The 63,982-nt window shown below is 31.3% G+C and overlaps 4 protein-coding genes across 5 annotated transcripts; 2 read left to right on the top strand and 2 right to left on the bottom strand.

Annotated features, from left to right (window-relative positions):
* The first annotated feature begins 6,576 nt into the window (after positions 1-6,576).
* Positions 6,577-29,275, top strand: LOC132750625 (uncharacterized). The gene is made up of 8 exons (XM_060740634.1): positions 6,577-6,667; positions 8,627-8,781; positions 9,999-10,115; positions 13,315-13,474; positions 13,677-13,934; positions 17,801-18,000; positions 18,500-18,677; positions 26,739-29,275. The coding sequence occupies exons 4-8, from the start codon at positions 13,450-13,452 to the stop codon at positions 27,014-27,016; spliced, it is 939 nt and encodes a 312-aa protein (XP_060596617.1). The 5' UTR covers positions 6,577-6,667; positions 8,627-8,781; positions 9,999-10,115; positions 13,315-13,449; the 3' UTR covers positions 27,017-29,275.
* Positions 29,276-33,262: 3,987 nt separating this feature from the next.
* LOC132750623 (uncharacterized) lies at positions 33,263-37,009 on the bottom strand. Of its 2 annotated transcripts, none has more exons than XM_060740631.1 (2): positions 36,891-37,009; positions 33,263-36,086 (listed from the first exon to the last, which is right to left on the bottom strand). In XM_060740631.1, the coding sequence occupies exon 2, from the start codon at positions 36,077-36,079 to the stop codon at positions 34,283-34,285; it is 1,797 nt and encodes a 598-aa protein (XP_060596614.1). In that variant the 5' UTR covers positions 36,080-36,086; positions 36,891-37,009; the 3' UTR covers positions 33,263-34,282. The 2 variants fall into 2 exon arrangements, with proteins under 2 accessions (XP_060596614.1, XP_060596615.1); XM_060740632.1 differs by having other exon boundaries at positions 36,901-36,991.
* A 6,442-nt stretch (positions 37,010-43,451) lies between these two features.
* Positions 43,452-51,768, top strand: LOC132750622 (aristaless homeobox protein-like; the record flags this gene model as incomplete). Its single annotated transcript, XM_060740630.1, has 4 exons — positions 43,452-43,568; positions 48,447-48,581; positions 49,094-49,347; positions 49,889-51,768. Coding segments are annotated over 4 exons (570 nt in total), but the record flags the coding sequence as incomplete, so codon positions are not given.
* Positions 51,769-51,890: 122 nt separating this feature from the next.
* On the bottom strand, positions 51,891-55,335 carry LOC132750624 (uncharacterized). Its single transcript, XM_060740633.1, has 2 exons — positions 55,172-55,335; positions 51,891-54,376 (listed from the first exon to the last, which is right to left on the bottom strand). The coding sequence occupies exon 2, from the start codon at positions 54,366-54,368 to the stop codon at positions 52,575-52,577; it is 1,794 nt and encodes a 597-aa protein (XP_060596616.1). The 5' UTR covers positions 54,369-54,376; positions 55,172-55,335; the 3' UTR covers positions 51,891-52,574.
* Between the last annotated feature and the right edge of the window lie 8,647 nt (positions 55,336-63,982).

The raw sequence follows: 63,982 nt of genomic DNA, 5'->3' as shown, positions 1-63,982 counted from the left end.
TTTTTCAAAGCGAGGGCCTGTTTACCTAGATTGTCGAAAATTTCTAAAAAGTACATGTAAATTGGTTGGTCTTGTCAGTTATAAAATACTTTTACCGTCAAGTGTTTATTTTATTAGACTTTGAAAATTTCAGGTACCATATTTGATAATAAATTTGGCATAATTTAGCCAATAAATACTAAATACATAATAATTAAAATGAAACACTTTTTCTTATCAAGAGTGATACGAGAGGCATGTAAATAGTATTTAAAGTAAAAAGCTGCCTCTTCTGGGGCTTGAACACACGCCCCTCAGTTTCTATACCGTTGACAGTAGTTCTAGCCTATTTGGATTCTTTTCAAAGTCGAGTTAATGCATAAGGTGGGTCATACTTTAACTATATAAATTCACCTTTATATATACGATGTCGTAAATAACGTTAAGGTGTCCTTCCAGCAAATGAAACGTTATACCGTAGCAATCTCGTAAGTTTAGTCACAACTTTAAGATACAAGAATTTTTCGAGACAACCACCCCAGTACTATAGTTAATACAATTATTTGATCTGGATTTTTTTACTTTAAAAATATAAACAAGGTTAGAAGGAGTGATGTTGATTTGATGAACCTTTTAGACTCTGAAAATAAAAACGATGCTATATGGGTGCATGTATATGTGATAAATATATACATGTATATTTATTTGATATAGAACAGAATGAAAATGACAGCTATTTCATGTCCGGTTTGTTTGGTGAGAAACACTTTATAGGGCTAGCAAAGACACACAGAATATTTAGTGCGATAAGCCTATATTACTCATGAAATGCCACCGCGAGAGCTTAATACCGATGATCGAATCATGTATTTGGCCCTCCTTTTCCTTAGAAGTCGACAATAGCAATTAATTACCAAAATCAAACAATTTTGTAAGTTCGCTAAACATGCGAGACGACCAGGTGACTGTAAAGATGTATTGTTTAGCAGGTATACATACTCAACACTCTTATACAACATCCCTCTGAAGTTAAGGGGACACTTTATAACACTGAAATTCAAAATTCTGAAGATTAAAAGAACTGTTGCGATAGCATCCAAAATACATATGTACAATTTTCTTAATCTTAACAGAAATTATACCACACATCGTTTAATAACTACTTTATCTAATATAAATATATGTATCTATTTATAATGGAAAAAACACACCTCACATCCACTGTTCTCCGATTGTTCTCCATAATGATAAGTTAATAAATATTGAACATATCAAATGTTTTCGTCGTTTTTTTATTACTGATATTTACCATAAAATTTTGTAAAAAGTGACAAATATCGGATCTTTCATCGCATAATATATTGGTATTTTTTATATATCGTGCTATGATAAAATGTAAATATAAACATGCAAGACGCAATCTAATATTTGAAAAACCTTGGAACGAAATTGCAGATAAGACTTTTCGATTCATCCTTCTTAGTTTTACACATATACTAAAGATAAATTTTAAAAGTCATATTTTTGAAGCCTAACTGTAATTATGTTTTACGTATCAATCGCATAACGGTGAGCAGCATTCAAGTAACTATGCCGGAAAAACGGCGTATAGACATCGCCACTAATCTTTGTTGTCGCCCTTTCTAAGAAACGGACAGTTGTCAATGTAAACAAATATTTGTCATTCAGTTTAACTCTCCGATTAACTTACAAAACAAGATAACACAAAATGAAGATGAAAAAATGTTGTTTTATTGATGTTTATATTGATAAATGCTCTTTATATTTCTTTGAGAGAAAAGTGTTTAGTTCCTGATTTTTTTTATAAACTACAGTAGTGTGCTTGAAAAAAAAACGATTCTTGTCACTGGTCTTTCTGAAATCATTCTAGGAATGTCTGAGGGTCCTGTTTGTCTTGGGTAGAGTATTTTAATATGTTTTTTTCTTGAGTTATTAAATCTCCAATGTTAAGCTATGTTAAATCAATTAAAATTGGAAATTTCGTTCTGTTCTGGGCAGTTGTTGGCCTCGGAAAAATAAAACATGTAAAATTGGATAAATACCGTCAAAGCACAAGGATTTAATGTATGTATTTTGTATTAAATATACATCATGGATCTGTTTTAAAATTTTATGCTATAAAAGCGTCAACGTACATTTATTTCGAGTTATAAAGTCTGCAGAGTCCCTCGGAACTGTTGAAGCCAACCATTCCTAGGGACTCTGCAGACGTTATAACACGGAAAAATGTGCGTTAACCCTATATATTTCCACACATCAAACAATTCGTATAAGCGACCATCAGCATTTATTTTCTGTTGGAAAAACAATACTGGTACCTCATATTTCCGTGGTACTTAACTGTTGAACACAACAAAAGTTTAAAGGATAAAATTCTGGAAAACTCAATGAATATTGTAGGACAGACATGTTAATTGCATCATAGTTTATTCGATTTAATGTTTGCATGTAAGCAATTATGAATACAACATTGTAATAAACACTCATCTGCTGCCAAGTGAGTAAATTTGTGTATATAATACAATAAAATAGTAAAAGTAAAACTACTGGCAGGTTCATTAAGTTAAGGAGGCACTTTAGACTGTTTAAACCATATACCTTGGACATATGGGTACCACGGAAATATGAGGCACCTGTATATTTTTGTTTCAAACTAAGTATTTCAGTAACTTAATCTTGGGCAAGTGCATTATATCACTATAGAGAACAGAGGTATAAAGAGATTAACGGCGGCGAATTTCTTTTACCACAGTGACCTTAATTCTTTTGGTTTCACAATTACATGAAACGATTTATCTAAGAATAACATATTTAACCTTAAGAAAAGATGAATGCTGCTTTAAATAAGCTCAATGTAACAGCAAAATTAATGATACGTGTTTGTTTAAGAATGTAGCATTTCAGCCAAAAATAAGACCCAACCTTAAACAATTTCCATCAGATATTGCATATTTGTTATCTATTTGTTATCTATTATATATCTGTTGCTTCAGGAAAAACTGCCCTCAAAAGAAATCGAAGTTAAGAATGCTTATAATGTAAAGTATTGAAATCATGTGAGTTTTAACTTACTCTACGCAAATATGGTCATTAAAAGTAACACATTATTACATTGTAATACACAAGCATGCTTTATTTAATCTAAAACACTTAAACAAAAGTTCATAACATTAAAAAAGTCGCAACACTATATAATCTTTACAGTATCATTCAGACTGGTATTAAACATTAAACTACCTATTAATGATAAAATCGTCTTTTTTTACTTTAAGTGAGATTCCATGAAATATTCTTATAATTTTTGGCACGACTATCCATATAGTCGGACAGCACAACAAATGTACATATTTGCCTGCCCATGTACAATGCTTAAAATTATATCTCAACATTTGTTGCCGGTGCTTTTGATCCTTTTTCTTAGAGAAACATTGTATCGCATCTGTAAAAATTGTGACAACATAAGATGATAATTAAAATAAAAGAACTTTGCATTCTGCTTTTAAAATGAAACAATTTTATGTCAAAATGTAGTGTAAAGTAAGCTAAGGTTGTGTTTTTAGATTTATACTTTTATATTAAATTATCTACAAAAATGCATACATAAATGATGCACGTTAAGCCTCAGCATTGAATAGAAATCATATATCATGTAATATTGTCATAACGGATTTAAAGCATGTAAAAACATATCACCTTAAAAGAAGCACTGACTGTGAAGCCATATAATTAGTAAAAACTGAACAAAATGGCACGTTGACTTCCATACAAAATCTACATCGGCAGTTTTGGTCGATTGGTTAAGGTCACTGAATTCAAAAAACTTGTTTTTACGCGCTTAAAATAATAACGTATTCCTTTACACCAGTAAAGCTTCAAAGTTATGTTATTATATGACCTGTTAAGGGTTTATGCGTCATAAAACATCTCTTATCATTTTACTTATTCCCAGAATGTAAAAGAAAAGGATGAGTCATGTTTTTTGTCAATCACAAGTGAACCGTTTTGGAAAGTTTTGAGAGTACACTAAAAATAAAACATTTTTAACAGAAAACGATTTAGCTTTTACACATGTGGATTCCTTGTATGCAGTAGCACACGAAACTGAATCTGGTACAGCAACAGTGTATTTAAAGTATATACAGTGTTTCTTTGATTTACTTTTTTATGTGTGTTTAATAATGCTTGATCTTTTCAAACAGAGCTCATTTAGCATCTTTCAACTTGGAAATGGAAAACTCTTTCCACATCCAATCAGCGTATCAATTTATGTTCGACAAAACGTATAAGGCCGGGCTTCAGGCTGTAACCTCTCGCTAAATATTGATTTTTGCAAACAATCTTCCCATATATAAATATATGTTTAACCCTTCCCTTCCCCTGAATATAAGATATATACAGTCCGAAAAACATTATCATAAAGATAATATCTAAATTATATTAGTGCAACCCCTAAGATAATGTTAGTATCAGTAAACCCTTTGTTTGAACATTTATTAAAACGTGAATCATGCTTTAAGATAATGATGTGAATTTGTGTTGATATAAATCAATTTCTGTTGTACTCAAGGATACTCAGGCAAATAAATGACAAAAATATTAAAATGATTTAATGTAATCAAATCACGCTAAAATGACATTTTTTAAAGTCCCAGCATACATTTTGGTATAAATTCTATATATTTTGGGTTTGAAGCGTAAACATGCCTAGGTTATATTGACGAAATTAAGACGCCGACAGAATCACCGAATAGTGTTAAAAGAAGTCATGTAACTTGAACAAGCCATGGAAGTTACAATAACAGATATTGTGGATATTGTATGATTGAATTATTCATTTGATATGTTCTTTAACGTTTCCAGAGTTCACTGTGGCAACTATTGTGAAATCTAAGAGCCCTAACCTAACTCACGTGGGTCAAGTTAGGAAACTACCATTTTATACTTTATAAGGAGTAAAGTTTTGTTACTAAGACTGCCTTGCGTATTTATTTTGAATACATTTACAAAATTATCAATGAAATATTCAAAACAAAGAAATGATTTTTTTTGCCTGTGTCTCCCTTTAACCTACCTACACCAAATTGTTTTGTTCACATTTATTCAATATGACATCTAAAACTCCATTTTTCTCTCAAAATCAATCTCCCTTTATAAAGTAGTCACGGGCACATCCATCTTTTAACTAATTACGAAACAACTGTTCTATAAATGCGGAAAACCACACGGAAAACATTAATTAAATATGCATACAACTGGCTAGGTTATCGTAATGTTAGATTATCAAGCTTAACAGCATTCCAAAAGGAAACAAGCAAATTTAATATGTTTTAAAATAATTTAAATGGTTTAAGATGAGAATAGATCAGATTAAAATCTATATTAAATGGAATTTTAAAGTCTGGTCTGTTAACACCTCATAATATTTTTTCTCTCCGAATGTCATCCTAGTATTTAAGTAAATTTTGTTTTTAAACTATTTTGGTAAGTGAAATCTATTGCATTTTGACAATAAAATTAGATTATCAGACTTGTCAAAATTGTCCAAAATTGATAGAATAACAAATAGATACAAACATAAGATATAAAACTTTCTTAAGAAATAACATTAATGTATAAAGAACCAGTTACAACCTCCTCATTAATAGCCAATAATTTTAGCTTGATTACATTCTGTTTTGATACGCTTTCTATTTCCATGTAACATACTACAATATAAACAGTTCGTTTAGAAATGCATTAAGTATTACAAAATATGTTTTATTTACATGAATTTAACATATCATTTGATTTTATTATGACTTCCAAAATTCATAAAAACATGACAACTCTTTGAAATAAGTAAAATTTAACATTTCAAAAAAGCCTTATATTTTCATGTTGTTTGTCAGAATACGCTTCCGTAGAACAATGAAGGAAAGAAAAAGTTACATAACTTGTGCATATACTTTTTAATAATAATAAATATGTATGGTCATTTCTGTGTCATTTAAGATAACTGTACAAAAGAAAACAAAGTATTACAGTGCGTAAAAATTAAAAATTCTTTTCATTATAAACTCCTTTACAAAATTGTGTTTAAAATCGCGAAATTATATGACACCTTTTGTCATCTGTATAATCGACTGCTTGGTGGGCATCTATATTTATCCACACTCATATTTTCCCTGAATATTTATGAAGCAGAATATAAAACTGACTAAAATTACTCACCTTTGCATTAGGAATGCTGCAATTGAAGTAATTTCAGATCTTTCAACGAAAATATAATATAAGTGAGGTAACCGGCAGTGCGTAACATAAAAGTATGGTGTTATTTAAGAGACACATTTAAATATCGATTTTTTTCTTATCTTTATGATTTTTTAGGACTCTGCAAAACAGAGGATATATATGTTTTTCTCAAAATAAAGAAAAAATGCTTATCATTTACTTAATCGAAAAAACATTTTTGAAAAAATAAGTTTTAACAGATTTTTTAATACGACTGGTCTTTATTATATAAGCATCTTGAAAAAATGTCTATCATGACTCTTTTACGATGTTTAGACTTACATTATTTAATTTTCAAATTTCAGGAGGACACGAGGTCGATATTTCTGGTTTTCTTTCGATGAAAGCATTTACGGGATAGTGCCGTTTAAGATATTTATATCAAGTATAGACGCACGTACGTATATACTATCTAAAATTTAAAGAAAGACAGACTCGAACTTATAGAATATTTTGTGTAGATTGATACATTTACTATACCAAGTTCTTGCATGCTAGAACATAAGTATTTAAGTGGATTGGGTTGCAATGGGAACATCTTCCATAAGTACATGTGTATTTCAAATATTGATACAATTATTAGAAATGCATCATTTTGATGTTCTAATAAAATATTAATTGGAAAAAATATTGAAAGTTTAAGTGATATTAATTACACTTTTGAGAAATAATATTATATTTATTTACAATGTATTATTTGCTATGATATGTAAAATCGGATCATGTATCTGGCAATAACCAACAGCATTCATATTATTATAATGTTTTCGTGATGTTGTTGTTACGTGTACAATATTTTATACTATTTACATGATTGTTTATGTTATTACATACCTGCCGTTATTGACCCATTCATATAAAGGCCTGCAATTGTTAAGAAAACGTTTTAGTTTTACTTCGCAAAAGATTTTTGATATTGGTGTACTTTTATAGTATCGTAAAAGTTATTCATTGGCAACTTACCTGAACCATCTTTTTTTTGTCTGTTGCTTTTTTGACTTGTTGCAAGAACAGTTAAAGATGAGTATTCTGCATTAAAGTCAAAATACTACTTTGTTTCATGAAAAAATGATGCACATTATTTGCTGTTTTCTTCAAATATGTGGCATTCTCTGAACGATTATATCAACATTATTAAATTCACGTGAAAATATTTGTTTCTTAGGCATAAAGTGTCTTTAACACTACTAACTGAATTACAAAAATAAAACTGAAACCTGATTTACTTATCAGATATTAAAAGCCCTGGAACGCAATTTTGTTATGGTTTTATATAATAAATTTGATGCTCAAATAAGTTAAAAGCATTATTTGTAAAGATATCACCGAATTCAACATTTCATGTAAATTAAGGGAGGTAATAAGAAATTTAGTTTCGATAAAGTCAGGTTTTATTATTTCAATAAAGATATGAATGCAATAATCTTTATAAAAATTATTCAATTATAAATTTTATATAAACATTTGCAGTACATATTTAACATATTCTTGGATGTTTAGGAGTTGTTTTTTTTTTTTGAAAAATAATTATATACATATATAAAAATGGAGAAAAACAGAATCCCTAAAGAAAGTCCAACACAACAAAATTCAAAATGTTGCAGGCTCGGTTTGATTGAGCCTGTTCATGGACGGTACTGTAAAGTGCAAGTTACCGTCCACGCCCCCTAGCACCGGCTTAAGCAGAATTCAATATTTAACACGAAAATGGTGAATTTATGAATTTAGAATCATCCGCAGATGTGTTCATACGGCGGTTATCATGGAACCTTTAATGTGACACAGTAGTGCCATTCCATGAAAAGCGGCGTATGGTCCCCAAGTAAAAGACTGCTTTTGCCCTAAACGACAAAACAATGGGCGGAACTAAATCTTAAGAATTTAAAAAAAACAATATAAACTTAAATTAAATGAACGTTGAATCCTAAATTGCAACATTTAGGACATACTTATCTGCTAAAAATAACAAACGTTAACAATCAAGTCATATCTATAAATGAAGTTATTACTTTATAATGGATATAGGGGGTCAATAGCCAATTACCAGGAAATGTGACATTCTTATAGTGGCATAGTGGTGACGTCTTGAGTATTATTTATCTTGTGACCACGACTTATTATCTTGTGACCACGACTTATTATCTTGAGGTCAGGACTTTTTATGGTGTAGCCACAACTTATAATCATACAAAATTATGGCCACAAGACTTGCAAGATTAAATAATACTGCAAATGATACCTCTGTGCCACCGTACATTAGGACACAAGTTAGCTAAGTCTACACTACAAGTATATTTGTGAAAGTCATGTTTTTTCTGATTCTGGTTATTCTTATATTTATTTCTACTACTTTTAGAAAACGGTGAGCCATGTTTTGAAAGTATTCATATACAAGAGACCCAGGCATCCGGCAATTATTTTAAAAGTGAACTTTCAGCGGTTGATGACTTGTTGAGGTCCCGGATTACTTTTTTGTTTAAGGACTTAACAGACCTGACACCTTGGATTTTGGTTTGTTGAATTCATTCTTAAGCACTTTCTGCATACTTAATTGAATTGAAAACACTGATAATGTATTCATAGATACTGATTAAATAAAAAAAAACGTTTCCTAAGGATGTCGATGTATATTTTTTATTAACATGATAACTATAGGAAATAATGTTTTCAATTGATAATTAATAGTTCATATATATTCTTGTTGATGTAATGTTTTTTTTTTTAAATAAAATAACTGGATAAATGTTTTCAATAATTAGTTCTCCGTGTTAGGGGACATAAAATAAAGATATTTTCTTAAAATGTGTTGTCTGTATGAAAAACTTATTTATATAACTTGACATGATAAAGGTCACCTTGTTGTATTTGAAGCTGTATACCACTAATTTTTACTCTTAAAATAAAGTGAGAGCATGAAAATATTACAAGCGTTTAGTTTTTTAAGAAATGCGACAGCTTTTCTATGCAATATACTTTAACAGATTGGTAAGGGAATCTTTTTAATTAAATACGATGTAGATCTAGTGTGTATGTAGAATCAACTTCAAACCAACTTCAGTTTCACAGACAAGTTCATATACCAGGGTCACGGACATTTTTCGTCACTTGACAATAATGTACAAGCAAGTCGAGCAAGCTTGCTTAAAATGATTTGAATAAGATTCTAACTTACGTTTCACGATTGAACAACTAAACCTTATGAACAACAATTAATTATTTTAAAGGAATATTAACAATTTCAAAGTAATACTTGCGCTATTTTTTGTTAGTTGTTAATTCATGTAACATATAGGATTAAAGTAACGTTTCTTGAAAGCAGATCGTTCTGCAGCGGGCACATTTTCGGTAAGACTTTCAAATATTGATAAAAAACAATAAAAATGAAACTTGGATAATCTTATGAAATATTTCTAAAAACAATACATCGTACTATAGTGAGTTATCATTAAAATAATTCTTATGAAAAATAATATTTTGTTGTATAAACTTCAATTATCTGATATAAATTAAAAAAATACCTATTTGATCTTGTATCTAACATTAGCGAACAATATCCATATTAAGTATTTTGTTGTTTGTTCTCACATATGATACAGAATATTTTAAATATAATTATTGTATAGTATAAGATTTTCCGTTATAAACAAGTTCACTTTAAAATTGAGATACATCAGCAACGTTTAACCAATTATATGTATAAACTAATGCCAGTGTCTTTATTCATCTAGGTGGACCTAACTTCTTTAACAACAATAGAAGCACTTCATATTTACTTACACACAGATACGTGGACAACTTGCAGTTTATATTTTGGCATAGATAAGTTTCATCTACAGAAATACAAGGTAATCTCGGCGTATTTCCAATATTTAATGTGAAATACATGTGTATATGGATCATAAGACATACGCACAACGATTTTTGTATTATCTGATCAAAAATCAGGAAAAACAAAGCTAACATTAAATCTCTGACACAGCGGTTTCATGACAAACCTAACAACAAGTAGTTCTTAAACCAGCTTTAAACGAGCGAATGAAAAGAAAGAAATTTTTTTTGTTAAAAGTATCCAACAAATTACAACGCATTCAAAGTTTAAAAGTAGCTTTGGGTTATAGAATTGTCATTAAATGCACATTCACAAATTACGCGGATGAATATGATTTTAATCAATGAAAATGCTTTTTTATCGATGTCGATCAGAGCGTATTTCATAAATAAATCTGACTTTCGAGTAGTGGAATATATATACATGTTGGACTGTTTTGACGAGAAGATGTTTGCTAAAGTATTTACATCAATGTTAAACAACCGGTTTATCGTGAACAAAATACATCGAAATAAATAAGGATTACCAACCCGAAATGCAATGGAAATTCATAATTTAGTTTTACTTTATTTTATTCAGGCTTTCTCCGTATAACTTTTCCGTGGTGCAGTGTGTCAGAGGTCTGGGGTTCAAATCCCATTCAAGGCAACTATTATTATTGTTTTTAAGCCACAATATGCAAGAACAAAGTGTGGCTGTCATAAAAATGAACATAAATTATTATCTGATGCAACTCTAGTCATGCAAAATTCCGTATGTATCAAACTCTGGTGCCCAGCAAGAAGAATTATAGTACATAAAAATAAACTTGTACAGGAAAATAATACTGATATATAGTGCGATTTAGATTGCAAAGATCAGAAAATACCACAGAGCTTGCAGCCCTTTGATTTTTTAAATGTATACGTTAGTGTGGATCGCTACTTGCTGCGTCCCAATTTCCATAACGAGGAATATAATTTGTGCATTGAATTGTATACGATATATTCCAATATCAACTCACAAGTCATAATGGATTTAAAGAAATAATATGAATGAAAGAATAGATGTTCAGACGTGTGTATTGAAACAGATTTGAATTGGAAAATTATCATGTACTTCTTAGTTTTGAATGCGTGAATAGTAGGTATTGTTCCAAATGGCAAAATCAAGATGGTAAACCTCCTTTATTTTTTGCACAAATATTAAAAAATGTTTCTAAAGCTATATCAATGCCCTATAAATAGCTAAACAATATGAGCGCCCTTTTCTATAAGTTCAAGCCGGACAGATATCTATTTCATTGAGCATATGCTTTTTCTTTGGTTTTGTTTGTTTTTAAAGTCAAATCTATGTTTGGTCCTCTTACCAATTCTTATGTTTGATACATGTTAAACTTATCTTTGTCTGATGAAAACATACTTGTTGTTGTTATATAAAACTAATACAAAAGTTTAATTAAGATCCTCAATATTTTTCAAACAAGATGGTAAATATTTGTTATATTTCTTTTTTTGTCATAATACGATTAAGTTTAATGATTTTTTGTGACTATTGACGCATTGTCGATTAGATATCTAATGCCTGAATTTAAAGTAGTATAAAGATAATTTTGGCGTTTCTTAAAAAAATGCTGCTTTAACCGTTTTCACGAGCATGATTATATAAAGACTTATTTAACCCAAAATTTTGTTTTCATTGTTCAACAGTATTTGTTTTGTTGTTGTTGTTGATGTTGTTTTCTTTTCGGTCTCCTGTCATAATATTTTGTTTCTGTTGCAATTTGTCAGTTAGAATGTTAGTATTGTAAGAGTATTCAAGTGTTTTGTATGTAAATCAAAATACCACTTTGCTTTTATTTCTGCTACATTCAGCGCCACATTTATCAGGTAATAATAATCTGTCATGCGCTAAAAGCATTATATAAGATTATAAAAGTAATGTTGGCTTTTTCTTAAGAATGAAAATTTACTTGTATCTGGGTCAAAATGTTTCTTTAACATTCAGTCAGGACATAAAGTAGTTGCAGTAGCGTAGTGTGACGTAATCAGTGTCCATGGTCTCATCACAGTGGTCTCTTGATCACAGCACACGATACAGATAACTAGTAACACAAAAAAATCGACGGAAATTTAGCAATAAAATTTGAAATACAGATTGTTTAATTTTATTTACAATGTAAAGTTACCATAAGGTTATTCTATATGGTCATTATTCAAGTTGTTTGACAATCATGATATTCATTTTATTTTATTTATTCTTAGATAATGGTATTTACCATCTTGTCGGCAGTTTGTTTTTTACATAGGTAAAATAACAATAGGAATACTCGGTGATGAATTTTAGGAATAACGTTATGGTCGCTTGTGTCTCTCACTTCATTTTCTGCTATAATATGAGCATTTGGATGTTTTGTCGCGTCTTGTCTATACATTATATCCCCAATTTCTGTCTATAGTTCTATCAAAAAGTGTATATCTATGTATTAAATGATGGGTTGTTGATCCTAATGAATGTGCATTCAAGACGACATTTTGAAATCTTATCAAATAATGATGTCACAGTGGAAAACGCCCTCTAACATGACAAAAAAAATATACTTAAAATAGGTCTCATAAACTGCTAAAAGAAAGCGTGAGTAGTTCCCGGTTATTCCGATACCATCCGACATTAGCCGATGTCAAACGATTCATTAAAGTCCGTATTCTCACATTTAATTGATTATCAACATTTAGTAATCACTGCCGTATGAACACATCAAACTATGGATGCATATTAATTCATCGTGCTTTTCTTAAATTTAAACCTGAAATTTAATCGGCAAAATAACAGGTTATATGAATTGGATTTATTGAGAATGCGTCAAAACAGGGGAGTGTGAAATTACCTCTAAAATTATGAAAAAGGTAACATAAACCATGCACTTTGGGTGAACTTTAATGAAATTTACATAAATTTGACTCATTAAGATAAATACACCTTATTGACATATTATTGAAATGTCTTTTACTTATTCAACTTCTATATCATACAATATTCACATATCATTTATAAAAAGCTAGAATGTTTATAAAATATATAAATATCATGAGATAATGAATCAATAAGGTTTTGTGCTTTATCATAAACAGTTTGTCCAAAGTAGATAAAATCTGCTCTATTTTTGCTTATGAGAATGAAATGAAGATGTGGAAGTAACTTTAATTTATTAAGTATCTGTAATTCATTACTTTTAGGAATTTCGGATTTTTCCTGAAAGTGTATTAGTAAAAGAGCAGACAATAACTTTTCCTAGACCAATCAAAGCAAGATACGTAAAATTAAATGAATCACTTGCAAATCCAACACTTAAACGACGACGCTTAGATTTTATGGTTTACGGTTGTAAATTGACAGGTAAGTATAAAGTTTAATGGATCACTTTCTTTTGACAAATTGAATAATTACTGCAAACATTTGGAATGAGGCTATAATTTCATCATGAAGATGGTCATATTTTCACTTTTCTTGTTGCTATTTACTAAGTTACTTTTTCATTTGGTTTTGCTATCTTTATGATAAATGTATATAACAGAGAACTGTTCTGTTTTGTAAACAGGTATCACTGACTTCACCAGCAACAGTTTATCTGAAATGCTACCTCTAGATCAAGAATTGCGATCCGGAAACTCATCTTTCATTAGTAATACAAGTGTTGAGGAATGTAAACATCTTTGTAAATCTAAAAAAGGTTGTAGTGTTGCCAGCATCAATGAAGAGAAAATTTGTTATCACTATATTGGTAGTGAACTTGGGATATGGAAAAATACTAAGATTACAAACGGCAGTCAATGGTTTTCCAAGTTACAAAACAATGGTATGTCATTATTTCGTCATTAGATAATTTATCATGTTTTCGCCTGTCAAAAATAAGCGGTTGATACGTCTGTGGCTGTATTACTATTCAATTCATGTGCGTGTATTGTGATTTCTTAAAAAGATTAATTTATTGTTATTTTTGTAACAAAAGCCTCAGACAGAAAATGTTTGTAGAAGCGATTATCAATGTTATTTTTCTTTAAGTTTAACACAAATATAAAAATAATTAAACTCAAACATTTTTATAAGCATGTTTTGTATAAACTGACTACCTATGAAAATATGTGAAAAAAAAGAAACAGTAAAGAAAATGATTCGGTCAGAAATGATATTTAATGATTACTAGGTCAAGTTCGATTATAGGTCACTTGGGTTAAAAAATATGTCAAACAGCCCGAAAATGAAAAATGAACATTGTAAACACTTGAGAGGTTATTGTTTGGTCCAAATATCCTGGAAAAAGATCAGAAATGTTGTTTTGATGATTTCTAGGTCAAGTTATATGGTTTACCTGGGGTCAAAAACTAGGTCATACAGTCCCAATATGGAGAAATCTTGTTAATTCTATACATGCTAAGAGGGTGTTCAAATATGAATGCAACTAGGAAAATATCTCGCTTTTGACCACGTTTGCACAAACAATGTATATGTATCGCATAGATGGCTTTGTAAGCTCTCAATTGATGCAATACATGTGTACATCAGTTCAGTCTAGCTTTGACAATTGCTCGATTTACGCTATTTACTCTAAAAGGGATTTGAAAAGGTGTCCTTTCATTGAACAAATACGGTCCTTTATCAAGAACAGCTGTATTCTTGGTATATAGACGAAAGACATATTAGATAAAATATGTTGTGTTCATGGTAACAATGAACTTTCTTTTTCATCTGTCACACGGTGATGTAAGAAATTCAAAAGTTGTCTGGATTCAGTAAAATATGCAACCCATACATACAGTCCTAAAACTGCAACTTTGCCAAAAACAGTTGAAAAAGTTAAGGATTGGATTGCCTTTGATGTGAAATTTACTTTCAACTATATATCTTAATGCGTTGGTTTCTCTGTAGGAGTCGCTAATACAATTTTCCGGTGTGATTTAAGATAAGAAGGATAAGTGCTAGATGGATACAACATATCCTTAAAAAGAGCAAAAGCTTGCTCGGGTAATAACCTCCAAGCAATTGTTGAAATAGTTCCAAAATACAACAACCGATCTTTCGCAATTATCATCACGGGCGATGAGACATGGGTTCACTTTTATGAGCCCAAGAAAAAGATACATAACAAAATATGGGTAACCAAGGAAATCAAAACATTGCATAGCAAAACGCACAATGAGCGCCCAAAGGATACGTGTGTTATTTTCTTTACCAATCATGATTTTGCTTTTCAAATAGCCGTACCTAAGGGTAAATATGAAAAAGCAAAGTTTTAATCTAATACAGGAACAGGTTGTCGAGTTTCCTTACCCTCCTCATTCGCCATATATTGCCCATAGTGACTTTTTCCTATATCCGAGGCTCACAAAACACCTTGCTTGAAGAAAATAGCAAACGGGAAAAAAATTCGGTTCGGCTATTTTCCAGTGTCTGACCAGTATACCTCGAAACGATAATGAGACCACATTTTAAATTGGACTTAAATACTAAAACATTGTATACCACTTGGTGGTGTGTATTTGGAGGGACTAAGATAATTATTTTGGAACATTTTGTTAAGCACTCCTGAAAATTGATTCAGCTGTATTCATATTTGAACAACCCTCGTACTGATTTTTATCCAAATATCCCGGAAATAGGTTAGAAAGTTTTTTTTGTGTAAGGTCAAGTTTGAATTTTGGTATTTTATGAGAATTTCGATGGTTGTTCTAAAGGTATCATGACTAAGGGTCTTGCATCTTCATATTCCGTTAATTGAGAATAATTGCATGTGTACAGCAATCATAACATGGTTTCTACAATTTGAGCATCTGTTTATCAAATTGTTGTCCTAAACATCTGTTTTCAGTGATATTGAATAACCATAGTAACACGCACACGGTGCAGCAAATTTAAAAAATATTGAAGCTAATTTGTACCTATTCCTGATTTATTTTCTGTTTTTTTTTGTTTTGTTTTAATATATTTCACCAACTTATTTCATCATCTTTAAGTGACATCATATCCAAATTTTACGTCAATCAGACATGAATGATATGAAATGGCTAACTTATCAAGTTTTTATCAGCAGCTGTCATGACATTTCATGTAGAAATATGTCGCTCGTTAAAAAGTTGAAAGTTTGTGTAATTGTATTCCAAATATTGTAAACCCATGCAGGAAGAAACTCACTTGTTTCAAGCATTGAATATTAATTCAGATAGCATTTAAGTTCTACGTAGGCTGTATGATATTACCTAAGATCAGGCTATAATTCCTTCATTTTAAATAGAATATTTCTAATAATGTCTGGTAAAGGTATTTACATAGTTAACATGTATATCTAACCGACAACATTACTTTCCCCTGGATTTTCCCACTTTTGAACAATAAAACGTTCTTTCTGCGGCATTCGGAACTCTCAGTTTTTAACATAATATTTTGTTAACGTTTACGTAAAATAACAGGATAGTGTTATGACTTTGACATGAAAGTACGACCAAACATTTAACCTTTTACAAAACTAGAGTAGGTTTAGGTCTCAAACGTGTCATTTTACACTAGGTCAACGCGCCCGCTGAAGAAGCCAATTCAGCAATGTTTGAGAACAGTGTTCTAGAATTTGAATCTCTAGTTCACTCTCTTTATTATCTGGTCCCGAGTATTTCCATTACTAAAGCGTAAACTAAAAAGACACAGATTTCGATTACAATGTGTTCCTGATCATTGTTGCTATATTTCCTAAGTAAACCTACTAGAAGTGGATATCTAAGCAGAAACATATAATTATGTCCTTTTGGCTATATCGAAATCTATGCGCAGCTTTAATGATATGACATTATCTTGGCGTGTTATATGACAGCGTGCTGCGGGGTACGTTGATGCACTCTGTTTAAACTACATTAATACGTAACATTGGAGGCGTCCGTGGCAGAGTGGTTAAGGTCTTTGACTTCAAACCACTTGCCCCTCACCCGATAAAAGCGTGGCGGATTGCGTTTCCATGTAGACACCCTCCTTCAGACTGTTTTTCGTCCATATTTTGTTATTTGGTATTAAATTCTTTATTCTGATTGCTTAGGACAGGCAATATACGGATCTAAATGGCTAAATCAATTCACTCGTATATGTCACCGAACGGCGACAAAAATATAAACATGCTTGTCTGATAAATTAAATCGCATTCGTTGAATATGTAAAGCTGCATTTCTACACGGCTCAAACGATACAAAAGTTGAGAAGATTTTTTCTTTGGAAATGTGTCAAGCATATATAGCTTACGCAATTAGGGTGCGTTAACTGGAGATTCTGGGGATAAACAAGGCTTGCACTTGAAGTAGCGCAAAAAAAGTTTACTTAAGAGTAGAAAAAGAACAAGGCTGTATAAGGATTTCGAAGGCTGCATATCATCACGATAGGAATAATGATTATAAGCTAGAAATGTGTACGCAATGTCTATTATTCCTCGAGATTGATAAATAGCATCGTGTTTCAGTGCTCAAAAACTTATAATTCGCTCTATATTGCATTCAACTGAAGCATTAAGGTTTTTTAGTGAATTGATGACATCATTTTAACATTTGTGCTTAACGTAATATTGCATTTCAATGCAGTCCTGTTTGTGGAAATCATACCAGGATTTTGATTTTGTTTCCGTAATTTTTTTAAAATTATTTACCAAGTGAATTATCTTCTTCCTATCAACTTGTTTTCTTGTTAACACAGTATCTATGGTATCCTTTCCGCCGAGGGCTTACCAGAAAGAATCGTTTTTTAGAAACGTACAGTACATAGATGGCGTCTCTATAATAACATCACTCAGTTACCCTCTAACGGCAATTTTAGACAATGATATTCTATGGATAGTAAATTTTGCACAAGGACGGTTTGCCAAATTTGTTTTCACAAATGTTTCACTATCTGAGGTATGCATTCGATTTTTTTATCTCTAACACATTAGGTTCTAAATCCATTCCAATTTAAGTTAGTAAATTCATTATTTTATAATTTGTAAGATTAACGTTTTTGAGTTAATATTGGCTTCTTAACTAATTTCGAGCTTGTATCAATTTAAAGTCAATTTCGTTTTGTAAGTAAACATTTATTAATAAATACAACTAATCAGTTATTGAATATCGGGAAAATGTTAAATTACAATTTGTTGTCATGTAACTGACTTTACGTTAACACGGTGTTGTTCTTACTTACAAAACAAAGTTATGTAGCCCAATGTTTTTTTTTTTACTTTTAAAAGTTCTCAAATCCTACTGTAAATGAAAATTGATTTGTTAGTTCATCTTACATGATTTTCATTACAACTTAATGCCGTGATGTTAGTTTATTTTCTTAATGATAATTAACTGATAAAGTCGTCGAGTTATTTTGTTTAAAAATTGCTACGTAACATACTTAATTTTTACGCAGTGTGAACTTATTGTAAAAACATCGGAAGATGGTAACAAAGGATTTAGCATTGACACGCGGTACAACGATAATGTATTTGTATTAGAAACAGATAAAAACCTGTTGTTCTTATCAGCAATGCCACATACAACAACATTGACACCAAGGATGAAATTCCGAGCAATTGTAACTGCTGAAGGTAAATTTAATGTCCTTTCTTATTTTCTTTTTCGAAACGACTTGCAGTATTATATAAACGATTTGTACTATAAATCAAAACAGAGTCCATTGAAAGCTATCTTCCAAGTTGATATTTGGTTTAATAATTTAGTTTAATTTACAACTCCAACAACTTGACAAAGTTAAATTTTTGGAGTCATTTATCAACTTTTCTTTTGTGTCTGTCTTGTTTGCGTTTGTATAATGACTTTTAATCAGTTTAACGCTTTTGTTTCTAGTTTATCTAATCCTTAAATGTTGTCCGTTCAGTTTAAAAATGCGATATTCTGGTATTTAAGAACGAAAATGACAATTACCAAGTTTTTAATTCTATATTTTACAATTGATTTCCTAGTGTCATAAATGTTGTCTTAATAACCATCCATAATAATGCATTGTACACAATTGTTTGTATATTTTTAAAGTGCCACCCAAGGATCATTACTGCGAAGTTTGATTAAAATGTTTAACGCGGCTAAAACTTGGATGTAGTATAAAGACATAGTAAATCACAACGTATGAATGACAATGAACATCTTACTTTCACAAAAACTAAACTTTAGGCACTTTGTGCTTATGTGATCTAAAAGTGAAAGTAATTTTCCTTAGATGTATTACAAGTTAAAATACAGTTAATAATAGTTTCTACATACATGTTTTGCACAAATAAGTGTTCCAATTACGAACAGACACGACTTTCCCCATTTTGCCTAGTGCATTGATTCATCACTATGAATAGTTTGAATAGTTTGTTCATAGATGCTTTACAACTGAGATAGCAACACTATAATGAAATATACCATAACGCTACAATGAACTGTCATTCAGGCAAATGAAAATATAATAAAGTGACCAGGTTTTGTTTTCTCAATTTGATTTGACCTGAAGACAATTTAGCAGAGAATTTGTTTGATAACACAACGTGTGATGTTAATGTGTCTGAAGAGTTTGTACCATAGTTTAACATAAGTAATTATACATTTTCAAGGAGATAAATAACAAACAATTTCCAACAGTAAGATGTTCATGAAAATTATTTTTCAAATCAAGTGTTCTTATAATAATCAATCATACATGACCAAAGTTCAACAAACCACTTAAATCACGTTGGGGCTTGACAAAATGTGAATTGAACGAGTTGTGAGGATTAATCTAAACTGCAATGTTTAAGATAAGATAAAATTTGATAAGTAAATTTTAATATAGTGACATTGTGTTATGAATATACATAATTAGGATATATATTTATTTTCACAACACCCGGCAACGTTGGACCTACTATTCATTTAATGATTTAAACATTTCCAAAAATAAACAATTTGTAACATCATTTACATATTATTTAATTACATACATTCACCAAGTAATGAGCTTAATATGTTCTGTGTCATACGCACAACATCACTTTAGGTATTAAATCACATATATGTATATTTATTTATATAAACAGATATGCCAAATATAACATAAAGGAACTTAGCTATGTCATTTGAATGTTTGCCGTCAGAATCTAATGGCACTTAGCATTCATTTGTCTCTGTAAACTATCGTTATAGGCGAGATGTAAACTAGAGAAGATCCTTTTATTTCACATTAATTGACTTTATAAAATTATAATTTAATCAAGTCATGACAACTTAGCGGTCAGTATCCCACTCTTGAGTAAATCTGCACATGAAAGTGAGTTAAAAGCATTTTATGCAGGTTACTGAAAGCGTTTCAAAAATGTGAATTGAACGAGTTGTGAGGATTAATCTAAACTGCAATGTTTAAGATAAGATAAAATTTGATAAGTAAATTTTAATATAGTGACATTATGTTATGAATATACATAATTAGGATATATATTTATTTTCACAACACCCGGCAACGTGGGACCTACTTTTCATTTAATGATTTAAACATTTCCAAAAGTAAACAATTAGTTACATCATTTACATATTATTAAATTACATACATTCACCAAGTAATGAGCTTAATATGTTCTATGTCATACGCACAACATCACTTTAGGTATCAAATAACATATATGTTTATTTATTAATATAAAAACAACAGATATGCCAAATATAACATAAAGGAACTTAGCTATGCCATTTGAATGTTTGCCGTCAGAATCTAATGGCACTTAGCATTCATTTGTCTCTGTAAACTATCGTTATAGGCGAGATGTAAACTAGAGAAGATCCTTTTATTTCACATTAATTGACTTTATAAAATTATAATTTAATCAAGTCAAGACAACTTAGCGGTCAGTATCCTACTCTTGAGTAAATCTGCACATGAAAGTGAGTTAAAAGCATTTTATGCAGGTTACTAAAAGCGTTTCAAAAAGCTTATACAATTTTATCAAGAACAGATTACTTAAAAGGCATGCAAAAATAAAGATTATTTAATTTGAAATTATTCATTTTTATTGTGCCCCAACATAAGGGGGCATTTTGTGTTACCCTTGTCCATCCCTCCGTCCGTCCGTCCATCTGGGTGAACATCCAATGGTCTATGAGCTTAATGTCGTCCATAATTTTATTAAAACCAGAAGAAAATCTCATAAACCTACTGGTTCATCAGGTAATTTTACTGGTTTATGGGGAAAAATGTCACATAAAGATCAATGAAAAATCACATGACACCAAATGTTGACATGTCCGTCCTTCTGTCCGTCCGTTCTCTTTTGTATCGCACGTAGCTCAAAATTTATTTGACCAAGAGTCATGAAACCTGACGGGAAAGGTGATAAGCATGTGTAGTAGTGCACTTGGGTATTTTCGTGTGGATATATTTTAAATAAGTAGTTTTGGAGTTATTGCCCTTAACTTAGTAAAAAATCGCAATTTTCAACTTGTGTCGCACGTACCTCCAAATGTATTAGACCTAAAGCCATGAAACTTTACAGGAATGTTGCTCAGTATGTAAAAGTGTGCAACTAGGTATTTGTGTGCGGATATAATTAGTCTTTTTGGAGTTATTGCCCTTGACTAAGTTTCGCAATTTTCAACTTGTGTCGCACATAACTAAAAAGTATTTGATCTAGTAATAAAACTTTACAGTAATGTTGATCAGCATGTGCAGTTGTGCACCCGTGTAAAAAAGGTAAAGGTAAAGGTCTTGTTTATTATAGTGTCACCCCTACTGAAAGGGCCAGCCATTTTGACTTATGAGACACCTTTTGCTTGCATACCATGTACCTCCCGATTTGTATGTGTATTTTCTTTTAGATTTATTAAGTAGTTTTAGATTAATTGTCCTTGACTTAGTAAAAATTTGCAATTTTCAACTTGTGTCATATGTAGATTAAAAAGTATTTGACAGAGGGCCATTAAATTTTACCGGAATGATGATCAGCATGTGAAGTTTTGCATCAGGGGTTTCGCTTGTGAATTGGTCTTGTTGGAGTTATTTCCGTTGACATAATGAAAATTTACAATTTTCTATTTGTGTCATGCGTACCTAAAATGTATTTAATCTAGAGTCATGAAACTTAACAGGAATGTTGACCTGCATATGTAGTTGTGCAACATGGATTTTGTTTGTGGATTTATCCAGTATTTGTAGAGTGGCCCTTGACTTAGTAAAAACCGTTTCATTATGTTGTGTTATTTGTTCCTTGAGTGGTTGAGTTAAAATCAATTAACTATGCGGGAATGATAATCAAAATCATTTTGAAGCAACGCACATTGTGATTTTGTTCAGTTTTGTAAAAGTTATTGCTTTTGACTAAGTATAAATTTGCAATTTTCAACTTGATCATGCACAGCTCAAAACGTATTTGACCTGTAGGCCTGAAAGTTTACAAGAATGCTGAACAGCATGTGTATTTATGCCCCTTGAGGTTAACTTGTGGATGTAATCAGTATTTTTAAAGTTCTTTCCCTAGACCTAGAGTCATAAGATTGACAAAACAGTAGAGTGTGGTGGCGCCCGTGTCCTATGGATACAAATTTATAGTTCATTTTCCGTCATTTTACAAAGTGTTTTTAACTTAAAGAACATTTATTTCCAATGGGCATTTTACAATTATGTTTCAATAATAAAGGCGACTGTATTTTCGTTATATAATTTGGCATAACTGGAACTTAATTCCTATCATTTCGTTACAGCATATACAAAATAAAAGAAAATCATGTTATAAGAATAAAAGGAAAAGTTTGCACCCTGACAGGGAATTAAAGTAACAAACATTGATTTAATTTCAAATCAAACGATGTGTTGCTTGCCACAGTATTTAATTATCAGATTTTAAATTGGACACAAAGAGCACAAGGCAGGCAACTAAAATGTAGAAGGAAAACCAAAAAAAATCATATCTGTGTCAATTACAGTTTTCTTTCATTAAACAAAATTATGGAAACTTTGTTGCTCTAGTTTGAATTTTCATTCTTTGCAAATATAAAACTTGTTGTACTGTATGCCTTGTTAATTTTTGATTTTTTATTCAGCGGATGACTGCCTTTGAAATATAATCTTATTTTACATTTCTGTCTTAGAGTTATTTATTTTAAAGACTTAAATTCACTACTTGGCCTAAGGAAACTAAAACTGCAATATTTTCAGTTTTCCCGTTCTGGATTTCTTTTTTCAGGGACTTTTTCTATATAAGGTGATCTTTATAATTTGTCTTTATTTTCTCACTCTGTAACCGAAAAAAATAAAAAAGTTATAGGTGACCTATAAGGATTCTTACTCCTTGTATCAATATCAGAAGACTGACATTGTAATGATCTTATTTGCTAATACCGAGCATGGTCATACAGTGGCTTTATTAAACAGTCTGCAAAATTGTAGACTTTGAAATATCACATTTGAAATAGTACGAATCAGGTAAATACATGTATATATATATATATATATATATATACATATATTTCTTGATAGATCAAATCAATGTATTGAATCAAGTGATCAAGTCTTTACATTGCAATTTATTTTGCTGGTTAATTTGTGTCAGGCCGTATGTTCGGTCCGCAGGGCGCAAAAGAAATATGACTATGTGGCTACTTAATTGTAATATCCCTGCGCCATCTTTGTCTTCGCTTTTTGCTCCGCTGGGCGACAGACGATATAACGAAATCATGAAATCACGAAAAAACGACAAACTGTTCACTGTGTCAAGTGTTCGTGTTTTTGGCTTGCCAATGTAGTTAATATTAAAATATAAAGACGAAAAACAGGGCTTTGAATCTTAACTTTTTTATTTTTTTATATTGTTTAAGTTTATTACTCTTTTTGTGGGGAATGAATGAAAACCAGATATATGTTTTAAGGCGCTCAACTTTTTTCGCTTGCTTGCACAACTTTTTTGTAAAAAAAGGTTTTTAGCGAACTTAGCAACTCGAAGCGCGCAAGAATGTTTATACAGTTTTGTGGATACGACGAAATTCATATTGCTTTATCCATCTTTTTTATCTTCAAATCAATGATAAACTTGTTTCTGAGTAAACCTTAAACTTCGAAATATACATTTGCATCATTTATTTAATTTTCATTAATAGAAGATGTTTATTTTAAAACAAAAATGATTTGAACGAAATGATACGGCGCAGTTTAAAAAAAAAATAGCATACGACGCAGTTGAAAATTCATTATAAGCTAAATAATGGTTCAGCTGTTAAAACATGCGCTAAGTATGCTAGTTACAACATTTATTGTTTGCGAATAGTTTATCATTATGAATGCGCAAAAGTCATCTTGTAAACAACTTAAGTCAATAGGTCACTTACTGGTTCCACGAAATGTAAAGTGTTTTAACACTCTATAAAGGCTTTATTTTTTTTCAGTCTGGTTTAAAGCACTTAAAAGCATCTACAAATTCAATAAAAAGTGTATCAAATTCTAAATACATTGAAACAGTGATCGCACACCACATGACAACGTGTTCTAGTATTGCCTTAACATGCCTGATAACTTGTTATTGTGAGTTCGAAACGAATGGGGGAGGTTACTTTTTATTTGCAATGTCGTGGTACAAATTTTTAATATTCAGAAGATACCTCTCCTGGACAATAATTACATTTAAAAAAAAACAAAAAACGTATCTTGCTATCGCTAGAGATGTATCCGCAAATTGCATGTCTTGTATACCTTTGTTACTATGAACAACAATTTCTTTATTACCTAGGTCTTTAACGCGCCGATTTAATTGTATTCATTTTCTTAATAATCGGTGAGAACATATGAAACTAAAATCAGTATTTAAATCAGTATTTGAAATGAAGTATTATTTATCTCTAAAATCAACATTTAATTTTTATTATTATATTATATAGTTAAGCTACGATATTTTTTAAAATAAGGTAACTATGCGTTTACCGCTGATTTTGTCGTTTTGCGTTTCTTTATCGCCGATGAGAACAGACGGAATATATTTTCTGAAAAAAAAAATAATTAGATATTTGAAATATAGTATCATTCTTTTCCATAATAAACTTTGAATATTCAATATCGATATATAAATGATAAGAAGTACAAATCAGATTGTCAAGTAGGTGTCATTTTGAAAAGGCATTTTACGCTTAGCACCGTTAAACTTGATACAGGTATATCCAAGGCATGAATTGTTTCAGTAGTATTGTGAATATTTTCAAAGATTTACGTTAGATTATCGCATTGAGTTTTCCTTAGATTTAAATTGAATACATTCCTTAAATTTGAGCATTTATACTAAAGTGTGTTTGTTCTTTGCTAATGAATTGCCTTACACATAAAAAAATATTTTCAGAAAATGACTTCAAAGGGGATTATCTCCCCTGTTTATATTGATTTTTGTCTCTGCTCTTCACACCACTGGCACATTTTTATATATTTTTATCATTTTTCTTTGTACATGCCAAAGTTAAAAATGTTCTTACAGAGCAAGAAAATATTTCATCTCAACAAAAACAAAATAAATGGTATTTTCTTTATAATAATTTATTCAAATATTTGTAATCTTAAAGCCTCATACCAGAAGTTTAATAAAACGATGATTATTTGTACAACTGACATTAGACAAAAGTTTACAAATTTTGTTGAAACAAATATTCACTTATGTGTGTCCGATCGAGGCCGAGTTTACTTAGAGTGTAGCTAGCCAAAAAGAATTTATATTCGAGTTTATAGACATCTTTATCTTTGCCAAAAAATATAAGGTTGATATTGAACATATTGGAAAATTTAAGAAATTATATCAGATATTATAAAGAATTCAGTAAGACGTTCATGCTTATCTGAAAAGTAGCGTCTGCAATGTAAACAAAACAAATATTATATTGAAAATGAAACAACGTTTTAAGTCTCTAAATACTCAAATGAAACAGAGCATTGCTTTAAATCGTGAATGATCTTTTTGTCATCAAGCACAAGTGATTCATTCAGTAAAACAGACATATATATTGCAAAAATTATCCCTTTTTGAAAAGGCTACCAAAAACTAAACTGCATCGTATCATATTTTCTATTCAAATGCGTCGTACCGTGTCGTAAAACTCATTTTTGTCTTGGAAAATAAACATCTTTTTTAATGAAGTTTAATGAATGATGCAAAATTATATTTGAAGTTTATCGTAAACTCTGAAACGAGTATTAAATAGATTAGAAGTAAAATAAAAACAATGGATAAAGCAATATGAACTACGTCGTACCTACAAAACGTCATAAAATATATGGCCGACCTCGAGTTTCGAGTTCATTTTAACTTTTGTTGTGCAAGCAACATACACCGAACGAAACGGAAAACAGTGATATCAGAAGCGTTTTTATAAATATATATCTTGTTTTCAATCATTTCTAACAAAAAGAGTTATTAACAAAACATACCTTTTTGTTCTAACATGGCGACGTTTGTTTACATTTGGTAAGATACGACGCAGTTCTAATTCCAATTCTTGAAATTTTCTTACAGTTTAAGCTTCCTACTTAGGTTCAAAATAATCCGTCCAGTTCCTGGTCGAAATCTATTTGTCAGTAGATATGTTTTTATTCAAATGTAATGAATTATGACATTATATATTTTACAATACAAACTAACCAAAAAAAAAATGTTTTTTTATTTATTATCTTCCAGACACTCCAGCCTGCTTTTCACTAGATTTAAATGGATTCTCTAATATAAGACAAGAACTGTGCAATAAACCAAGTATGTTTCTTACATCCCTTTCTTATTTATATCATCCGTTAAAGTCGGAAGAGTTCGCAATTCAAGCCGGAAAACATCAAACCATTGACATCACCTTCATCGATCTCTGCATTGCGTGTTTTAGATATGAAGGGTCCGGTAAGTTCCTTCTTATATACAAATCTATGTTGTTATTATCATTGTTTTTATTTTGTATAAATGAATAAAGATGGGGTTTTGTGTAAAGTAAATGTATATTGTTAACACAGTAAATGTTTATGTCCAATTTGTCCTTATTATTAACTTAATACAACACTAATTAAATGTTTGAATATTTATATATTTTCTGTCTAAGCTTTGCAAAAGATGACAATATAGCAAAATTATTTACTGGTATCTACAGTCCTTTGCGTCCTATTTCATAAGACTATTTGAATACTACTCCAATAGTTATCTCTATCCCGAAGTCAAATGGTAGCCTAATGTGTATCTTCTTTGGTCCATTTTATAAATAGTATAATCTGTAGTAAATCCTATAAATATCAGTCAAACTTTTTTTGCGTTTGTTATCAATAAATGGCAAAACAGTTCTTTAGGTTGTTTCAGTGATAACCAATTAACGTTTTTTCTCCTTCCTACCTGATACAATTTTACTCCGTACAGTATACACATGTTAGTCACATGAACTTGCAGGTTTGTAACGATCAGATTGATTCTGATAAACTTTTTCAATCTTTGCGCTTTTTTTCAATATTTTCTGCGTAAGGTTAGAAGAACAAATGGATATTTACGGAGATTCACTGCCTTTCTTTTATAATAATAAAACTTCCGATTAGGGTTATTTCGTGATAAGTCAATTGCAACTTCACTTCTTTGTGTTTTAGCCAAATATTGGGCTTCATTTCCAACAAAAGTTTATTGTTACACATTAATGAAACGAGTTTTACGATTAACGATGGAATTTATGCAAGCCAGTCGCCTTTTTGGTGGCTTTTATCTGTATCGATTGTTTTACTTTCTATTTAACATTCATTTTACAACCATTCTCTTCTATCAGAGTTAAGATAAAAACAAGAATGCATTTGTGAAAAATGCTATGCCATCGCATTAATACAACACTAAATAGTAATGTAGGAACATATTTTTTTTGTTTCGATACAATTGAAGATTGCCATAATGCATAGAATACTGACCTATCTAATTCTTCTTATCAGATTAGTGGTTAAATCTATTATTATTCAAATAAAAGATCAGAGTAGAAATCTATCAATGCAAATTGAGTCTAATGCATTTGGTGGTGAGGGTCATATTTCACTTGGCCAAAATTTAAAACTGTACATCAAAGGACAACACAGTAAGACAATTTGTAAAAATCTAGGCCAGTTGATATCAAAGTTGATTTAACATCTGAATCAGTGCACATGATTCAAATTTCATAGCTGCACATCAAAGGACGAGAAAGTAGGCCACATCATCAAAATCTAGGTCACTTGATATCAAAGTTTAATTTTAAAAGTTAAACTGTGAACATAGTCCAAATTTCATGGCTGTACATCAAATGACAAGAAAGAAGGTTACTGTCCCCTTGGGCAAGGCAAACTTTTAACCCAAGGGTTTAATACAACAATCTTGATACAGGTCCACCGAATTACATTTTATGTCAAATATCTTTACTGTAGGTTTTTCCAATTCTGAATACATTTGTTTTAGTATCTGTTTTTACTATTCGAACATAATGAATATCAATGCCCCTGGGCAGGGCCAAGTTTGACACCAAGGGCAAAAATTGAACAATTTTGGTAGATGACCTATAGCTGATATTATAAAGCAAACATCAAAGATCTAAGCCTTCTTACTTGGATTAATTTGAACAATCTTGGTAGAGGTTCACTACACAATGTTTCATGCAAAATGTCTTATCTCTAGCCTTTGTCAATTTCGAGAAGATGATTTTTAAGTTTTTACTATATACATAAAAGGAAAACCTATGACCCCGGGTGAGGGGCTAATTTTGATGTTACAGGCAAAATTTAAACAATTTGGGTAGAGTATCTATAGATAATATCATAAACCAAATATCAAAACTCTAAGCCTTGTACGTTCAGACAAGAAGGTATTTTAAGTTTTTACTATATGTACATACTGTATAGTGAAATCAATGACTCTCTGGGCGGACAAATTTTGATCAAAGGGCTATAATTTGAACAATCTTGTTAGAGGTCTACCAGACAATGCCTTATGCAGAATATCTATGCTCTAGGGTCTTTACAAGAAGATTTTTTAAAAATTTATTCTTAAAAATTCTTTTGGTTGCCATGGCAACCAGATTTCTGCACGGAATAAAATGCTTTGAAAAACTTTGGAAGCCCTTCACCCATGATCAATCCTGCAAAGTTTGGTTCAAATAGAACAAGTTGTTTTTCACAAGTAGATTTTTTAAGTTCACGACTATATAATCTAAAACACACACACACACACACACACGCACACACACACACACGCGCGCACACACCCACCGCATCGCAGATGCTGCGGTGGCCTAAAGAATGTCATGGTGAAATTTCGTGCTTGCTGTAACGGTTCACTCTCACTCTCTGTCTGTCTGTCTGTCTGTCTGTCTGTCTCTCTCTCTCTCTCTCTCTCTCTCTCTCTCTCTCTCTCTCTCTATATATATATATATATATATATATATATATACGGACATATTGATAGACGAACAGAACTCTTTTAAGTCTGATTATGAAATTTGCCAGGAATATTTTCCTTTCCTAGGAACTGTCTCTGCTTTTCTGTAGTTCAACTAAGAAATTATTCTCTGTGAGCTACTTTTTTTTTCATTCCTATATTCTGAACATAACAATATATCTGAGGTAGTGTCTTAACCGAATACGTTTCTGGATAGTAAGGCACCCCGCCCCCAACTCCCATGCAATTGCCAGAAAATATAGTATGTTCATGTGTTATTTTAATTCAGCTTCTCAATTCCATAAAACAAGTATCTCAAAAGAACACAAATATATAATATTATACATGTTTTGTGTCGCATAGATAATCAAAATGCATTTTCGCCAAAAAAGAGGGCCATTACCCGAAAAACGATATAATTTTAAGAATTAATAGGTTGTTGCTTAAATTATTCTTTTACATTTAAGGTAACTGGGACATTGACTTTTTATGCATCGGCACCTAAACCAGGGGTCTTTAACATTATAAAACGATAACTCTATGAATATTGCGACCTTTGAGTCACCACCACATGAAATCGCTGGACGTCATTACAGCCTTACAACATGTTTACACACACATTCCACAAACGGTGCTTTCACCCTTCAGCCTGGCTTTTCCCTGTCTTCGCTTCCCCCCCCCAGCGCCTGTTTCTTCTGATTGTGACTCGTCCTACTTCCTCGCCTCTTTCCTCCTTGTGCACACCTACTCGTTCTGTTGCTATATGGATGGAAGTTGCTTTTTCTATGTTTTTATCATCAACCAATGATACAAGGTATATTCATTGGTAAAACTATGACAAAGTTAGTTTGATATTTTCGGTGTATTTGTTCGAACAATTTAATTGACTGTAACTATAAAAATGTTTTTGACAATTTTACTATTTTCATGTTTGTTAAAATGTGTAATATGAACTACAGATATTATTTGTGTATATATTAAATATATATGTTATCACTTGTGTCTGAAAGAAAATGTTTTGTAAATAAAATGTGTGTTGTTGGTTTTTATTCCTGTTTTTTTTGTATTTTACCAAAAAATAATATATTTTCTGACATTAAAATAAATAAATAAATAAATAAATAATCAAGCTGAATACGAAGGGAGATTAATCTGTAATATATTACTGGACACTCATGAATCTGCAAAATAATACTAAGGGAGACAATTACACCGGGCTTACATGATACACATTTAACAGAATATATGCACTTTAACAAAATATTTTATCGATCTTAGAAAATACAAGCATTCGATCATTAAGGTCAATTAACAAAATTATTCTTCACACTTGATGGGCGACATCTCGGGATGTTTCTGCAAAAAATTGTCTCGGCCTAACGTACCGGTCTCGCCATTTTTTTTAGCAGAAACATCCTTTGATGTCGTTCTAGCCAGTGCCAGTGTCAACAAAGTCAACAAATAAATGTTGTCGTACCTGATATTAAGCAAAATTGCGCCTGATTTGTTTCCGTACGTATTTTAAGCGCGTCGGATTCTTTTAGTGGTTATGTGACATGTATAAAGAATACGTCACATATCTAAATATAGAACGTCAACTGTGACTCTATTGCATAATAGCACACACTTTCGATTCTTATTATATTCAATAGTGAAAATGCGGGTCGTGTTTGAATATGCAATAAAGTCACTTTTTTACGTTCTATATTTAGATATGTAACGTAACTACTAAAAATCCGACGCGCTGAAATTAAGTACGGAAACAAACCAGGTGCAATTAAACCTAATATTAGGTACCGCAGCATTTAATTGTTGATGTATGTTGTAGTTTTAGCAAGGCACCTGGTAAAGGTTTGATTTAATGATTTGATTTTGTATGAGAATTGAGACCTCATTTGTTGTCTATATTTATTACTATAAATCTGTTGGGGCTAGACTGTGTATCAGTCTGGGAGATTTTAGTATAGTAACTCTGTCAACAGTTACTTGCATAAATTATGGACAAGAGGTCTGCAATTGTTGTGTTTAGGGAACTCAATCATTGGTTACCATCATGAATAATCCAGGAATCAGTCTGTTTGTTTCTGGTACAGTTACTTGATCAACACTTGTCGTAATAAATATAGAAGGCTTAGATTTGTCAATTAACACTAAGGTAACCTCCAAATATGGAAAGTCAAGGTATTTCATATAAATACTGATTTTCTGGGGGCATTCAAGTTTCTAGATTGAAGAGTCAAGAATCAGGATTCGAGATTGAAGTTTCAAGAATGAGATCTTAAAAGTTAGATATAAAATTCTCAGTGACTTATCAACCATGTGTGAGGAAGAAACACTCTGTAACTTTAAATATTAATTGTAGATTAGAAATTTAGGACACTTTCAAATAAATAAATGGTGAAATGAAACGGAAAACAGTAACTGTTATTGTTTATTTTATGCAAATATGTGAAATTATGGAAGTAGTAGAAATCATAAATTACAAGAGAGAAGAATTTATAACATGTGTTAGAATCGAAATATTATATCCAAATCGGTGATTGTATCGCTTGATAACATCACTGTTTGTCGTTCGGATGCGCAGCGTTATATCACTCGGGCTAAGAAGAAGAAGAAGAAGAAGCTTTATTCTTTAATAAATCTAACATTACACAATTGACAAAGCCATTATAGCTCATAATCACATTTTTGGTATATAAACTTTTGAATTAATATTGGCATTAGTCAACAATAAATCTGTCAGTAAAGTAAACAAAAAATATATGTGAAAATAGTAAGATGTAGGAAACAGTATTCTTGCATATCAGACTGGCGTTTCCGTTAGTTTTTACCCATGCCGGAAATTTCATCTGGCATGGGGGGTTCCAGATGAGTCGCGTGCTGTGCAATGGCACGATAAAGATGACGTCATTTTACCGTTATGAATGATTTTGTAATTCATACGCTGTTGAATGAAAGTAGTTACGGTTGTAATGATATAAATTTTAATTGAAAATAAAGATAAAGAATTAAAAATATAATGGAATATGGTAGAATATGCAAGAAAAAATATCTGACATATGTTTGCGGTTCGGATCGGAATATCCGTCCCTCGGTCACCCGCCCATGGGCGGTAACTCGGCAAGCCTCGTTACCGCCCAATGGGCGGGTCACCTCGGGACGGATATTCCGATCCGAACCGCAAAATATGACAGATATTATTATACATGTACACTACTCTTACAAGATTTAAATGCTTTTGATTCGTAATTACTTCCCTTAAATTTCAAAATATCTAATACAAAAGAATGTGTCTGAAACTTTTTCTTAAAATGTGACTATTTTAAAATATTTGTTTTTTTTTTTCATAATTGAATCTTAAATGTTTATCAAGATTGATAAAAAATATAAACTAAGTATGAAACATTATTTTGCATCTTCTTATTTTTGGTATTATTTGTATAAACTATTTTCTAACATATCAGTACGTACTTACGTACGCACGTGCCGCGTGCGTACATACGTACGTATTTACATACAATAAATACATCTGTGTACCACACATGATATTTTACTTCTAATACATTATATGTATGTAACACTATACTATCTAAATATTATATCTACATCTTCTTATTTCAAATGCTTTATATACATATACAGATAAATTTCTTATTACTTTAACATTTTCTGATGAAAACAATTCTATCGTTTTAAACAGGCTTGGTTGAACTATGTAGTATCTATAATGTATTGATATATTTATCTCTAATTGTGTCATACATGTTACACTCAAAAAGGAAATGAAATTCGTCTTATAATTTATTACATGATATGCAAAGTCTATTTTCTCTTACAGTTCTATTCCATCGGCCACATTCTATATTTAATCGATGTGAGGATACTCTCAATCTACTTAATGCTGATATAATTCCCCGCATCCGAATTCCAAACAGTGATGTTATTGAGCGATAAAATGACTGTTTGGGATATATTATTTCTTAAGTCAGTATCAAACAAAATTGTTATATAAGCGGTTGTTTACCATGAAATACGGCAGTCTGCGAAAAACACACATAGTGAGGTTTACTCCATAATACACCACTAAAGCAAAAACGTTGTTTTTCAGCTGTGGTCAATCCAGATATCCTCCCGGACATATATTCGGACCCTTGTACAAATTGTTCGGTTGAAGCAATTTGAAATTATCATCTGCCTACGACATTTTCCCGGATTGATGAGAAACAATAATGCAGTCATTATATAATGAATCAAATATAGTGTTCTAATGTAATACTAGTATATATAACGGAAAATTCTTATGCTTGCCGTCTGATCTTATAGTTTTTTTGTATGTAGTGCTGTATTTTCTGTATATGTGTTTACGTTCATGTACTGCATTGTACTTGCAATCAGTTGTATACACTTGTATATGACTAAAGTCAAAAATGTTGCTGACTGATAAGTAACTAAAACTTAAACTGATTAACATGCTTAATTTTTTTATTTGCTTGCATTTCTAGTAATAGTTAAATCTGGAAATATGAGGACTATTATTTTCACAGCGAGAAGCAGATAATGATACTCTACATTAATATATAGGTACATAAACAAATATAAAAAATCTATAATAAGAAAAATCAAAAATATGAATGATTATTGGTTCAAAATAGAATAATTCATACAAATGCAAACGAATACATGCATCACTGAATAGACTTTTCTTTGTATAAAGATAGCACATATGTTAGTTTTCATTGAAAATCTTTTGTGTATTTTAAATTGAATTGTGATATTAATCACATCATTTCTTCTTTTTTTACGTATCATCATTTTAACTGAAATACTTTTATGCAACTACATGACTCGTTAATTCCACTTGTTTCAGAATAAGACACATAAAGTCTTCTTGTTTTCATACAGTATGCAATACCTCTCGGATACCATCTACCAAGTTTCTCATTTAACGTTATCTTACACGGCTTACAGCTGTCTGATATTCTACGTAAATTGTCGTCACTATCTTGACTCAAACAAACAAGAAATGTGCCATCATTTAATTCACAAATACCTCGTAGATTTCCTCCTCCCTGTGCTGGTTGATAGGTATTTATAACGTTCCCCTGCCAGTCTAGTTGTTTTACAGCCTTCACAGAATAACCCATGTCACTAACATATATAGACGTTCCAGCTGTATTCACGGTGACATACTGGGGATAGCAGAACAGACTATTATCTCCACTAAAACTTTGCAATATTTTACCTTGTAGGTCAAGAACTAAAACTTTTCCTGGATGATAATTACATGACACAACAAGCTTATCATTACTGTAAGCAATACCATAACATGTCTCATTGATATTCACCTTACGATCAGAAACTATGCGATGATTCTCTAGTGACATGAAATGAACGCATTCATCATTAGGTACAGTCACGACAAATCTAGCATCTGTAATAGCTGCAACATCATTCGGTGAATTATTTAGTTTTAACTCCGAAACAATTATCTTCTGTACTGTATCATACCATTTAACTTTGCTGTTATTATAATCACAAACCACCATCTTATTCGGCTGAATAACCTCTATCCCGGTCATGTCACATTTATTACTATCCGATGCAGATTTCATATCTATGTCCTCGACAACTTCAAGATTTAGAGACGTATCCTCGGTTGGTGTTGATGTATCTTTCATCATTGCATCATTTTCTCTATTGGACGATTTAACAGATAAAATTTCTCCTAACTGCTTATACTTTTCTAACATATCAATAATTGCCTGATGCTTGACAAAGCTTACTGTTTCATTATTGTTTATTCGACTTTGTTGTTTTGTCTTCATCTTCATTTGAATAAGTCGTTTCTTGGCTACTTTCATTTCAACATACAATTTGTCAAGACAATTTCTTTGTATCAGGTTATCTAAGCAAACTTGTTTCTGTACTGTTTCCTCTTTCATATCTTCTATTTCTGTTGACAAACTCTTCAGATGCATTTGTTTTTTATCAAAGATGCTCTCCGCGTTCTTGACAGCAATTTGTTCCATATCGTCCAGACGTGTATTTATTTCTTTTCTAAATTGATGAATTGCCTTTATAACCTTATCATGATTTTCAGAAATGGCTTTTATCTCATCTTTTGCTCTCTTTATACCTAATTTACAAACTTCCTCAAGTGATTTCATTTCCACCATTAACTCATTGAGTTCCTCACTGTCTAGAATATGTTTTGAAAGTTTAGGTATGTATTCCACCTTACAGGTCCTATGATCTAATGTGACACAAACACTGCAAACTACGATGTCGTGATCTCTGCAGTAATATTTCTGTTTTTCGTCTTGATGATCATCACAACTATCGAAGTCGTCTTGAGATATTGGAGCTGTAGGTGTTGTTGACATAGAGTCTTCGTCAAGAAGAACATGATTACGGGTAGGCGCTGGTTTCCTATGATGCTTATAACAGGTTTTACAAAGATGTTCATTACAAGTTGTACAGAACCCTTTAGCTGGAACCCGTTCACCATCTCTATCACATGGGATACAGAATAATACAAAATCTTCAGCAGACCCATGTGATACTGAATGTGTCAATTTAGTTTTTCGCTGGCCAGAAACTTCCATATTTATTCTACAATGTAAATTTCGGATTACTTCATTTATATTCTTGTTGATTACTATTTTACTCATGTAACATCAAAACAAATTAAATAATCAAAAGAGAAATGTACATTTAAAAAAAACTCCTTAAAAACACATTCTTTTTACTCAGTAGATGTATATTGATTTGTCACTTAAAATAAATTAATTATACCAGTTTTTAAAAAAGAAAAAAACATATTCCGATGATCAAACTGTTCTTTAAAGCTTCATTACTCAACATGAATCGACAAATTAAAAAAAAAAACTTGAGAAAAATGTTCTAAGATTTTAAAAAAGTTTTAAAAAAATTAAGTAACGATAATTTATTTTAAATTATCTATGAAAGGTCGCAAATTCGCAATAAAATGTCACTGAGCTTTAAAATAATGATAAGATATAAATATTTATTTTATCTCTACACAAAGATAAACGAGCCCGGGATATTAAACCGGTCATAAAATAATCTTCAAACTTATATAAACAAACAGGTTATAACATGTTTCCCACCTCTCTCTTTAAATTCAACTTAAAATACTATAATTTGTTATAAATATGATATATTTTTCCGTATTTTTATTTAGTGAATTAAAAGAAGAAAAGAGATAGTCATCCAACTTTCCTAAACGTATAATTACCAAATCATTAAGAAGATCGTTGTATTTTAATTTGTTGATTGAATGATGTGTATGTTTAACTTCTAGATCTACTTAATCAATATCATCTCATTTAAATAAAAATAATTATCACTGTTTTGTTAGATGAAAGAAAGAATTTAATAATATGAGTAACAAACCTTAAATAACCTCTCTTTTCCAAAATTAATATCTAGACATTTTCACTGCAAGTTTAACCTTCGCCGCCATTTTGTCCTCTGTTTTATCAGGTTTTGCGGCCGGAATGTGGAAGTTAAAATGTAACTTTGGCCAGGTATTTATCGATTTTAAATGTTAAACAAAAAAACGTGTTTGTGCAGATCTAAATAATGTCGTAAGACATATGTAATATTTACTTCTGTGGAAAGAAACAATATTAGCCCATATTGTTTTCTCTATCCTACATAATAAAGCCAACATGTATATAACGGAAATTATACTTTCATTGATTTGAAGGTACTAAATCGTTACGTAGTGGTTAAACAATGTGGCGCCGTTATATGTCGCAACGCCGTTCAATGTCGCACTTGCCGCTAAATGTCGCACCATTGCCGCTAAATGTCGCAACCGCCGCTTAATGTCGCAAAATCATTCGCCGTTAAATGACGCAATGTTAACGTTAAATGTCGCACGAATTTCCCTTACCGTTATATGTCGCAACGCCGTTCAATGTCGCACTTGCCGCTAAATGTCGCACCATTTCCGCTAAATGTCGCAACCGCCGCTTAATGTCGCAAAATCATTCGCCGTTAAATGTCGCAATGTTAACGTTAAATGTTGCACGAATTTCCCTTACCGTTAAATGTCGCAACACTACCGTTCAATGTCGCAAGATGTAAATTCATGTTAAAATCATGATTAAAAGTAGTATTATAATAAAGTAGTATTATAATACTTTTTAACATTCTCATAGTTTTTTTATTGTAATTGCCATTACACAAACAATTTCTTTGTTTTACTTGTTTTCTTTTATGAACCTAAATATCGAGGTTTGAGCTGCTATATAGAAAAGATACAATTGATATTGAATTCTCAAAAGATAAGTATTTTTCTTTTGTCTCCCATTTTCATTTGTTACTCTGATTGACAACATATTAAAGGTATTATTATATTGTTGCTCTCAGAATATGCTTTAAGTAGTTTCATTTATTTTCTCAGAAACTACCGAATTTACTTTAAACGTGGTTTACTTGTTCACTTTGATCATATACACCGTAGGGAACGTGTTACAGTATCGCGTTTTTCGGTTACAGTATAGAATTTTCAAGATGGAGGATTAATTATGGGAAGAGATGTAGGTGATTTTTATTCAGGTCCATACTACTAGTAGTTTAGTTTCTAAAAGATGTTTTTGTGCTTTGCTTGTAAGGAACAGAATCCGGTATCTAGTCATATATTTCTTCAGACCCTGCACCGCAGATTTATCTCTATATTGTCTCAAAAATGTGCAGATTTGAAGGTTTAAAAATTTGAATCGAGAGACCAACGCATTTTTTTCCAATACCGACATTATTTAAGCATGCCTAGATAAAGTAAATCTACAAAACGTTAGTCCTTTGTGTTTAAAAACGTTTATTAAAGTAAATGACCGGTTGGACCTATTTTCCTGTTGGTAAAATGCGTTTGAAAAAATAAACAATGTTACAGTATAGAGCGAGGTTAATTTTGAAGGGTTACAGCATAGACCTAGCGACTTTGATTCAATTTTGTTACAGTTTATACTCAGATTTCGGTTACAGTTTAGATACTTGCCAAATTTCAAACAAAGTTCGTGTATCCATGTATTACTTTTTTTCTTCAGAAGAAAAGTTTGCTATTTTTCTTACTTTAAGTTTCAGATTGAGACTTTTTGCAGAATAGGGCCTAAGTAAGGACTGTTTTCACGACAACAACAGTAACTTTTATCGAATTGTATTGAGAGAAGAAAGAGTATTGCTTGATTTCATAACACATTAAAATAATACCTATTAGTAATAAAATAGACAAAAAAGAATCCTTAACAGAAGTCCAACACAGAAAACATGAAAATGTTGCAGGATCAGTTTGATTGATTAAACCTGTTCATGGACGGTAGTGGTAACTGCAAGCTACCGTCCACGCCTCCTAGCACTGGCTTCAGCAGAATTCACATTAAACATGAACTGGTACACTTTAGATTTTTTAACATCTGTGGATGTTTTCATATGGCGGTTATCATGGAACCTTCAATGTGACACGTTATTGCCATTCTATGAAAAGCGGCATATTACCACCAGGTTAAAAATTGTGTGTGCCCTAAACGAGAAAACAATGAGTGAAACTAAATAAAATGAAATATTGAGAGCGGATCGGAGGTTATGAAGCCTGCATACCATAGATAAGCTGTCAAAAGACAAAATTAACAAGCAGGCAATACCCTAAGAATGATTAAACAGTATTTAAGTGAGCAATATTTCAACCTTAAATTTTATTTTAAGTTGGAATTTCCATCTACCATAATGTATTTTGTAAGTATTTAAAAGGGCTTGTTACGTTTGGCTTTCTTGGATTTTAAGTTTCAACGACACTGAGGTCATGTGAAACATTCCTGCTTTAGTGTAAAGAAAGACCCCAGATACCCTTTATGAAATATTTCAGACACGAGCGGGCACCTGACTAGAACCACCGACATTCCGTAAATTAGCTTGATAGATTCCTCACATACAAAGAATCCAAAGTCATGATTGGATTTCAACTACAGCAGTAAATGAAAGATAGTTTGAAGTCGACGGCCTTATCCCGACTCTGCCACTTTTATATGTACCTCCATCAGGCTCACTATAGAAGATATTGTAATTTTCTGACCTTAATTTATACTCTATAACTTTCAATTTCAGAAACATGAAAACTGTTATACAGAATGTCTGAAATAAGAAAAATCGAGTTTTAATTTAATTTTATATATATGCAAGTTGATATATGTGATAACATTGTATATGTATATGTCTATTCCCTGAATAAATCGATACGATGACAAAATAATCGTAAATTCAACAAAGAAGCATTCGAAATGACGCCATGATCATGATTTGATTTGAATGCCTTTAGTTCGAGACGAGAAGGGTCTTTAAACATTGCCTTTTTTCAAAATCTGTGTTTTGGGTTTTCGTATCCCCGATTGCAACCGAAACCATTTGAACAACTAATTGGTAGAAAGTCATGTAAATTTCATCACATTTAGTCAAGTAGTTACTGAGCGGATGAGATTGAACACACATGTGTACGACAGACGGACGAATAGCCATCGGGCCAATGAGCTCACAGAGATTTAAAAGTCTATGTAACATTCATACATTTTACCTAGTATATATAGAAAATATCGGAGTCTAAACTGTAACCGAAATCTGAGTATAAACTGTAACAAAATCGGATAAAAATCGCTAGGTCTATGCTGTAACCTTGCACAAATCACCTCGCTCTATACTGTAACATTGTTTATTTTTTCAAACGCATTTAACGAACAGGAAAATAGGTTCAACTGGTCATTTTCTTTTATAAACGTTTCCAAACATAAAGGACTAACGTTTTGTAGATTTACTTTTTCTAGGCATGCTTAAATAATGTCGAAATTGGAGAAAAATGCGTTGGTCTCTCGATTCAAATTTTCAAACTGTCAAATCTGCATATTTTTGAGACAATATAACGATAAATCTGCGGTGCAGAGTCTGAAGAAATATATGACTAGATACCGGATTCTGTTCCTTACAAGCAAAGCACAAAACATCTTTTAGAAACTAAACTACTTGTAGTATGGACCGGAATAAAAATCACCTACCTGTCTTCCCAACAAATAATCCTCCATCTTGAAAATTCTATACTGTAACCGAAAAACGCGATACTGTAACACGTTCCCTACGGTGATATATGATGCAATATCAATTGGCAGATAATCCGAGTTATATTTTGCAAAAATATGCCCCTTATTTCTCTACGATGTTTTCGCTCTGATTAACCTTTTGGTGACGGCTAATTTCAAACATATTTACTTTAAACTTTAAATACTTATTTCATATAAAAGTAAACTACATTTCTAAAGGACAGATGATCCTGAAAGGTATATTTGCTAAATAATCTCCCTTTTTTATATCCCCCCTCCCAAAGAAAATCACAAATATTCACTTCAAACTTCCAATATTGATTGAATATGAAGGCAAAAATTTCATTTTATCAACAACGGCAATACGTGAAAAACACGCTTAGTATGAAATGCACGGTCAATACGAGAATCGAAAAAAATTATCATGTTGTACTCCTTGATCATGTAGTTCTCCTCACAGGTTTGCCGATCCGCAGTCTGGTTTAAATATGAGTGAATTTCACGATAAGCACATATTATATGCACCGGTAGTTTTAAAAGCAGATGTCAAAGTTAGAAAAAGTACACAAGATTTTGTACATTTTACCATTTGTCAAACACTATTTACGCTTTGACATTGTGGCAAGTGATACTTTACTAGCCAAGTCGCTTTATACTATGAAAGATTCTCAGTAAATATCATATTATTAGAATATAAACAATTGGTCAAGCTCATATTGGCCTTGCTATTTAGCTGAAGACAGCAGATAATGTATGATTTTTGTATCTTTTTTTTTTTGCTGTAATGAAAATCTTAATCTGTAACGCTTCATTAAAAATATTTCAATGAAATTAAATCTGACATGTTTCAAAAAAACACAAGACATACATTATACATATGTAACGACGATATTGGTTAGATATCTGTAACCACTTTTATGCTCGTAGTTTTTTGTCACGAGTTTGATTTGAACTTTTTATAAAACTGTTTGTGTGAACTTCATTCCACAAATAAAAATCTATTTTAGCATTTGCGACCATGACACATTGATCCCTTCCTCAATCAAAAGGAAACTCCTAAGGCCCAGGTCGTCAGCAATTTAGGCCTTCTCTTCCGACTGCGAGACAATTTGGCTCATCAGACTGCCACCTCGGGCAGCCAGGCGTTAGGCTGTCTCTTCTGCCAATTTTACTGACATGTTTGTACAAAACTATTTACAGAACAATGCCAAATTTGCAGTTACATACAAATAGTATCATCAATATGTACTTGCATAAGATCAGCTAATAATCGACGCAAAACAATATACATGTATTTACAAGATAAGTATTATCGTCGCCTAAATTGTAGCGCAGTTCCATATATAATAAATTCACTAACTTTCAAACTGACAAAATTCGTCTTGATTAAGCAGATTTAATTAATTTGATACAACAATAAAACTTGCGATCATCATAAAATTACATATTGCGACATTTAACGGTAGTTTTGCGACATTTAACGGTAAGGGAAATTCGTGCGACATTTAACGTTAACATTGTGACATTTAACGGCAAATGATTTTGCAACATTTAGCGGCGGTTGCGACATTTAGCGGCAATGGTGCGACATTTAGCGGCAAATGCGACATTTAGCGGCGTTGCGACATATAACGGCGCCACAACAAGTTCATCCACTTATTCAATTATACATGTATATAGAAAAGGTTACGTTTACCTTTTTTAGAATTATACAAGAAACAATACTTGCCGTGTTAAATATTCATCTTTTATTCTTGAGTTATCCGTGTGGTTTAGTTTATGTCGGGTAAAATAAGAACATAATGCGTACATAATTGAACTGATTATGGCATGGACTTCATGCATGTATTCTTCTGCCAATTTTTTGAAAGTAAATAAAAACTTACAAAACAAATAAAATAATACATATATTATAATTGCAAGACTTAGGTGAAATGAATAGTTTCATTTCACGTGCGATGAACGTTTCTGCACGTGGAGAATAAAACTAATCTCAAAATAAATATCCCGCGCATGTGTCGCTCGACTGATGTTAGTCAAAGAATGGGATAAAATAAATTAATTGTTTAAACATGATAAAAATAAAAAGTCCTTTGCACAGCTTTTGTATACCGAAACAATTGTACTGGTCTGGGTTGCTGAAAGCAGTTCCGCGTTTTAAGTCACTATTTTCCAGTTTATACTTTATTCACGCACCTGTCTAACATAATTCTTTATATGAGCCGCGTCATGACAAAACCAACATACATGGTTTGCGACCAGCATGGATCCAGACCAGCCTGCGCATCCGCGCAGTCTGATCAGGATCAATGCTGTTCACTTACAAACTCTATAACCGATAGCGAACAGCATGGATCCTGATTAGACTGCGCGGATGCGCAGGCTGGTCTAGATCCATGCTGGTCGCAAACCCATTATGTTGGTTTTGTCGTGACGCGGCTCATATTATGCACTAGAATAGTATACTTTTTAAGAGTTTATTATAGGAATTCTTCTATCGAAAACCTCAGAGATCTGGGAGTCTGAGAGAAGGGTAGGTGCGATGGAGGGACGGTGGGGGATCCTCTACATATCTACATTTGACGTTAATTTCAACAAATTCACCCCGCGTGTTACCTTCATGATTTTATTTCACGTTTGATAAAGTGTTGTCGCCTGCAAAACCGTTTATTACAAACATATTTTACAAATCTGAGTATACTATAAAAAACGTAATAGCAGCACATTACACGTTGGAAAAAATAGAATAATCCTGGTATGACGTCATGAACGCAGAAGACGTTAAATATATCAGACGTTAGATCTATCAGACGTTAGATATATCAAAAACATTGTCAAGTGTGACGCTAAATTGTAACATTTTTTTCTATTAGCAACAGATTCTAAAGGACAGAAACACGAGAGTAGAGAGCATAGTAAACTTGAATCAGACAGCTCTGTCGCCAAGTTGGACTTACAATTTATAACAAATCATTCGCGGCAGGTATAAAATATATGTTGCTGTTGTTGTTTTTTTGCCTGCTTATTTATTTTTTATTTATATATTGATTTATGTTTTGCCGGCCTTGGTTTGCCTTTGAATAATGTCGTTTTATTTCTTTTCGCTCATTGGTTTCCTTTTTAGGGCGCACTTATTATTTTACGTGAGACACATCTGCGGATATTTCTTAATTCAGATTGTCACCATTCCATGCCTAAATGATGAATTCTGCCTTCGGGGCGCGGACGGTAGCTTTGCATTTACAACAATCGCCCATGAATAGGTTCAAAACAAAATATTACTCAGCAAAGCCTTTTACATATTCAAATACCAGTCAGATTAAAATGCGACTTAAGAATTGTTTAAACCAACAGAAATCTTCATTTATTCTTCATGTGTACATATTTCCTGTTAACAACGCGCATTCCATTTTCCGAAAGAAATTAAACAATTTAGGTGCATATGAAGTGTTCATATAATTTGACGGTTTCCTTATTGTATATGACGGTTTCTTTATTGTAAAAAGTTTTCATATAATGTTTATTTGTTAAGTATGCGTAAAAAAAATTGTATGAATGCTATTTTGGTATAGAGAAGGAGTGTTTGACAAAACAATCAAATATGGTGTGTTATAGAACCAAATCTTAATTGACAAATAGAACAGTTGTTATTGTTTGATGATGTTGTTTTTTGTGTGTGTATTTTTTATATTGTTAAGAAAGCCACATTTAAAATTTAAATATGTTGCATGATTTTTACGATGGTGTTTCTGCGTTACTTTCTTTAAAGATATACTATGCTCATCCTCTAGTAAAATATTTTTTATCACAGAAATTTATTGATATATGAAATTCTTCCTGAATATGTCTTATTTGAATAAAAGAATATATAAACTATGAATTGGAGGCTGCTTTCCCTATTATATGTCAAGTAAAGTTTTTTTTTTAAAGCCAGTTTTTTAATGACGATAATATTTATAGGGTGACCACCTATAATGTGTAGATTTTAAAACATATATATTTACTTTAAAGTCAAAACATGTTTAATATATATTTATAAAGAGACTGTGTAGAATTATCAATATTTTCTAATATCAAATTTGAGCATAGTTTATCTTTAAATAAAGATATTATTATTATTATATAATATGACGGTTTCCTTACTGTTTCAAAAACAATGCCGACCGTCGTGTGTTTAGAGGTCTGGCGACGTGGACGTGACCCTATAACTGGAACAAGATGAAAATAAGCTTTACTTACTCAACTCTAGAAGAATGTGCTTTCCTGCAAAGTTGCATCGATATCAATATGCGCCAAAATCTAAATAACAAAAAAAAATCTAATCTGAAATATGGTCAACCTTTTACATGCCATGCCAATTTTCAAGATGCTTCTCAATAGTCCGCAAAGTGTCGCATTCTACCTATAAGGCCTCCATTTAGTGCGATCATTTTTGTTCGATTTGATCCGATGTTTGAACACAAATCAATTCATTTTATTCATTCATTCACAAAAATAGCCCATTTTATGTCAATCTTAGTCGCTTTTATGAAATAACGGCTCTGTAACGATATTTGTAGAAATATTGTCTCTCTATCAATTATTCAAGCATAATGTTTATCATTTTGGATGAAAAATGTTTGTGTTAAATAAAATTTATTAAAAATGATAATAACAAAAGTATTATTATCTTTAACGTATACATTTGTTTTGTATTTGTAAAATGATTTAATATCTATAATTTGCATTGTAAACATTTAAACATTGTATTATAAATTGTATTTGCATAATTTATTTGTTCATTTAAATTTAATTAATACTTATAAAGACTGTACACCTTTTAAATGATAGAAACATGTTAGAAGACGAATACCATTTGCATTACAACCGTTAGATCAGTGTTGGCGTATTATTCAGCTTGCTATAGAAAATGGCGATCAAATGTTGATCAATTATTCAGTTTCAAAGTGCTTGTATAAGGTGATTAAATGATAGACTTAAATTAAGTGGATCTGATTTAAGTAAAACTATTTAAGCACGGAATATGATAAAAATATAGTGTTAAGTTTAGTTCTATATTTATCATCCCACGTGGTATATATTGTCATTGATATTCCTTTATTGCATTGACTTATTGGATGAGATTTTGTCATATACGTACCTTTACATGTCTTTGTTAACTTGTAGGAATCTTGATGTTTCTGTATACAAGTGATATCTTAAATGCATTGCATATTGTGATGTTGGATAAATGAAAATATTTCACCAATGTTCATTGTTATATATAATGTATCTGCTTTTTTGCTTTTTTGATTTGTATATATGTCCATGCTCTTCAATTTTGGAGGAAATAAAAGTATCTAACTAAGAAAAGAAAGACTTTACAACAATAACTAGTAGACTTTGTTGTTAAGTTGCATAATAACTTATGAATCATTTCAGTAAGGCAATTACGCTTTTAAATTATGGTTATACATCAATATTATATATTAAACATTACTGATTAGTTCTATAAGCCGTTCATATCAGTTTTGTTTCACATGTATAGTCTCAGTCTATATAGCATTGTTTTGAATAAATAAACACTTTAGTTTAGCGATCAATATATACATGTATGTAAATGTATAGTTGAAATGTTTATGCTCACAATTATTCCTCTTAAAATCAAAACATCTTCTATAGCTAAATTTACCTGCTAATTATTGTATGTTGTTCTTTTGTTTTGTTTCGACAAAAATATTTTACAAGGATATCCAACTTATGAAAGTTGAAAAGGTGCCTTTTGTAGACCAATCAACTTTGATGTACTTAAACGACTTTTTCATTTGGTGGTATACTTAATAAAGTACCTGTTCTGTTCTCTTTTTTTATTTCCATTTTTTTTTATAAATTGTGTCCACTGTTTGTGAAGTCACGTGACAAATTTGTGATATTTTAAGTGTAGAATATATTAAAAAACACGATTTTAAAAATGTAGTTTACTTCTTTTATTATTATCTGCTTTTAATCTCTGATAGTATATATTGGTATAAAAATAAAGAAATAAAAGAATAAACATCCATGATTTTAATTTTCTCACGGAAGAATAAAAATTTCACTTGACTTTCGTTATTCATACGTAAGATTTTTTTGCTACAAATTTTTGTCTACTGAATACTTGAAGTGTAAGTAACATAACGTTAAGAGTAATTAGTTTCCTTCTTAAAGTTATGACTATGTTGTGCATCCATCCATCCATCCATCCATCCATCCATCCATCCATCCATCCAGCCAGCCAGCCATCCATCCATCCATCCATCCATCCATCCATCCATCCATCCATCCATCCATCATTAATTAATTAATTAATTAATTCATACATTCATTCATTCATTCATTCTTTCATTCAATCAATCAATCAATCAATCAATCATTCATTCATTCATTCATTCATTCATTTATTATTCATTCATTCATTTATTCATTTTAATTAATTCATTCATTCATCCATCCATCCATCCATCCATCCATCCATCCATACATACATCCATCCAATCATAAAATCAATAAATCAATCAATCAACCAATCAATCAATCATTCATTCATTCATTCATGCATTTATTATTCATTCTTTCATTTATTATTCATTCATTCATTTATTCATTTTAATTAATTAATTTATTTATCAATTCATTTATTTTTGCAACCTAACACTACCGTTGGTAACACACTTTGTAAATTTCAGGCTCCTAGTTTCACTCGAGAGTAAAAATGTAACATTCACAATAACTGGATACCATATTACTTATTTTTCAATGAATAAACCATTTATGTTTGGGTTTTTGCAACAAAATATTTTTACAAATTCGCTTAACTTGGTCTTATAATAAATTAAGTTTTGCAATAATTTTTATTAAGAAGAAGAAAATAGATTATCACGGTACAATATTTCGTAACATACAGAAATTACAAGTACAATAATTATGTGGTCACGTGACAAAAGCATAGAAAAAATAATAGTAAAAATACTTAGTGCTCGCCAATTTTTTTAAGCCAATCACCGACGAGGATTTTTCAAATTTTCAGGTTTCAAATCTTAATAGAACAGATTTTATATAAACTGGACGTTTTATATTATAAAACGCAAGTGGGCGGAGCACTAAGCCGGTTAGAGTGCATATTGGATGTTCTTCGTAAATAAGAAAGCTACAGTCGCTTCGCAAGCTCCGCTCCTTTTTAGCTTTCTTATTTACGAAGAACACCCAATATGCACTCTAACCTATACTTAAAAAGTTCAACTACATGTATTGACATTCAAGAAAATTTGTTGTAAGTTTGTTTCACAAGGAGAACAAACAGCTGCAAATATATAAATTTGAAAGAAAATCACTTTAAAGATATACTGCAAAAAAAAAAAAAAATAATAATAATAATAATTCCTTTGCAATGACGAGATCATTATTACATTGTAATATTATTTCCTTGAATTATATTAGGAAGATATTCAAGTTTATTTTTATAAATACAGGATTTATTTTCATCGAGTGGTATGAAAATAAATATTTCATGCATGGCAATAGCCACGAGTGAAATATGATAATTTTCATTCTACAAGAAAAAAAAACTTGAATTTTCTGTTTATTATATACATTTTTTCTCTGTTTTGATGCATCAATTTGAAAGACTTGTACTTAAATTTTGAATATTGGCTTAATTTAGAAGAAAGAAGTCCGGCAAGACAGCAGTGAAAATACGGAAAATATGTTTCACTGCAGTGAAAAATAAGTTTTATAGTGAAAATACGGAAAACAAAAATACGCATTTAATTTCATCATATTTCTTAATATTTCATTTATAAGTGTATAATAAATAGCATTTTTGAAATAATTTTGTTTATTTCAGCGACGTCAGAGGACGTCATTTACACCATGCCAGCTTTCAGCACTAGAAGAATTATTTGCGCGGACACATTATCCTGACATATTTGTGAGGGAGGAGTTAGCAGCAAAAATTAACCTGTGTGAGGCCAGGGTACAGGTAAATTTACTTCTTTGATAATTTAGCTTTAAACATATATTATTGTACTAAACAATGTAATAAAAGTATTTTACCTTAATATAGTACACTACTTGTGAGGCCAAGGGTACAGGTAAAAACATTATTGATATTTTTATACAAAATTTGGCCTTATAAATGAAGTATTGTACTTAACAAGCTAAATACAAAATATAAAGAATTCTTAAGCTAAATGCAGCAAATACAGTAACACATTTGTGAAGCCAGAGTACAGAGAAAGAAAAAAACAACATTAGTGATATTTTTTATATGAAATTATGAAATTTAGCTTTTGAAACTGAAGTAACGTAATTATGACAAAAATAATTTTTAACTATTCTTTGAATAATTTTACCTAACTCGGATTTATTGGTAATAAAATACGTTTAAAGAATCAGTAGCTGTAATAAAGTTCCGATATTGATATTTATTCACCTCTCCTATCGCAATTCTGATCCGAAAAGTAAAATATAGATCTTTCAATATTGTTAAAGGTGTGGTTCCAAAACAGAAGAGCAAAATGGCGGAAGGAATTACGTAAGACCGGAAGCAATGCTGCTTTACGTTACTACAATCACATGCCGATAAATGACAGTGTCGCGGCAGATTTGAACAGACGATTACGTCAGAATGCCACGTGCGCGCCGCCGGTTATGCCGCCATTTCTTGGTGGTATGGCGCTTCACGAGAATTCCATGCAAGATTTTTGGTATTCTCACGCTCTAAGATACTCTGGACTTTTTGACAGGTTAGTGGTTGTTTTTGTTTATTGTTCTATTTTAAGAAAAAGAACTTTGTTGTGTATTCTAATGTATAGACAATCATTGTGTTGCTAATGATTAAAATCAGCCGATTAAATTTATTAAACCAATAAAATTACCACATAGTAGATAGTAGCCTGGGTTCTAGTGTGTCGGATTTTTTTATGTTTCTGTTTGGTAAATTGATACTATCAAACCGACGAACGAATATGGAATAGCGCATATGTTATGAATAAAGAAAAGAAAATGTTATAAATATGCAAAAACTATCAACGCCTGAATCCCAGGTTAAGTAGATAGAATCATTGAGCAATTAACGCGGCAAAAAAGCTCCGCCTTGTATCATTTCTATATTGTGTATTATTTGTTTGTTGAGGTTTAATTTATTTTAATTTATTTTTATTTTCATTTTCTATGTATGGTTTTCCATGTTTCATAGTAAGATATATTTTCCATATCAAAGGTACCTGGTATAGCTTATTTTATTCATGTAAGACACTCATTCTTAAAAATTTATGTTTCTTGCAGAGTGCCACCTGGCGGCGATCTTCGGAATCAGCATCATCATAATTTGCACACGCCACCAAAGTGAAACCCCATCTTGTGATACGTCACCAAAATGAAACTCGATCTTGGCTGTTGTCACTTGCCGGTGTCTTGTTGAAAAAAATAACAAAAAAGCATTTGACTATTGGGTGTTGGGGATTTGCCAATCCGATTAAAATACATCTGTAACTAATTTTATATTACAGGGTGAAGCAGCGAAATGTTTCATTTTTATTTTGGAAAATATTTGTATTGTATGCATTTATAAAAAAGGTCAAATTTTATATACATTTGTATCTGTAGTGGTTGGAATTACAATTTTGTATATTTTGTCGAATGAAATCGTCCTATTTTTCACATTCTTTGATATATTTAACTTATCTAATCAAATGGTTAGTAAAAGGCCCTTTATACCTCAGAAATCTTCTTACTTTTATTTCTCAAAGCTTTTTTATTTTTTGTTTACTTATATAGTTTCCAAAATGTTACTCATTGGTCAATAAACATCTTCTCGTTCTGTTGCTATATCGATGTAAGTTGCTTTTTTGTAAGTTTTTATCATCAACCAATGATACAATGTATATTCATTGGTAAAACTATGAAAAAATTAGTTGATATTTTAGGTGTGTTTGTTTGACTGTCACTATAAAATGTTTTGACAGTTTTTACATTTTCATGTGGGTTAAAATGTGCAATATGAACTACAGATATTATTTGTGTATATATTAAATATATATGTTATCACTTGTGTCTGAAAGAAAATGTTTTATAAATAAAATGTGTGTTGTTGTTTTTTATTCCTGTTTTTTTATTATACCAAAAAATAATATATTTTCTGACATTAAAATAAATAAATAAATAAATAAATAAATAAATAATGCCGCAATCAAGCTGAATACGAAGGGAGATTAATCTGTCAGTCTTACCAATACATTACTGGACAATACGTCTAAGGGAGACAATTACAATTTTATTCAACGAGTGCAATAAATTTAGTAATGAAATTACACGAATTTAATATTCTATTTATCACATACCAAAAATAAAGACCGTTTAAAGTGAAATAAGAGTCATTTTACATTGACGCGCCTATAGTATAACGCTAACATTTAGCGCGTCTTTACACTATGTTTGTATAACGCTAATTAATGACGTCACGTCAAAATATATGCACGGCCGTGCAATACCATATTTACGGAGTCGCAAAATCAGCACGGCTGTGTGATAAATAGAGGATATTGAATGAGTGTAAGTTCAATACTGAATTTATTGCACGAGTTGAATAAAATTATATTATGCGAGCCTCTGGCGAGCATAATGTTATTTTATTCAACGAGTGCAATAAATTCAGTAATGTACTTACACGAATTTAATATTCTATTTACCCATACCCAAAAGAAAGACCGTTGAAAGTGAAATAATAGTCATTTTTCATTGACGCGTCTATAGTATAACGCTAACATTTAGCGCGTCTTTACACTATGTTTGTATAACGCTAATGACGTCACGTCAAAACATATGCACGGCCGTGCAATACCATATTTACGGAGTCGCAAAATCGGCACGGGTGTGTGATAAAACCTAATATTAGATACCGCAGCATTTAATTGTTGATGTCGTGTTAGAATCGAAATAATATATCCAAATCGGTGATTGTATCGCTTGATAACATTACTGTTTGTCGTTCGGATGCGCATCGTTATATCAGTCGGGCTACGCCCTCGTGATATAATTCCCCGCATCTGAGAGATAAAATCATTGTTTGGGATATATTATTTCCTTAGTCAATATCAAACAAAATTGTTGTATAAGCGGATGTTTACCACGGAAATACGGCAGTCTGCGATAAACACACATAGTGAGGTTTACTTAGTAATACACCAATTAAGCAAACACGTTGTTTTCAGCTGTGGTCAATCCAGACAGCCTCCCGGATTGATACCCTCCCTTGTACAAAATGTTCGATTAAAACAATTTGAAATTATCGTCTGCCTGCGACATTTTCTCGGATTGATGAGAAACAATAATGCAGTCCTAATGAATCAAATACAGTGTTTGAATAATTATATATATAGAAAAACGGAAAATTCATAATTATGCTTGCCGTCTGATCTTATAGATTTTTGTATGTAGTGCTGTATTATCTGTATATGTGTTTACGTTCATGTATTTGATTGTATTTGCAATCAGTTGTATACACTTGTATATGACTAAAGTCAAACATTTTGCTGACTGATAATTAACTAAAACTTAAACTGATTAACATGCTTAATTTTTTTTATTTACTTGCATTTCTAGTAATAGTTAAATCTGGAAATATGAGGACTATTATTTTCACAGCAAGAAACATATATTGATATTCTACATTAATATGAAGGTACATAAACAAATATAAATATCTAAAATAAGAATAATCACATGATATTCTACATTAATATGAAGGTACATAAACAAATGTAAAAATCTAAAATAAGAATAATCAAAAATATGAATGATTATTGGTTCAAAATAGAATAATTAATACAATACAAACGAATACGTGCATCACTGAATAGACTTTTCTTTGTATACAGATAGCACATATGTTAGTTTTAATTGAAAATTTTGTGTGCATTTTAAATTGAATTGTGATAATTAATCACATCATTTCTTCTTTTTCTAAGTATCATCATTCCAACTTAAATACTTTTATGCAACTAAATGGAGCGACAAATTCACTTGTTTCCGAATAAGACACATAAAGTTTTCTCGATTTCTTACAGTATGCAACAGCACTCGGGTACCATCTACCAAGTTTCTCATTTATCGTTATTTTACACGGTTTACAGCTGTCTGATATTCTACGTAAATTGTCGTCACTATCTTGACTCAAACAAACAAGAAATGAACCATCATTTAATTCACAAATATCCCGTAGATTTCCTCCTCCCTCCGCTGGTTGATAGGTATTTATAACGTTCCCCTGCCAGTCTAGTTGTTTTACAGCCTTCACAGAATAACCCCAGTCACTAACATATATAGACGTTCCCGCTGTATTCACGGTGACATGTTGAGGATTGGAAAACAAACTATTATCTCCACTAAAAGTTTGCAATATTTTACCTTGTAGGTCAAGAACTAAAACTTTTCTTGGATTAACACATGACACAACAAGTTTATCATTGCTGTAAGCAATACCACGACATGTCTCATTGATATTCACCTTACGATCAGAAACAATGCGTTGTTTCTTTAGTGACATGAAATGGACGCATTTATCACTAGGTACAGTCACGACAAATCTATCATATGCAATAGCTGCAACATCATACGGTGAATTATTTAGTTTCATCTCTGAGACAATTTTCTTCTGTTCTGTATCATAACATTTTACGTTTTTGTTTCTACGATCACAAACTATAATTGTATCCGGCTGAATAGCCTCTATCCCGCTTATGTCACATTTATTTCTATCCGATGCGGATTTCACATTTATGTCCTCGACAACTTTAAGATTTAGAGTCTGATCCTCAGGCGGTATTGATGTATCTTTCCTCATTGCAATATTTTTACTATCGGATGATTTAACAGATACAATTTTACCTATTTGCTTATATTTTTCTAACACATCAATAATTGCCTGATGTTTGACAAAGCTTACTGTTTCATCATTGTTTATTCGATTATGTTGTTTTGCCTTCATCTTCATTTCTACAAGTCGTTTCTTGACTGCTTTCATTTCAACATACAGTTTGTCAAGACAGTTCCTTTGTATCAGGTTATCTAAGCATACTTGTTTCTTTACCGTTTTGTCTTTTATGTCTTCTATATATGTTGACAAACTCTTCAGAATCATTTGTTTTTCATCAGAGATTCTCTCCGCGTCCTTGACAACAATCGTTTCCATATCATCCAGACGTGTATTAATTTCCTTTCTGAATTGATGGATTGCCTTTATAACCTTATCATGATTTTCAGAAATGGCTTTTATCTCATCTTTTGCTCTCTTTATCCCTAATTTACAAACTTCTTCAAGTGATTTCATTTCCGCCATTAACTCATTGAGTTCCTCACTGTCTAGAATATGTTTTGAAATTTTAGGTATGTATTCCACCTTACAGGTCCTATGATCTAATGTGACACAAACACTGCAAACAACAATGTCGTGATCTCTACAGTAATATTTCTGTTTTTCGTCTTGATGATCATCACAGCTTTCGAAGTTGTCTTGAGATAATGGAACGGTAGGTGTTGTTGGCATGCAGTTTTCATCAAGCAGAACATGATTGCGTAAAGGTGCTGGTTTCTTATGATGTTTGTAACAGGTTTTACAAAGATGTTCATTGCAAGTGGTACAAAACCCCTTAGCTGGAACCCGTTTACTATCCCTATCACATGGGATACAGAATAATAAAAGATCTTCAGCTGACCCATGTGATATTGAATGTGTCAATTTATTTTGTCGCTTGCCAGAAACTTCCATTATTAATTCTAGAATGTAAAATTTTAATTACTTCATTTAAATTTTTGGTGATTATAATTTGACTACATCAAATCAAATATTCAAAAGAGTGAAGCTTACAAAGTTACCTGCAGACCTATTTTATTTACTCTGTATATTAATTTCATAATCAAGATAATTATTAAAAACGGAAACAGCATTTTCCGATGTTAATATTTAATTCGATCAATTACATTAAAATGAGCTTGTTTTAGATAATGTTGTTTTATAGCTGCATAATTCCAGACGAGTCAATGAATTTTAAGAAAAATCAAACTTTAGAAAACTGTACTAACATTTTAGGAAAATTTAAACAGTTCGAGATTCACGTAGTAATGTACATGCCATGTGCGATTAACAATTGATTTTTGCAGTATTTATAATTATATTTGCATATTTTGACAACATAATACCTTAATATAGATATTTAACCTACCATGAAGTTATTTCAAACTTGTATTACCAAACAGGTTATAACATGTTTCCCTCTTCTCCCTCAGTCCTTATCAATCCAAATTAAACTTTAAATAATGTTACTAATAATAAATAAACCTATACATTTCTGTATTTTTACTTAGTGAATTTAAAAAAAAGAATAGATAGTCATCGAACTTTCCTCAACGTTTAATTACCGAATCATTAAGAAGATTGGATTTTGATTTGTTGATTGAATGTGTATGTTTAACTTCTAGTCCTACTTTGTCAATAAAATCTAATTTAAATAAAAATAATAATCATTGTTTAGGTAAATGAAAGGAAAAATGTAAAAAGAATAAGTAACAAACCTTAGATAACCTATCTTTTCCAATCTTTAAATCTAGACATTTTTCACTGCAAGTTTAACCTTCGCCGCCATTATGTCCTCTGTAATATCGGGTATAGCGGCCGGAATGCGGAAGTTTAACAGCGTACAAAATCAATATTAAACGTAAAACAGACGGGTTTTTTAAATCTTAACGATATATATTATATTGACATTGGTGCAAAGAAGCAATATCTTTTCATGTTTGTTTTATATTTCTATTCATTTTCCCAAGTATAAGATATAAACCTTTACGTACTTAATTTTTTGAAAATGCATGAACGACTATATCAAGTATCAAATAATTTTCCATAAGTGTTCTCCACATTATGTATAATATGCATGATTAGGCGTAGTTGTTTATTGTCTTTTTCCACAATTTTATTAGGACATATTTGTGAGATTGAATTGTTTGATACTTTCAATTGTACCTATATATTGTTTATTAATTTGATAACTTTGATTTTGCATTCGTAATTTTTAATCTTCGTTTAATCTCGGATACTATTAGGAACATGAATAATCTAAATATCACTCAGCTGTGGAAAAAATGTTAGAAATACAGCTTGTATCTTTATTTTGTACACTTGATAGCACACACGCGTTAAGATTCCATGACATCCGGACATAAATCTCGTAGCATGCTGCTTTAATGGTGTGTCACCGATTTTGCACGTTATTACAAATTGTTGCGTTATTGTGCAATCAATCGAACAGCGCAACAAGGGAATGCATTCCGATCTACACATCAGAAACAAAATTGTCATAATATTATCCCTTTAATTATTAAATCTGATGTTTCTAAATAATACAAAAACTAAAAGTCATTCGATTATCAAAAGCAGACGAAATGATTTGCATTTTCAGTGGTTTTATGGCAAAAAATTAATTTGAAGATTTTGACGAAGGCGTGATAATTATGAACTCAGTCACTTACTAATGACATATTCACAACAAAGATATAATACTTAATCACCTTTTCATAATAAACTGTACTTAGAATAATGATAGAAATGTTGCTTAGAAGAGTTAGTAACAGCTGAATTAATGGATAATAACTAAACATCATTTTACCAATAGAAGACAGACATGCATTATTGGCACTAGTACTGAACTCATTTTGCAAGTACTGGTACAGATACTGAATAACTAACACAAACTTTTAGATATTATTAAATATCTTTCTTAAGAAAATCTTGTTATAAAAAAATATATGAGAAATACAGCTTGTAGAGAAAACATTATGTGGAACGTAGTTTCAGCTTGTACGTGTATCTGTTAATAACAAGAAACTGGTTGAAGGACCTCCCAATGTGACAAGTCTTTAGATAAGTAAACCTCCTCAGCAGTCCATAAAGATGCTTTCTTGTATATTTTCCAGATATCATGGTATTGGATGGACAGAATAACAAATTTGTTTGGGTAATCTTTCAAGAGCTTGTTATTAAAAAAAATGTGAACAAAAGGCCAAATTCTCATTAATGCATAGAAGAAAATCAATTGTATCACATTTGACTAAAATGTAAAATATATGTCACATAAATAGTAAATTTGAAATTTAAACTGTAAAGCACTAAGAGTCGAGACGACAATTAGAATCATATTCTTCAATAAATGTGTTAAGCATGCTTTCTTCATAAGTGTGATATCTTCTAGAAATATTTCAAATATGACAGGTAAAATCTGCAATAGAAAAAAGGATCAAATAGAACCGTGAAATTTCATTGTTGGCATTGAGTCCGTCTACAGGCATTGTTTCCATTTATTTCTAATAAGGTAAATTATACAAATATTTAAAAGATTCATATCAGCAAATGATTCAGAATTACCAGTATCAGTTGCAACAATATTTATATGTTGCATACTGCCGAAAAAGACTTATACACAGTTGGTGCAAGAGTATATAAATGGAAGAACAACGGAACTCGTCCTTTTGAAGAAAACGCATTTTTGCACGATATTCGTGGATAGAAATAAACGCCATTGGCACGCCGTCAATGTATGAAAAATACACAGGGAAAGGCAAAACGCTGGTACGACGGCTATGAAAATGTTTACCGATCATATAGAAACTTCATCTTTTTCCGTTCCGGGAAGTCTTTAAAGGTCCCATTTTACAATTTTGTATCTGATACATAAGATACCTTCTTGTCTTTAGAAATGCATATTAAATAAAAAAAGAGACTGTATTACATTAAGTAGAGAAGTATGTAATCGAAACATTGTGCCTTCTATTGTTTAGTTTAAATATATTTTATTCATAATCATACACAGTACATAATATACAATCATTCAATATATACAATGATGAAATGGATTAGAACGAAAGATATAAATTCTTATATTGTTTGCAAAAATACCTCATTTAACATATAAAATAATCAAACTTAAGTAAATCATACGACACAGTCTGACGTATTCTGATCTAACATAAGTTATTTCTTGCCTGTAGATCTGATTGCCACCGTATTTGTTTCGTCTTCATTATGATTCAGATTCCCGGAAGGAAAAGAACTATTTTAGCCATACAATTACACCGTCCTTTACAGATAGGCATACAGATTTTAGTATTGGTTTCTAAGCAATAAAAATTAAAAACCGCATCGATTTTAAAAATAGCGAAAGTTCGTCGATGATTGGTTGCTTGAAAAGTCACGAGAAGGTGACCTGCTCTTGGTGCTCGTCAGATTCTAATGCACAGTGTTAATTAGGAGCTGAATTTAATTAAATAAGCTTACGACAGAATGTTATACGTATACTCGACATTTTTCTGTCAAAGGGTTGCAAATGTCACAGCTCAGTGTGGTTCAAAATAAATGATTCAACGTGATTGGATATTCTTTTTTAAATGTGGGTTGCTTATCATTATTTTTGCCGAAACAAAGGTTAAACATTATTCTTTTTTTAATTTAATTTAAATTCTTTGAGATATCAGCCATATCATATTACAAAAATCATGATTTTGAAAAAAGTTTTCAAAAAATAAAAATAAAGGAAAAGAAAATGATGAGCTTTTAGTTTTGCGTACAAGTTTAATTAATTCATTCCTGATTGTGCATACCTCAATTAGATCAGTTATGGGAAAATAATACACCTTAAACTGATCTCTTTAATAATCAAATAAGACATGACAACTTACAAAATTAGGAAACACATCTGCGGATATCTCTATATTCAAAATTTCACCATTTTCGTGTTAAATGTTTGAATTCTGCTTAAGTCGGTTCTAGGGGACATAGACGGTAACTGGCATTTTCCAGTACCGTCCCATGAACAGGCTAAATCAAACCGAGCCTGCAATATTTTCAATTTTGTTATATTGTGAATTATTTATAATACCATCTCGTCTGTGTTTTTGTCCATGTGACCTCCTGGTTCTGCTTGGTGTCTTGCTGGGATCCTTGCCGGTTGTTCTGTATTGGTGAGTTTTGTTCGGGAATGTAGTTTTTCATATCCACTTTTATTGTTTTTACTTACGATGCCAAACAGACTTACAGTTAATTCATTGGACTATTTCTATACCCATAAACGCTTTAAGTAATCAACTTAATTAGTTATAGATAATCAAAGAAGACACTGGTGACATGTTAAAAAGCGTTGTAATTCTTATAATAAAACTAAAATATTGAAAAACATGCCAAATTATATCAGAAGTTGCTGTCTATTGAAACACATATTCCATACATCAATAAATCTTTATATTGTCTTTATGTTGTTGTTTTTGGGGGGGGGGGGGGGTTGTTGGTTTTCTTCTTTTTGCTTTTTGTACGGGAAAGGCTTTTCCAGTCAGAATAATTAAATTATTTGAGAGAAGCAGAAAACTTTATACCTTTAATATGTTATACAGCTTTTGATAAACTGATAAATGACTTTTTTGAGGATATATCAAAAGTATGAAAATCAGTGTCAACTATGTACTTTGTACCATGTAGTTCAAATGATAAGGCACTTATACATATAGTGAAACGAGCACTAGATCGTGAGAAAATTAACCTTCTATGATTTATAAATTTTAGCTTTACCAATGTCATCCAATGATTTGTAAGTATCGCAGTTTAGCAGTTTGTCCGTTTCTGATAGGTGCCCTACTAGATGCCCAACTAGATGCCGTTTATGGTGATCTTGGTGTCACTTAGTGTCGGTAGCCACGTTTATTGAACAACGCACATTATCATGAATTCTCATAAAGTAGAATAAATGGCAGAGCAAAGATATTGACAATTATATTTCAAATTCATATGTTACATTTTATTGAGATTATTTATGAAGGTCAACAAAAAACACAACAACTCGCATGGCAGCCCGCACCGGTTTAAGTGGTATTAAATCTTCAACGAAGGATATAACTAGTCTGCAAATTCAATGAACCTATGGTACGGAGTTCATCCTTCTTTATCAAAAATTGATGAATATTTCTATTAACATTTTTTGAAACCAATTCCGGTGTTACAAAGTGCGACTTTTTATAATTAAACACTTATTCTTTTAAACATTATTCAAATGAAATTTATACGCATTTGAAAATCTCCTAGCTAATATAAAGAATAGAAAAATATTTTTCTTAATTGATAAGATATCATTATTTTAATTGTTGAAAATAGTGTTTAATCGATATATGTCTCATTACATATTTAGATTAGATATTTTCTTCGTATAGAATATCATTTGATCTTCTCCAAAAACAGAAAAACACAAACAACATAATATGCAGTTTAATTGGTTTTATGGCAAAACCTCTTTTTGAAGATTTCAGCGAAAAGATGTTAATTATTACCTCAGTCGCTTACAAAATACATATTTATAATAACTTTACATCAATAAATGTACTTTTCAAAATTTACTGTACTAAGAATAATGAGGGAAATTATGCTAAGCAGAGTCAGTGACAGCTAAGTTAATGAATAATAACTATAAATCATTTTATCACTAGGAGACGGACATGCATTAATGGTACTGCTATTATAATACGTACTGCACTCGTTTTACAAGTACTGGTACTGATTCTCAATAACTCACACAACCTTTTGCTAGTACTGGTATTAGTACTGGATTAATGCTCGAAAAAAGTGGTTTTGCAGAGTCGAGGTGGTACCTTGTTGTTTGAAAATATAATTTCAGCCGCTCAACAGGTTAGATTTTTTTGTTATTTAGAAACCTGCATGCTCCAGATAAGCCAGAATATACAATCATGTATTATGAAAATCAAACTTGAAAAGGTTTTAATTAAACCTTAAATATTCAAGATGCAAATGATAATTCACATGTGCGATTTATGACTTATTTGCAGTATTTATCACGCGTGCTTAACGTATTGAGGGTTTTTTTGCACTTTTTTTTTGTCTTTTTTTTGGCATTTTGCTTGCATTATTAGTGCCGTTTGTAATTTGAAAAATGTTTTTTAAATACATTTTCAAAATTTTTATTAAAATAAGCATGAATCTGGAGGCATGCTATTTAAATTCTATTTAATCAGTCACACTATCGCGCCAGACATATTCAATTACATTAATGAGTCAAACTATTGCGCCGAGCCAGACATATTCAATTGCATTAATGAATCACACTATTGCGTCGAGCCAGGCATATTCAATTTCATTAATGAATCACACTATTGCGTCGAGCCAGACATATTCAATTTCATTAATGAGTCACACTATTGCGTCGAGCCAGACATATTCAATTTCATTAATGAATCACATTATTGCGTCGAGACAGGCATATTCAATTACATTAATGAGTCACACTATTGTGTCGAGCCAGACATATTCAATTTCATTAATGGGTCACACTATTGCGTCGAGCCAGACATGTTCAATTTCATTAATGAATCACACTATTGCGTCGAGCCAGACATGTTCAATTACATTAATGAGTCACACTATTGCGTCGAGACAGGCATATTCAATTACATTAATGAGTCACACTATTGCGTCGAGACAGGCATATTCAATTACATTAATGAGTCACATTATTGCGTCGAGACAGGCATATTCAATTTCATTAATGAATCACACTATTGCGTCGAGACAGACATATTCAGTTACATTAATGAGTCACACTATTGCGTCGAGCCAGACATATTCAATTTCATTAATGAATCACACTATTGCGTCGAGCCAGACATATTCAATTTCATTAATGAGTCACACTATTGCGTCGAGCCAGACATATTCAATTACATTAATGAATCACACTATTGCGTCGAGCCAGACATATTCAATTTCATTAATGAATCACACTATTGCGTCGAGCCAGACATATTCAATTACATTAATGAGTCACACTATTGCGTCGAGACAGGCATATTCAATTACATTAATGAGTCACATTATTGCGTCGAGACAGGCATATTCAATTTCATTAATGAATCACACTATTGCGTCGAGACAGACATATTCAATTACATTAATGAGTCACACTATTGCGTCGAGCCAGACATATTCAATTTCATGAATGAATCACACTATTGCGTCGAGCCAGACATATTCAATTTCATTAATGAGTCACACTATTGCGTCGAGCCAGACATATTCAATTACATTAATGAATCACACTATTGCGTCGAGCCAGACATATTCAATTTCATTAATGAATCACACTATTGCGTCGAGCCAGACATATTCAATTACATTAATGAGTCACACTGATTGCGTCGAGACAGGCATATTCAATTTCATTAATGAGTCACACTATTGCGTCGAGCCAGACATATTCAATTTCATTAATGAGTCAAACTATTGCGTCGAGCCAGACATATTCAATTACATTAATGAGTCACACTATTGCGTCGAGCCAGACATATTCAATTACATAAATGAGTCACATTATTCCGTCGAGACAGGCATATTCAATTTCATTAATGAATCACACTATTGCGTCGAGCCAGACATATTCAATTTCATTAATGAGTCACACTATTGCGTCGAGACAGGCATATTCAATTACATTAATGAGTCACATTATTGCGTCGAGACAGGCATATTCAATTTCATTAATGAATCACACTATTGCGTCGAGACAGACATATTCAATTACATTAATGAATCACACTATTGCGTCGAGACAGACATATTCAATTACATTAATGAATCACACTATTGCGTCGAGACAGGCATATTCAATTACATTAATGAATCACACTATTGCGTCGAGACAGACATATTCAATTACATTAATGAGTCACACTATTGCGTCGAGACAGACATATTCAATTTCATTAATGATGACTAACGAACACTAACCCATTCGTCTAGGCGTGAGATGTGTAAAATTTATGAAACATGAAAAAAACTTTCGATTGTTCATTGTACGTTTTGATCATCAAGAAATGGTATATGTTGATCTTATTTTATTGGTGAAACTATGTAAAAGTTGTTTGATCTACTTTTTATCAAGCTTCTATGTGTGTTTGTTCAGACAATTTATTTTACTGTTACTTACAATGTTGTGACAGTTTTATCATTTTCTATATAGGTTGACGTGTGCAATATAAACAGCAGTTATAAGTTGTGTATATATTTTATTTAATATTGAAATAATATGTTATCACTTGTGTCTGAATCAAAATGTTTTATAATGAAATGTGGTGTTTTTCATTGTAATTACTATTATTTTACCAAAACATTTACAGATTTTCTGATAGTAAAATAAATAAAAACATAAATGCCGCCATCTTGACTGGTGATGAAAGTCTTAAGGTGCCAATTTGTACATTAGGTCCAAACGACCCTCCGTACACTAAGCTAACCGGAAAGCTTCCGCACTTGAAAGAACTAAAAGTTTCTAACGAGATTCGAACTCACACCGATGAGAGGCAAGTTACGTCTGCAGTAGATAGCAATAACCGCTTCATCGACACGATGATTATAATAATGATGATGACGATGATAAGCATGATGTTGTTTACTTTTGACATTCATTTAATATAAACTTTTATGCTCTGCATATATGATTTAATAGATAAAGATAAGACTATTTACTGGTTTCTTTCCTAACGTTTTAAGATTTATTATTCACCAGGACAAAACGTTCATGTACGTGGTTTGTTAAAGTGTAATGTTTTTATCTCAAGATAAAAGGATAGAGGTCAGCATGGAAGTATAACTTAACAGATGATATGTCGTTCAACTCTGAATCAATGTTACGGTTTTTACTTAAAGTTAAAATGAAATTAAAAACATTCGGGTGTCATTGCAGATGGGAATTTGTGTTTTACTCTCTTAAAGTTTCTGTAATAAATAACATATATATATAACATGTAACTTTTCATTATTTAATCCCGAGTTCATTTTCAAAGGTATATAACATTTTTATGAGTAAACCCAACCTATCTGCACTTAAAATACAATATAAACTGTGTGCTTACAACAATTTACTATCTTCGATCCTTATTCCTTGACTTTTTCGAGTTGCTGATTTACGCATTACAAATTATGTTCTCTCAAAAACTAAATTATAAATTATTGTAGAAGAAAAAAGAAAAACCACAACCAATAATAAACACAATAAATAATAAACACAATAAAAACAAACACAATAAAAAAACGTTAAATATCATAAACATCATCATCACTTTAAATAGATTTATATTCTGTTTAGTTCTGTCTAAAACCTTTTAGTTTTATTACATAAATATACAATTCGTTACAAATCTCTTTGGAAAACATTACCACATTTTTTTACTAAAACTAGAAAATCAAAACTATCAAATAAAACTGAAAAATAACCTGTTCAGATATAACTGAGTACGCGTAGTTAGAAAATAAATCAAAGTACAGAAGTGCAGATGGGCAAG

Source organism: Ruditapes philippinarum, unplaced genomic scaffold (genome assembly GCF_026571515.1).
Source record: "Ruditapes philippinarum isolate M1 unplaced genomic scaffold, ASM2657151v2 ctg7851_1_1_1_1, whole genome shotgun sequence".
NCBI classification, from domain to species: Eukaryota; Metazoa; Mollusca; class Bivalvia; order Venerida; family Veneridae; genus Ruditapes; species Ruditapes philippinarum.
This window is presented reverse-complemented; position numbering and strand designations above follow the sequence as displayed.

Coding starts and splice junctions, on each gene's coding strand:
- LOC132750625 (XM_060740634.1), top strand. CDS start 13,450: ATGGTTTACGGTTGTAAATTGACAG. Junction 13,475..13,676: donor TTACGGTTGTAAATTGACAG/GTAAGTATAAAG, acceptor TTTTGTAAACAG/GTATCACTGACTTCACCAGC. Junction 18,001..18,499: donor CAAATGTTTCACTATCTGAG/GTATGCATTCGA, acceptor ATTTTTACGCAG/TGTGAACTTATTGTAAAAAC.
- LOC132750623 (XM_060740631.1), bottom strand. CDS start 36,079: ATGGAAGTTTCTGGCCAGCGAAAAACTAAATTGACACATTCAGTATCA.
- LOC132750624 (XM_060740633.1), bottom strand. CDS start 54,368: ATGGAAGTTTCTGGCAAGCGACAAAATAAATTGACACATTCAATATCA.